At 47.6% G+C, this 60948-nt stretch overlaps 3 protein-coding genes and 1 pseudogene across 14 annotated transcripts in view; 3 read left to right on the plus strand and 1 right to left on the minus strand.

Annotated features, from left to right (window-relative positions):
* The window catches only part of N4BP3 (NEDD4 binding protein 3), a 12162-nt gene extending 513 nt beyond the window's left edge, over positions 1–11649 (plus strand). The window contains exons 2-5 of one of the 2 annotated variants that reach the window (XM_019964742.2): positions 5186–5536; positions 5750–6277; positions 6717–6971; positions 7097–11649. In XM_019964742.2, the coding sequence (XP_019820301.2) occupies positions 5216–5536; positions 5750–6277; positions 6717–6971; positions 7097–7624 (1632 nt within the window). In that variant the 5' untranslated portion in view covers positions 5186–5215 and the 3' untranslated portion in view covers positions 7625–11649. The remainder of the gene's footprint in view (positions 1–5185; positions 5537–5749; positions 6278–6716; positions 6972–7096) is intronic. The other variant, XM_019964743.2, reaches the window with a different exon arrangement.
* Positions 11650–14322: 2673 nt separating this feature from the next.
* RMND5B (required for meiotic nuclear division 5 homolog B) lies at positions 14323–32047 on the plus strand. Of its 11 annotated transcripts, XM_070793348.1 has the most exons (12): positions 14323–14825; positions 14981–15101; positions 19305–19468; positions 24876–24937; positions 26054–26149; positions 26282–26422; positions 28613–28713; positions 28893–29059; positions 29480–29645; positions 31059–31161; positions 31250–31404; positions 31492–32047. In XM_070793348.1, the coding sequence occupies exons 3-12, from the start codon at positions 19330–19332 to the stop codon at positions 31553–31555; spliced, it is 1194 nt and encodes a 397-aa protein (XP_070649449.1). In that variant the 5' UTR covers positions 14323–14825; positions 14981–15101; positions 19305–19329; the 3' UTR covers positions 31556–32047. The 11 variants fall into 11 exon arrangements, with proteins under 11 accessions (XP_070649449.1, XP_019820304.1, XP_070649455.1 ...); XM_019964745.2 differs by lacking the exon at positions 24876–24937 and having other exon boundaries at positions 14331–14825; positions 26004–26149; XM_070793354.1 differs by lacking the exons at positions 14323–14825; positions 14981–15101 and adding an exon at positions 22842–22893 and having other exon boundaries at positions 26004–26149.
* Positions 19475–20785, plus strand: LOC109561921 (nuclear nucleic acid-binding protein C1D pseudogene; annotated as a pseudogene).
* An 868-nt stretch (positions 32048–32915) lies between the features above and the next one.
* On the minus strand, positions 32916–36879 carry NHP2 (NHP2 ribonucleoprotein). Its single transcript, XM_019964753.2, has 4 exons — positions 36652–36879; positions 36505–36574; positions 33913–34018; positions 32916–33289 (listed from the first exon to the last, which is right to left on the minus strand). Exons 1-4 carry the CDS (start codon positions 36809–36811, stop codon positions 33164–33166), a joined length of 462 nt encoding a protein of 153 aa, XP_019820312.1. The 5' UTR covers positions 36812–36879; the 3' UTR covers positions 32916–33163.
* Positions 36880–60948: the final 24069 nt, after the last annotated feature.

Below are 60948 nucleotides of genomic sequence, written 5' to 3' on the forward strand. Positions count from 1 at the left end.
CCCCTGAACCACCACTGGGGTGGGGCAGGTGCCCTTGGCGCGGGAGTCTGACCTCGGCTTCCGTGCCCACAGCCCATCCGTTCGGGGTAAGTCTTAGAAGCCTGGGAGAGACATCCCCTCCCAACCCTCAGGTAGCTTGGGGACCTCCCCCAGTTCTGGGGGAGCCCTCGCCTCTGCCACATCCTTCCGTGGAGATGCCAACCTCCACCTTCCCTAAGAGACGGCTTCCTGCCCTCTCCTGCCCCCTCCGGGATACCACCTTCCTCCACTATATGAGCCCTGTATATAGCTTGCTGTCAGGGGTCCCGTGAAGAGCGGACGCTCCCAGATCCTGAGCACCATCCCAGTCTGGCCACAACCTTCGGCCAAAGTGAGGGCCCGTCTGGAGCCGGGCGGAAATCGGGGCCGTGACTGCGTCCGGAAAAAAGGACCGGGACCTGTCATCTCCGACGCGGCAATCCCTCCCCCCCCCCCCCACCCCGCCCGCCGCCCCGCCTCCCCTCCCGCCTCCACGAGCAGACCGGGTCTCTCCTGGCTTGCACCGGGGGCTCAGCCTGTCCCGCGGCCGTGGTGCTCTGTCCCTGAACGGCCCAGGGAAGGAGAGAGGCAGGAGGCCGTCCTGGAACCGGTGATCTGCTTCCTCCCAGAGCCCTCCTGGGCAGGGCTCCTCTCCTGCCGACTGGCTGTGTGTGGGTGTGTATGTGCCAGACTGAATGAGTGCGGCCAGTCTGCTCAGGCCACCGCCTATGGAACTAGCAGCTTCCAGGGCTCACAGTGCCCATGCAGCGGTGTTTCCACTATTTCTACCTGACCCAGGGGCAGGCAGTGGATATTCCAGGCTGAGGGGACTGGGATCCAAACCAACCTGGTTGCAGGTACCCTTGGGAGAAGCAGGTGTGGGGAGCTGAGCAGACATAATCCACAGCAGTGTGGGAGCCCAGGGAGGGCAGCTGGTAACCCCTGGCTGGGACAGCCTGGGGCAGAAGAGGGGGTCTTGCCTGGGGAGTTGGGATTGCTGGTCATGTGGAATCACAGGCAGCTCACTTCTTTTTGGACTTCAGTTTACCTAGCTGTAGGATGGGGTAAGTGCAACTACTGTTTTACCTGCCTCCACGAAGCTGTCTCGGAGATCAGATGATGAAATGAAAGGGCTGATAAAAACTGTAGAGCGCAAGTGACTTAGTGATACTAAGAATCACTCCAGCAGGACTCTGCCTCTTCATGAGTTGAAATGGGGCTACAGAATGCCAGCCTCTCCCATCTCCTCCCTGGGCCCCTCTTACCCACTGCCCCCTCTTTTGGAGCTGGGACATTCCAGTCTCATTCCTCAGGGGCAGCTGCAGTCACTCCCCTCAGCAAAGCTGATCCTCCAGCAGGTGGTGGGACCCTCCCTGGGGCTAGGACTCACGAGGGGCTAAAGGCAGTCAAGGCCAGACTGGGAGCTTCCTACCCTAGTGCTTTGGGCACACTCCAGAGGAGATGCACAGTGGGGTCAGGGCAGGCTTCTAAATGTAGAGAGCCTATGGACTTTTTCCTGTGCAGCTGAACATGACCTTAGGCACCTTATTTTACCTCCTGGGCCTCAGTTTTCTCCTCGGAAGTAGGGGATGACACTCTTCCTCTCCCATGTGTGTTGTGAGCACGTGCCAGGCCCAGCATCAGGCTGACCCAACGAGGCACCCACTAAAGGACACCAGGATGCCTCCCTGAGTGTCCTGTCTTTTTCTGCTTCATGGCCAGGACCGTATCCCAGCCCCATTCTCCAGTCTCCACCAAGAGTTGGTCTAGAGAGATGCTCCCAGTGTCCAGGCTGTCTGATCTTGGAGTAGATGGAGGGGAAGGTGGAAACAGGAGTAAAGGGACCTTGTTGGGACCAACTAGGCCTGTGCAGAATAGGGCCTACGTGACTAGCTGAAAGCTTGCTGGCAGAGCAGTGGGGTGGTGGCTGTGAGGTTCTGCTCTGTGCAGAGCTCTGGGCCCCAGGCACGTCATGAATTCTGGGTAGAGAAGCCCAGGCACTTGGAGGAGGAGGCCCTGTTTTCCCCAGTGGGGCTGCAAGGCACTTGCTGTCTCTCCCTCCCTCCTCCCCCTCCACATCCTCTCCTGCACAGCTGCCCTGGGCCAGTCCCTGGGCTTCCAAGCAACGGGAAGGAATGTGTGTATTGGGGGATGTGGGGAAGGCAGGGGAGGTGGATGGAGTCTTTTAGGAAAAAGGACCATCCCCAGATTGAGACCTGAGCAGGGTAGAGCCTCCTGAAAGCCAGGGCCCTTGGCCCAAGGAGGAGGAGCTAATAATACAGCCTGAGAAATTATCTAGGAGGGGTGGAGAGAGGAGGGGGGAGAGTGGGGGCCTTAGATAAAGACAAAGGGAAGGGCTGTTGCTGCCCCTCCATGTAGCTCCGGAATTAGTTCAAATTGCTCAACTCAAGTGTGAAGAAAAGCTGATCCCATGCCCTCCTTTGCCACACACACATACACACACACACACACACACACACACACACACACACACTCGCCTCCATCTAGCAGCCTCGGGGCTAGGAAGGACAGCTGGGTATTTGTGTGTGGAAGGTGCTCAGTGCAGTGCGGATGACCTTGAGTGTGTGTGAGCCTCGCTGCGTCCTCTCACAGAGAAGCTTCTGGGCCACTGGTGGCGCCGACTGGACTGCAGTATGTGTGTGGTGTGCGTGTTTTGGCCCATGACTGCTTCTCCCCTGGACCTGGGACCCTTTGTGGAGGGTATGGGGTGTTGATTATTACTCCCTGAGACAGGAAATGAGGCTGTGGCCAGGGGAACGTGAAGCAGTGTGTGTTTGGGATTGAGTGGGCATGTTTAGCTCCCCTTGCCACCATCCCTGCCCCCAGGCTCTCACCAGGCTTGCAGCTCAGGAGCCCTTTCACCTCCCTGTCCCTGTGCTGGCTGTCACCGGCAACCCAATAGGAAAGCAGAAAAAAGTAGAGTCTTTCCCATTTGGGGGAAACTGAGGCATGGTCAAGGGAGGTGTCCCATGGAGAGATAATGTAAGGGTGGGCTGGAGACCAGATTCTCTGCTGTCTACCTCCCCAAGAAGCAGTGACAGGAGTTCGGTGGGCTTGTCTGTTGCTTGGTGGGCTTGTCATGGTGAAGGGGTGTCAGAGTGGGAGGCAGGATGCTTCGATTCCAACTCTTGGGTTGTGGGTGACATTGTTGGTTCCCACTAGACATTTCGAGTCATTGTACTGTAATCACAGGCCAGCATCTCACTCTGACCAGCTCTGTGACCTTGGGCAGGCCACTTCACCTTTTGGAGCCCCATTGCCCTTACCTAAAAAACACAGACAGTTAACCATGTGCCAGGACTCTGTGAGACCCCTACGCAGGGCTGCATCACTGTAGGTGCCCAGCACCTGTCATCCCTTATCTGGATGACTCCCCTAACCTTGTGTGGCTTGTGGCACCCCCAAAGAGGTTGAGCTGTCTGGGGACTGGAAAGGGAAGCTTGGGAAGGTTTCTTTTGCCCAGGGTAAGGTTGAGGACCGCAGGGTGTAGGGGCAGGGTCGTGCCTTCCACCCATCTCCCTCCCTCCTCACAGAGAGCTTTGTCTTCTATAAACACAAAACCTGGAAATGGTTGAGGAAGATGGAACCTCCTAACCATTGTTTGGTGTGGGAGTCTGTGTCCCGGAAGCATATTGGATTGGGGCAGTTGGGGTGGGGCACATTGGACTTGTAGCTGCATTGTGCCTGCTGGGTGTCTGTTCAGGAATGGGAATAGCTGGGTAGGAAGCAGAGAAAGGGGCTTCTCTGGTAGCTCAGCTGGTAAAGAATCCATCTGCAATGCAGGAGACCCTGGTTCGATTCCTGGGTCGGGAAGATCCTCTGGAGAGGATACCCACTCCAGTATTCTTGGGCTTCCCTGGTGGCTCAGATGGTAAAGAATCCGCCTGCAATTCAGGAGACCCCGGTACGATCCCTGGGTTGGGAAGATTCCCTGGAGGAGGGCATGACAACCCACTCCAATAGTCTTGGCTGAAGAATCCTGGGACAAAGGAGCCTGGAGGCTACAGTCCATGGGGTCGCAAAGAGTCGGACATGACTGAGTGACTAAGCATAGCACACAGGCAGAGAAGGTGGCATTCGTTCATTTGCCAACTCCTTTCTGAGCGATTACTGTGTGCCAAGGACTGGGATGGACACAGGGGATCCAGCGGGGCACTGGGGATAGGTCCTGCCTTCCACAGTGTGGTCCCAGCACAGGTGGGAGGCAATCCATAGCCCCGTCACTTGGGCACTCCCCGGTGGTGTTAGTGTGTCTACCAACTAAGCTCAGCTTCAGCTAGCCCGTGTTGACGCTGGCTGTGGGCCAGGCCCTGGACTGGGCATTCTATCCTCTAATCTTAGCCAGTCCTCCCAGCATCCATGAGTGATAAGAGTTGACATAGTCATCATCCAGATGGGGAAGCCAGGATCCACACACTGATTGGTTCCATACATTGGGTCAGGACTGGGGCCCTGATGCCTGGCAGTGGGCTTTGAAGTGGCAGCATATTAGAGGGGCTGGCAGGGGCTCTGGCTGCCCCATCTCCCTGCCTCCTACCACTGCTCCAACATGAACACCTGTTCCGGAAACTGTGGCCATTGTTCCTGCCATCCTTCCGTCCCCTGGCCCCTTCCTGTTTGTATCCGTCCTGCTGGAGCCCCTAGCCCCACCCGTGCCAGGCGCTTCCCTTGGGAAAACTCTGAACCTCTGCAGGAAGAGGGGTTGAATGAAGTTTTTTTCCCCCTCCCAAGGGAAGAAGAAGGATTGGAGCTTCTGAGGCCACTGGTCTTGGTGCCCTGTGCCCTCCGCCCACCCACCACGTTGGGTACCTGGCAGGAGAATGAACAAAGTTAGAGTCAGAGATGGATTCTGCCAGCCCAGTCCTGGGAGGGGCCCCTATCCTGCTGCTTCAGGTCCTGGTCCCCCTGTGACCCCAGTCACACACTGGCCCCTCGTCAGAACTAGGGCACTAGACAGGTAGCCTTGGGACTTCTCCTACTTTCTCTAGGAGTCCTGTTCCGGATTCTCTCTGGAACCCACATCGGCCACTCCTGGGTGGGCTGGGGTGGGGGAGCTGACACAGAGATCAAGCACCTGCTTCTAGGGCATCTGGGGAGTTGGGCAGCAAATGCGTACCTGCCCCTGATGGAGCCTCCCAACCCCCAGAAGCAGCCGCCTGTGCCCTGGTGAAACTTCATGGCCACAGCCCCAGGCCCTGCTGGCATTGCCATGGGCAGCGTGGGCAGCCTGTTGGAACGGCAGGACTTTTCCCCTGAAGAGCTACGGGCGGCACTCGCAGGATCTCGGGGCTCCCGCCAGCCTGATGGGCTCCTCCGGAAAGGCTTGGGCCAGCGCGAGCTCCTCAGCTACCTGCACCTTCCCAAGAAGGATGGCAAGACCACCAAGCGGGGCCCTCGGAATGAGCCTGCCGACTATGCCACCCTCTACTACCAGGAACACCCTCGGGCTGGTGACTTCAGCAAGACCTCGCTGCCTGAACGGGGGCGTTTTGACAAGGTGTGCCTCGGCTCCTCCCCTCCCTACTGTGGCAGGGTGGGGAGGGGGGCTCTCCTTGAAGACCCCGAGGCTGGGATAGGACATGGAAGTCTTGCTGTGGGCTGGCCTGGTGACATGTACCCTTGTTCTCAAAGGGGATTCCCAGGGGTTTCGGGAGGGAGCACCAGAGAGCAGTCAGCCCAGAGCCTCATCCCTGACCTCTCTTTCTGGCAGTGTCGCATTCGCCCATCAGTATTCAAGCCGGCCTCGGGCACCGGGAAAGGCTTCCTGTCCATGCAGAGCCTGGCGGCCCACAAGGGCCAGAAGCTGTGGCGCAGCAATGGCAGCCTGCACACGCTGGCCTGCCACCCGCCCCTGAGCCCCGGGCCCCGGGCCAGCCAGGCCCAGGCCCGTGCCCAGCTGCTGCATGCCCTCAGCCTGGATGAGGGCGGCCCTGAGCCCGAGCCCAGTCTGTCTGATTCCTCCAGCGGGGGCAGCTTTGGTCACAGTCCCAGCACTGGCCCCGGCCCGTTCAGCTCCTCCCTGGGCCACATTAACCATCTTGGGGGCTCCCTGGACCGGGCCTCACGGGGTTCCAAGGAGGTTGGGCCACTGGCTCTGCTGAACTGCCTGCCCGAACCACCGCCCCCCTACGAATTCTCCTGCCCCGCCGCCGAGGACATGGGGACTGTGGTGCCGGACACCTGTGAGGAGCTCAAGAGGAGCCTGGGTGAGGAGGATGGCGCCAATCCCTTCACACAGGTGAGAGCAGCTGTTGCCTGGGCCACCTGTTCTGTCCCCTGGCATTAGCGTACAGGGCAGACAGAGGGTCGCCCGCCAGCTCTCCTGCAAGGCTCCAGGTATACGAGGGTAAGGAAGAGAGAGATGAGTTTGCTTCTTTCCCCAAGCCCCACATGACATGGGGATTGGTGGCCCTTGCAGGAAGTTGTGAGGGAGGGAGACTCCCTGGGAGGGCTGCGTGCTGGGGACACTTCACCACCAGAGGATACATCCTGGGTTGGGGCACATGTGTGCCCAAAGCATTGCACCCTGGACCCTGTGGTGTTGAGACAGAGGATATCAGAAGCAGCTGGAGCGTTGGAGGAGCGGGCCAGCCATACAAGTGCAGGCAGTTGGTATCCAGGGGGGCAGGGCGGTGTGTGGATCTTGGGCCATGGCAAGTACTCTTTCCCCTGGGCAGGTGCTGGAAGAGCGCCAGCGGCTGTGGCTGGCTGAGCTGAAGCGCCTCTACCTGGAGCGACTGCACGAGGTTACCCAGAAGGCCGAGCGTAGTGAGCGCAACCTCCAGCTGCAGCTGTTCATGGCCCAGCAGGATCAGCGGCGCCTGCGCAAGGAGCTGCGAGCACAGCAGGGCCTGGTCCCGGAGCCCCGGCCACCAGGCAGCCTCCCAGAGACCGATCCTAGTGCGCGAGCAGAGGAGGAAGCCCGCTGGGAGGTAAGAGACCAAACATTCAGAGACTCCTGCCCCCACTGCTGTCGTGCCATCCTCTGCCTGCCCTCCGACCGGTCCCCCCCTTACCCTTCTTTCCTTGGCTCTTGCCCGTCCCTGTCCCCCTTCAGGTGTGCCAGAAAACAGCAGAGATCAGCCTCCTGAAGCAGCAGCTGCGGGAAGCCCAGGCGGAACTGGCTCAGAAGCTAGCTGAGATCTTCAGCCTGAAGACACAACTTCGGGGCAGCCGGGCACAAGCCCAGGCCCAGGATGCAGAGCTGGCCCGGCTGCGAGAGGCCGTGCGGAGCCTGCAGGAGCAGGCCCCTCGGGAGGAGGCCCCAGGCAGCTGTGAGACCGATGACTGCAAGAGCAGGGGGCTGCTGGGGGAGGCGGGAGGCGGTGAGGCCAGAGATGGGGCTGAGCAGTTGCGGGCCGAGCTCCTGCAGGAGCGGCTCCGAGGCCAGGAGCAGGCGCTGCGCTTTGAGCAGGAGCGGCGGACGTGGCAGGAGGAAAAGGAGCGGGTGCTGCGCTACCAGCGGGAGATCCAGGGCGGCTACATGGACATGTATCGCCGCAACCAGGTGTTGGAACAGGAGCTGCGGGCGCTGCGGGAGCCCCCCGCGCCCTGGAGCCCTCGGCTTGAGTCCTCCAAGATCTGAGGCCCTTGGAGCAAGCTGACAGCAGAAGCACTGTCAGAAGATGGCTTGGATAAGCCCACCCTGAGATGGCCAGCCCCTTCCGTACATTGGTCTGGGGTGGAAGCTGCTGAGACCAGCCAGGGATGGAGAGGCTGGCCGAGAGGAGGGATCCAGTGGGGTTGTGGGCTGGATGGGGTACCAGTAGCAGGAGGAGCCAGGGCAAGGTCCCCCCTGGCTGAGGAGTCTCCAGGCAAAGCCCAGCCCTGGAGTAGGTGTGACCCAGGAAAGGAGGTTTGGAAGTGAAGAGCCCTGTGAAGCAAAAAGGGCCAGTGTGAGGAGGGGAGGCTGGAATGGGAACTTTGGCCTCCCCAGAATAAAATCACATTTTCTATGAGGAATTACCAGGTGATAACGTCAGGCCTGTCCCTGGCCTGAGTGCAGAGGACTGTGGAGGGTCCGGTTTGGGGGTGTTGGCCTGGACTGTAGCTCCACCATGTCCATGATCGGCAGGCAGGGTGTACCCTGCACCTCTGTGTGCAGCTGCTGGACAGGCACGTTGGGGAGTGGAGGAATCCTTGCTCTGGCACCACAAAGTTTCTTAGCTGCTATGTGAGCTGAAATTCCTTTCTTTAGCATCAGTGAGATTTTAATAGGGAACAATGCCAGGGAACCCAAGAAAACAAAGGGGCAAGACAATCAAGGCATTGCTAGAATATGAAATGTCCTCTTGGTAAAAAGTCTGGGCTCCTGGGTCCCAGGCCAGGCTGGATGTGGGGCCAGCCTAAAACAGCTTCTGCTGGAGAGCCTTAAGCCTCCAGTAGTCTGCCCCTCCCAGAACTTGCCTCCCACCTTTCTCTCTGGCTTGTGTACCCCTATCTCCATTGGGATGAGGGCCTGGAAAGATGCAGGAAATAAGGCAGAGAAAGCTCGATAAAGAGCTGGAACTGCAGCAGAGAATGTGGACATTTCCCCGTAGGCATGGGGGGCCATGGGGTATTGGGCAGGAGTGTGATCTGATTTGTATTCTGGAAAGCTCTGTCCTGGGAGGAAGCACCCCTGTGCCTGGCCCTGCATTGCCTGATCTTTGCTCTTAGCCAAGGCTTGCTGGTCCTTGGCCCCTAAAACCCACTCGCATCCTCTCTGGACCCTTGCTCCCTCCTGGTGGGTTACCTAGAGCACAGAACCAGTTGGGCTGTGCAAGTGGCATCTCCCTAGCCCTTGCTGTGAAGCTGGGAGTCCTTACGGATGCGTTAGTGTATCTGCTGCCACACGTGGAGCACTTCCTCTCTGCCTGGTGCTGCATTAGGCTGTCAGGGTCTGGGGGCTCAGGGTCAGATGAGATGTGCTTCCTGCTGCAGGGGAATCAATACACAGATGTCTCCCTCCCAGGTTGCCTGGTGGGGCAGGGGCCACCTCTGATCTCCGCAGACACTCCCAGTTTGCTCCCTTTGGCTGTGCTCTGCTCCTTCCCTGGCCACACCCGGCAGCCCCCTCAGGTGGGCCCTGATGGTGGAGTGGTGTGCAGGGGATGGACGCAGCTGTGGAGTGTAAGCCAGTGGGCTCCGCCCTTTTAGGGAGGAGAGTGGGGTGTGTATGTTGTCTGCCGTGGGGATAATGTGTTTATGTCTGTGTGAATGGCAGGTGTGAACAGTAGAGATGTGCTGTGGGTGGTGGGTGTGTCTAAGGGGGTGTGTTTGGGCCTTCTGGGTTGGGGCTCCTCCCTCTGTTCCATTCTTTCCCACCCTTCTCAGCCCCTTTTAGTCCTGGCCAGGCTTGACTAGAGCTTGTAGCCAGGTCAGATCCCTGGGCCTTGCTGAGAGCTATCTGGGCTCAGCCCTGAGCCAGGTCCTCTGCCTGGGAAGGGAAAGTAGGGACACCTGGGTTAGGCAGGTCTATTCTTCACAGGCCTTGATACTCATTTTACACACCCCACCCAATCAAGCTTTCTGGGTCAATGGTTCCTCGAAGGGCCCTCCAGAGCTCAGTGCTAGCCTGAAGCCTGGCTCACCCCATGGGCTGGAGCTGGTCAGGCTGGATACCCATGTGGTCCACAGTGGCTGGGGTCTACTTTTTGGTGTCCCAGCTCTGCAGAAGAGCTCCCCACCCAGCAATTAGGGAGCTGGGCCGGCCAGTACAGCCAGCAGGGAGTGGGTGGGCGGTACCAAAACTTGGCAGCTGTGCCAGAAACCAAGGCCAGGCCCAAATGTAGGGGGAGGGCGCAAGAGAGCTGAAGCTGGGGCGTCTCAGAGGGAACCAGATCCTGTTAGCTCATCGCTGCCAGGAAAACCAGTTCCCTGTCCCCAAGCCGGCTGGGCAGCTCTGGGGCCAGCTGATCACAGGTGCCACTGTAGTGGTTACACCTTGGGGCAGCCCCTCCATCCTGCCCCCAGTGGATCTCTCAGCACCCCAGCTGTCCTCCGACCCCCTCCCCCAGCAGACTAGGCCCAAGAGCTGATTCTTTCCAGAACTGAGACTAGCTCCCTGCACTTGTCTCCCTGCCTTTGGTCCCTCTTGTTCTCAACTCGATAGTGTGTGTCCTCCAGTGGCTCCTTGGGTCCCTTAGCCTATCACTTGAGGCTTCTGACAGTCTTGCCTCCAGGGTCACTGATGGTGGTACCCCTCCTAATCCCAACAGCCCTCTGGGCCCTTGTTCTCCAGGCAGACTCCCCCCGACCATGATGCTCAGATTTTCCCTCCTTAGGGAAGCCTTCCCTGAACTCACACCCTGTCCAGGCAATTCCTTGCTCCCTATGCCCGCAGCCCCTGTTTCCCTCCACCAGCTCTGTCTGTTCCTTTGGAATGGTCAGTTTGCCTCTGTTTTCCACTGGGCTGTGGACATGGCTGGAGCAGGGCCACATCTTCTGTTTTCATCCCCAGAGCCTGCTGTGGTTCCAGCCCAGAAAGCAATGCGGGGGGGGGGGGGAGGGGTGGCTTTGGAGTCGAGAGACTAGACCCCTTCCCTGACTGGCATGGGTTCAAGCTAGAGGTGGTAGGGGGAGGTGGCAAAGGCTCAAATGCCAAGCGTTCATTCACCTTTTGTGCCACCTGGTCAAACCAGGTCTGTGCCAAGCACCACCATTCACTGCACAGTGAAGCATTGAGTGCCTCCTTCGGGGAGGAAGCTGAGGTGGTCAAGGCCTTTGCCCCTGTGGTCCTTTCCAGCGGGTGAGGGAAAGAGACAACACATACGGGTCCATAGTAGTGACTGGGCCAGAAGAGTGCCAGCATTTCAGAGGTGGGGACAGCAAAGGCACCTGCACAGTGGTGAGCAAGCCAGCAGAGCACGCAGAAGGCAGAGGGAGTCCATCTGGGGGACTGAGAGTAGATTTCTTTGAAACTGGTTGGCTGTGGGTATTAGGGAAACATTTCCCAAAGAGGGTATAGACCCTACAGTGACTATTCAGATTGCAATAATCCACCATTCTAGTAGGTGGGGGCTTAGCCGTCTATATTGGGTTCAGAAAAAAATAACGTGCTATTTCTTGTAGAAAAAAACAAAAAATATGAAATAATGCAGTAAAAACAAAAAGTGAAATATGTCATGAGAGGTGAAGTTTGAACGACAGGAGTTCAGAGGAGAACTGGCTCACTTATCACTCCAGGTGGTGGGGTGGGGCGAGGGGACAAAGGTTGACCAAATTCTGGGCAGGTACTTCCAAGCTTTCTGACTGCACCTTCTGACTGTGTGCTTCCTTGTGCAGCCAGTTCTAGCAAGAATCCTGCTAAGTTAGGTTAGCCAGAGTCTCCCATCTTCTATGTCTGAACACCCTCCGTATTCTAATCCGGTTCCTCCACCTGCAGCATCTCCCACATTATGTCTGGTCACTCTGGCCTGCCTTCATTGAGAATTCTCTGCAGTCATTTAGCCAGTTCCCCCTGCCCCCTGAGGTTTCCTCTTAGTAATTTTTCATCCACTGACCTCCACCCTGCACCTTGGCCATGAAATATACTTTTCCTTGTATTTGGAATTGAGGCCACTCTCTGACCCTTACATAAAATCCCATTCCAGTAGCCTCCACTGAATAAAGTCTTCCTTACCACTCTAACACACGTCATGGCAATTTTTTTTTCTTTTTTCTTTAACAGAGGCAAGCTTCCCTGAGGAGGAGAAGTTGCTGCGGGTGGGGTAGGATATTTCCTGTGGAGTAGGGTGGGATGAGGGCATTCCAGGGTGGGCCTGGATTTCATCATGGGGAAGTGTGGGGCAGGTCTGCAGAGGGTCTTGTCTGGAAAGGGATGAGAGGAGGCAAGACAGATACTGGGCAGCCCGGCAAGCTGGCACAGAACTTCACGTCCTGTGACTGTGGGTGGATCCCTCAGGCAGCCAAGGGACAGGGCCAGAATTGGGACCAACTTTGTGTGTGTATGACCTGTGCAGTCACCAAGGCCTCACACTCAGAAGGGCCCTAGGCTTGGCGCAGTGCTCTACTGTCACAATCTGGGACTTAATGATGTTTGAACAAGGGGCGTCACATTTTCATTTTGTTCTGGGGCCTGCAAATGACACAGCTGCTTCTGGCCTGAACCAAAGCTTTGCAAGGAAGGGCAGGGACAGGGAGAAACAGGAGACTGGTTGGGAGCCACCTGAAGGGTGGAAGGAAGAACAGGGCCTGAGCAGGCAACTTGAGCTCCATAGGCTGAGCACTGATGCTCCCAGGTTCTGCCGAGAGCAGGCAGTGGCGATCCCACCTGCTGTTGCCCCCTATCCCATCAGCTATCAGGGGATGGTTCATCTTTTTCTAGCCTGGCGTTCCTGGACACACTCTGGGAGGCATGGAAGACTGTGTTTTCAGGACAGAATTCCAAGGCTTGTTCTGCCAAGGACCAACCTTTCTTTCTTCCTAAAGATTTATCTGGTGTGCTTTTTGTGTAGTGGTCTCCCTGCTCCCTGCCATTTTAAAAGTATAATTTATATAGAGAAAAATTCAATGTTTTGACAATACAGAATTGTACAACCAGCCCTAAGCCAAGATACAATATGGTTTCATCATCCTCCCAAATTCCACCGCCCCCCTCCCCGTCCCTCTATCCTTCTGCTCCACCCTCAGGCAACCAGTGATCCGCTTTCTCAATAACATTGTGTTTGTGTGTGTGTGTGTGAGCAGTGTTTAATCCCGATTTCAAAGTAGTGAGTAAAACAATATGCAAGGGTGAGTGCATGCTCAGTCTCTTCAAACTCTTTATGACCCCACCAGGCTCCTCTGTCCATGGGATTCTCCAGGCAAGAATACTGGAGTGGGTTGCCATGTCCTCCTCCAGGGGATCTTCCTGACCAGGGATCAAACCCGCATTTCCTGAGTCTCTTGCATTACAGGTGGATTCTTTACCCACTGAGCCACCTGGGAAGCCCCAAACAATATGACATTGGTGTAAAAATAAAACTATACCTCAGTGGAAAGAATGAAGAACTAGAAATAGACTTCATTTTGAAGAAAAACCTTGGTATTATGGTAATGGGCTTCCAAAATGAGAAGGGAAGGCAGGATTATTTTATAAGCAGTTCTGGGATAACTAGACAGAACTGTGGGGAAAAATAAGTCATACTTTGCACCATCCCCTGCAAAATAAAATAGAATTACATTTTAAAAATAAAATCCTAGGAAACTAGCAAAAGGTGAAGCAGACTGTTAATGAGTTAGTGGAGAACAGCTAAGTTTTTCTGCTTTGAAGCAGCCACACTCCAATAAAACGAAATGAAATAAAATCACACAGTCCCAATGAGGAAAGGCTGACAAAATTAGCTAGGTAAGAAAACATGTTGTGCCCTGAAAAGTGACAAAACCATCTTGACAGGTGAAGGAGCATGACATGGGAGCTGGGCATTTTGAGTTTTGCTCACACCCAAGTGTGGCTGAGAAGCAGGTTCCTCCAAAGTGGGGAAGCCTGGGGCATGTGTTTGCGAAAGCCTGTGAGGTCCTGCTGGAGTGAACTCAGCTTCAGATCAGTGGCCCCAGGCAAGGTTCACTCAACCCTCCGACCCCCACAACTCCCACCTGGGCCAGGACCACCCAGACTCCCGGTGCAGACAAGCTTCTCTGGGATGCTCTGACAACTCTGTAGGTTCCTGGAGGGGCTGTTGACCGCCCTCTTCCCTGCAAGTTTCATCAGGTTTGAAGCCGAGGTTTCCTCATTCATAAACAGAGGATACTGGCTACTTTAGACTATTTCTGAGCACCTCCAGTGTTCCAAGCACAGGATGTTGGGGATACAACAGCGAATGATACCAAGTGCTGGCCCCAATGGAGCTTTTATTCTGAAAGGAAGGGTGGGGAGAGTTAGGGGCAGGAAACCAGAATAAACAAATAAACGCTCAAGACAATTTAAAAGTCAAAGATTATAAAGAAAACAGGACTGGATTGTGCAAGTGCTATACAGAAAACAAACCAAGATTGTGCAAGGTGTTCTGTTGGGATGGGGAAGAGGTACTGGCCCTAAAAGGAAGCAGGAAGTCAGGGAAAAAGAGACCTTTTCGGGATGTTTCTATTCCAAGTCCCCGAAGCCGTTGGAGGGGGTGGGGCGGGAGGGGCTTCTCTACCCCTTCCCTGCAAAGCAAGTGTGCCTGGGAGGGCTGTGAATTCAGTCCTTAGGGTCACCGCCTACTCTCTCCTCCTTCAGCTTACCCTTCCGCCTCAGGGCGGTTGTGCAACCCCTGTCTCTTCTCCGTTCTGCAAAGAGAGCGACCAATGGAGGGCAGCAGAGCAGGGCTGAGTACCTCACAGCCGAATATAATTGCCCAGTGTCAGGCGCCATCGCGGGAAAGCCTAACTGTTGGACGTTACGTGCACTGTATTGTGTGCTATTGTCTTTACTTTGAATGAGAGTGGAGGGCGAGGGGCTGGGGCGGCACAGTCGTTTCTGGTCTAGAAGCTTCTTACTGCTGAGCCGCCCCGCGTACCCTTGCTGGCCAGCGAGTGAGTTGCTCCGACTCCTTCCCGCACACGTGGAAAGTCGGGGCCCAGCCAGCGGCGTTGGCGGCTGGGGCCCCTTCCCCTCGGGCTGCCCAGGGGATCCCCGTCACAGCCGCAGCAAACATCTAAGGTGCAATTTCTAGCCGCCGCCCGGATCCTGTGGCCGACTTCACTCTTAGTGCGCGGAAGGGGGAGGCTCGGCCACCCCTCCGCGAAGCCGTGAGTGGGCGAGTCCGGAGCGGCTGAGCAACTGCCGTGGCTTCCGGTTCCGTTGACAGCTGCACCGAAAACCAGAGACCCGGCTGCAGGACCAGGTGAGAGCCCGCTGGCCTCCCGCCTGGGAGGTGCGGCTCAAGGGCGTGGCGCGGTGGGCAGTTGCTCCGGCAGGCTCCCAGTCCCCGGCTCTCCTTCCAAGCTTTGGGACTAAGCTCCCTTCTCCAGTCCTCCCTCGGGTTTGTTTTCTCCGCAGATCTCGGCCCGGGCAGGGAGTTGGACCCTTGCATTCTCAGAGAAATTTGAGAAGCCGCCCCTACTGGGGAGGTCGCTCGAACCGACACGTCCCATCCAATCGCGACCCGGCCGAGTTGGAGGTAACCTGTCATAGGGAGATGATCTGGGAGAAGTGTTCTAGGCAGTGGGAAAAACCCGGAGGTGGAAATAAGCTGATGTTCGAGAAACAGAAAACTAGTGTGATTGGAATATGGCCATTGAGAGGGACAGTGGTAGGAGATGAGGTTGGAGAGGTGGTTTGGAGTCACAGAGAACCTTGTAGACCATAAAAACAAGGGTGGTTTTTAAGTATGTGTAAATCTTTTTTTTTTTTTTTTTTAAATTCTGTATCTTTTTGTTGTGCTGGGCTTTTGTTGCTGCTCATGGGCTTCCTCTAGTTGGAGCAAGCAGGGGCTACTTTTCATTGTGGTTCACGAGTTTCTCATTGCAAAGGCTTCTGTTGTAGAGCCTGAGCTCTAGGCATGCAGGCTTCATTAGTTGGGGCACAGAGGCTCAGTTGTGGCACATGGGCTTCAGTTGCTCCACAGCATGTGGAATCTTCCCAGACCAGGGAACCCTGCATTGGCAGGCTGATTCTTATCCACTGTACCCCCAGGAAAGCACACTCTATTGGGTTTTAAGCAGAGGAGTGATGTATAAGGTGAAGAATGGATAGAGGTGGGGGGTGTAAAAGGTTAAGTGTTGGGCCAGCAGAGGCTGTTCAGTTCTGTGTCAAGCAAAGGGGACTTTCTGTGATTTGCACAAACTTCTCTCCTTACCTGTTCACCCCAGAAGGTGCCCCTCTTGTGTTAGGATACTGAAGACTGAGGACAAGACCCCTGTGCACACGCCTGGGTGGGGATTTCATTATTTCACTCATGTCTCTTCCTGCCCAACCAGGACAAGTTTGAGTTCCGGTCCCCTGATTAGGAAGTGCATGTACCCACTGTGGGCCAGGCCATAGGCCTGGGGAGAGAAGATGAGATCGGACTCCATCCCTGAGCAGCTCACAGTCTAGTGTGGGGAGACAGACATGTGAATGGGCAGTTACTGTGCTGAAGTGCTGAGAACTCAGATGTCTGTGGTATGGGGCACCCTTGATAGAGGTTTGGTTTGTGAAGCAGGGGAGGAGGCAGGGAGATTTCATTGAGGGCTTCATGGGGGAGCTGATGATTAAATGTCATCTTGTGTTCTTGCAGAGAACACTCTAGACATAGGAAGAGTGGCACTCTAGACGTAGGAACAGCTCATGCAGAGGAAGTGAGTGAATGTACAATTGCAAAGGCCTTCTGTGTCAAACCATGGCAGTGATGAGTAAAGGGTGACAGGATCTGACGTGTTGTTTTGGGGTGATCACCCTGGTAGATAATTTCTGTCCATGTGAGACCTTGGGGAGGAGGGCTTAGGACAATGGAAGTGAAATTCCCTGGATTAATCCTGAAGACAGACTCCCACTCATCCATCCTTGTTCTGGTGAAGATGACCAACTGTGACTAAGACAAAGTGGCTTACCCTGGACACACTGAATTGGCCTCTTGGGCTTTTCAGATGGAATACCTGCAGGCAGTTCTATTTTCCCATCTCGTTCATTAAAAAATTTTTCTTGAGGTAATCACACTTGTCAGTTCATGGTACGTTAACTGGTCCACACAAGCCATTTTTCTCCTTGGCATTTATTTACATATTTCCCTTTTATCCCTATTCCTCCCGCCATTCCCTTCACCTCCGCCCCGACTGCAGAAAGCCACTCTCTTATGTGTTTGGTATATACCCTTTTATTTGCGTGTGTCCTTGGTTGTATACCTATATTTTAAAAGTGCATAAATGGTATTCTGCCTGGACTTAATTTTGTTTCTTTTTTTCCTTCAGTACCATGTTTTGGGATCTTACTGATGTTGCTGTGGTTTCTCAGTGCTACCCCACGTTCCACAGATGCATCTCCCAGATTTTACTTCCTTGACTTACAACTTCCTCTAGGCTCCTGAGTTGTCTCAAGCTCCCTGCCACAACATCCAGCACTGGGATAAAAATTCCATCTCCTTCCTCAGCTTTTTAATTCAGTTTCAAGTTGCTGACTTGGGCTTCCCTTTAATAATCCTGGAGAAGGAAATGGCAACCCACTCCAGTATTCTGGCCTGGAGAATCCCATGGAGGGAGGAGCCTGGTAGGCTACAATCCACGGGTTGCAAAGAGTTGGACACAACTGAGCTACTTAACTAACTTTAATAATCCTGGTATTAGTTGATGTCTGACAGGGTCATGCTCTTTGACATTGGTGAGGTCCTAACCTTTCTTGAGCTGTGTTTATTTTTGGTAAATTGTGATTCTGGTTCCCAGACACTTTTGGCAAATACTCTTTTGTACTGCCATCTTTCCTAGTTGATCATCTCATAGGCTGTGAGGTTACTTTCCTGTTTCTTGTCATCATGAATCGTTGCTGTATACTCATTCCAACCACAAATATTGGCTGTGTTCCTTTCCTGGTGAGATGGTGGCCTGTTAAGCTGGTCCAGAGGACTGTGATGCAGAGTGCTTCAGAGAGGGGCTCTGGAGCCAGACTGCCCAGCTTTAGTTCGAGACCCTCTACTTTGCAGCAATGTGACCTTGAGCAGTTTACTTAATCTGAATTTCATTTTGTGTTCTGTAAAGTGGGTCTCATAATTGTGCCTGCCTCATAGTGCAGTTGTAAGAATTAAGTAAATTAGTTAATTATGCCAAGTCATTAGAGTAGTTCCTATCACATAATAAGCCCCTATGAAATATTAACTATTAATAGTAATAATTATAGTATATTATTTCCAACAGGTATCCCTGTTATATTTCGCTTGTAATGGTTCATATCCAGTTATAGGGTATTTCTTCAGGGAGCATGAAAAGGGGGGCATGTTTTCTAGACACGGTGATGAACAAATTCTAGTGTGATAGTGTCAGCCATATGGAGGGAGGACATGAATACCTCTCAAGGCCCTGCGTACCACTTCTCCATCACTCATCACCCGTTTGATAAGGAAACACTGGCTTCAGGTTCAGCTGAGGTGATGGGGCCAGAACTAACAGTGCTGGTGGGAATGGAAGAGGGTCTGGTAAAACTGGGAGAATCCCAATGGTCACTTTGGACACAGAACTCTCTTTGTGGTGTTACTCCGTACCCTTCTTTGAGAGAGAGAACAACTGGCTAGATCTGATCATTTGAGAGGTGCATTTGATAGAACCCTCTCACTTTTTTGAGGGGAGAGCTTCCCTGGTGGCCCAGACAGTAAAGAATCTGCCTGCAATGTGAGAGACCTGGGTTCAATCCCTGGGTTGGGAAGATCCCCTGGAAAAGGGAACGGCTACCCACTCCAGTATTCTGGCCTGGAGAATTCCGTGGACAGAGGGGCCTGGCAGGCTGCAGTCCATGGGGTTGCAAAGAGTTGAACACAACTGAATGACTTTCACTTTAAATCCTGTAGATGGAGGGATGAGGAGTGAAATCAACTCTGTCACTAACATTTTAAGGATTGTCTGTGTGTTCAGTGTCACAGGCTGCTCTGAAAGGGAAGGGAGCAGTGGCCCAGTGTTGAAGGGATTTAGCAGTGGGACCTCAGTGGGAGGAAAGGTCGAACAAGAAAAGTCAACTCTCTTTCAGTGGTATAATGAGAAGGAAAGTTGTGTTACAATAAGAGATTTTCTAGTCTAGTGGGGGAGGCAGGCCCTCAAACAGATCATTACCCAGTGATCAAAACTGAAATAGAAGGATGCCAAGTGGGAGTGGAGAGAGCCAGGTGGGAGCAGGCTAGGGATAGTTGCAGAAGATGACCTCTGATGGCCCATTTTCTCCAGTAGTTGAGGAGGTGAAGGGTTATAGAGAGCATACCAAGGTGTGGAGCTGTGATGGAGTATAGATAGTATTGCCTACTGAGGGCTCTGCAAGGCCTGCTCTCCATTTTAATTAAAAAAAGAGATGAAGGGAATCCCCTGGTGGTACAGTGGTTAAGACTTCATGATTCCAGTACAGGGGTCATGGGTTTGATCCCTGGTCAGGGAACTAAGATCCCTGCATGCTGGGATCAGCCAAAAAAAAGGAAGAGAGATGGATGAAGATTCTGATGAAGAGTTGAAAACAATGAACACAGGAGTAATTTTCTTAACATGATTCAGAAGACCCCTGTCCTGTCTCCCTTCACCCTCCAGTGGGCACCCTGGCTGGGGGTTATGGAAGCTGTGTACGTGTATGTTAGGCTGGGAATTTCTAAGCATTGAAATATGATACGGAAATGGTAAGGTGGGATCTGGAAGCCCTCTTCACTGCCCCTCTGACCCAGGTGGGGGCCTGACACAGTGGCTGCTATGGAGCAGTGTGCAAGTGTGGAGAGAGAGGTGGACAAGGTCCTGCAGAAGTTCCTGACCTATGGGCAGCACTGTGAACAGAGCCTGGAGGAGCTGCTGCACTATGTGGGCCAGCTGCGGGCTGAGCTGGCCAGCACAGGTGGGTGTTCCCTCATGAGAGTCCCACATCTGCCTCCCTAGGGGCCTAGGAGACCCCAAGGCTGCTTGATGACAGAGTTCTGGAAGGATGGTGGTTAGGGCATTGATAACATGGGTCCTTAGGACTCTTCAACAGGGGACAATGCAAGTCTCTGAACTATTTCAGAAAACTCAACAGAAATTGTTAATTTACCTGAGATCATTTACGTTTTCAATTTACTTTTCTATTTTGAATGTTTAAGACATTTTAAGATGTTTTCACATTTACAGAAAAGTTCTAAGAACAGTGTAAAGAGTTCATATATATCCCTTTACCTAGATTCACCAACTGCTAATATGTTGCCATATTTGTTTTATCAGTTTTCTCACATATTCTTATTACTTTTAAAACCACTACAAAGTAAGCTGCAGATATTATACAGCTAAGTATGACCTAAGGTCAAGGGCATTCTCTTACGTAAGTTCACTGTAATTATTAAAATCAAGAAGTTAAACAAGCCACTGACTAGTTTCTGGGAGGCAGGAGTAGAAGGTCTGCCAGTTGATGGTAATGGCAGGTGAGGAAATTAATGAGGACTATCCAGTAGAAATTCATGAATATTTATCAACCTTTGAGAATTCCATTGGTGGTGTGGATGAGATGCTGAAGAACAAGATGTCTGTTTCTAGAAATGAGATGTTGTAGAAGTTGGACCCACTTGAACAGGTAAAAGTGGATTTAGTTTCTGGCTTACACGTTAAATTCAGTGTTTGGGGTTTATTTGGCAACTCATGGAGTCAGTTGTAAGGAACATCCAGTAAAGCAGGAATTGGAGAGAATCAGAGTGTACATGAACAGAGTCAAAGAAATAACAGGCAAGAAAAAGGCTAGCAAGTTGGACAGCGGTGCAGCTTCAAGATTTGTAAAAAAATACCCTCTGGGATCCAAAACCTAATAATGCATCCAAAGTTCCCAATAGAGGAAAAAGTAAAAATTAACCTTTCGGTTTTGATGTACACATATTAAAAAGTACATAATTTTTATTGTTTTCCACAAAATAGATGATGATTATGTGGTATTGTAAGGTTTAAATGTATCCTTTATTGAATTCATATATAAAACTTTGCATTTTAAATTTGTAATGCTGAATACTTTTTTCCTCAGTAAGATTGTTACCTTTATTGGTTTTCTTATAGAACACTATGAGGTTTTTAACATTGTGGTATATATATATTTTTGAACTTTTATTTTGTATTGGGGTATAGCCGATTAACAGTGCTGCGACAGTTTCCTGTGCGCACTGAAGGGCGCAGCCATTCATGTGCACGTATCCGTTCTCCCCAGGGCTCCCCTCCCGTCCAGGCTGCCACGTGGTACTGAGCAGAGTTCCATGTGCTGTACCGTAGGTCCTTGTTGGTTATGCTTTTTAAATATAGCAATGTATACATGTGTACCCCAAACAACATTGTGGTATATTTTGTATTTATAGTTCACTGTCTCTTGATCAGACTTATTAGGTCACTCTTTCAAGTGTCATTTTATAAGCGATTATGAAATTTAAATTAAATGTTCTTTGTAAACATTTGTCTGTTTTTGATGAATAATGATTTTATGAAGTATGCTTAAGTTATAAATACATCTGTTTTCACTATATAGTTTTCACTATCTAGTATTAAGAAAGAATGAAATGAAATGTCCATTTTTTTCTGTGCAGTGATTTCATTGTGCTTTCATGATTTGCGGAAGTAATGCTTTTTGTGATATTTGAAGTATGAAAAGCAGGCATGGGAGAGAATCAGAGTGTACATGAACTTGAAGGTTATTCTTCAAGTCATGGCAGTTTGCACTTGTTTAGTCACTCAGTCGTGTTCGACTCTTTGCGACAACATGGACTGTGGCGCACCAGCCTCCTCTGTCCATGGAATTTTCCAGGCAAGGTTACTGGAGTGGGTTGCCATTTCCTTCTCCAACTTGGCCGCTGTGTCCCATTTAAAATAAAATATATTCTTATTAAATTTAAATGGGAAATGAGGTTGTACATTGATGGCTGAATTTGACATAATGGCTATACCCTATCAGTAAAGCTGTAAGTGTGTGGGATGTGTTCTTTAGTTTTCTCTTTTGAGTAAATTTTCCCTTGAAATCAGGAAGGTAGGTTTTTTTTTTTTTTTTTTTTTTTTTTAGGAAGGTAGGTTTTAGAAATCCTTAGAAATGGAGGGATTCATGAGTTTTTGGTCCTTATACATAGTGCCCATAATTCTTTTGGCCTCACTTTTTCAGATTTCTTCTTGTTTCTGAGGCTACAGCAAGTATGTACAATTATTTTGGAACAACTTTGTATGTTATATAATGCCACCACTTAAGCAGAGGAAAACTCCAAAGGAGAGTGCCTTGTGTTTATATTCTGATTTATTGTTCTGCAATATTTGTTACAGAGGATTCTAAATATTAAAACTGTTTTAATATCTAACTAAGCCCATGAATTTTAATTATATACCATTAATGCTTTCAGTCTTTTTTTTTTTTAACTTATTTATTTGGCTGCACTGGGTCTTAGTTTCAGCTTGTAGGACCTTTTTAGTTGTGGCATGTGTAATCTGGTTCCCAGACCAGGGATCAAACCCACACCCCCTGCATTAGGAGCTCAGTCTTAGCCACTGGACCACTAGGGAAGTCCCAATGCTTTCAGTCTTTGAGTTCACATCATTATGTATAGGAATGCCAAGTACAGTGAAGTACTTTAATTTTTGAAAAAGAAGTGTTACATTTTCCCATGTGATTAATTCTCCATAAGTAACCTGGAATAAATCGATTTCTTGGTTTATGGTAGCAGATATGGGAAATGGTCTTCAATGTAATGAATTTTGTAAAGTGTATCGAACTCTTTCTGTGGCACATGAAAAGGAAGACACAGAAAGACAGATGCAGATAGATGCATCTGATAGACGCAGAAGTCTTCTGATGCAGATGTCAGACAGTTTTTGAAGTAGAACATTCATAGTTATTGCACTCCTTTTTTCACCTTCATCCCCTCTAAATTGTAGTTTTTAAAAAAGTAACTTCTTTATGAGAGAAGTAAATGTTAAGATAAAAAATTAAGTGAATATAGCTAATGAATATAGCTCATATTTCAATTTGCCATTACCCAGTAATTTTCATAAAGCATTTTATTTCCCGGTCCAGGCTCTGATCTAAGATCAAGCACTACACGTAGTTTCTTGTGTCTAATCTTTAGTTTTTTAGTCTGGGATATTTCTACCACGTGCTTTTGTCTTTCAGGACATTGACATTTTGGGAACATTAAGGTCAGTGATTTTGAAGAATGTCTCTTGATTTGAATTTGTTTGCTCTTTCCTCATCTTTTTTTTTTTTTTTTTTTTTGCATTTTGGGCAGGATTACTTCAGAACTGATGTGTTTCTCAGTGCATCACATCAGGAGGTACAAGGTATCAGCTTGTTCCATTATGGGTGATGTTAACTTTGATCACTTGGTTAAGATGGTGTCTGCCAGGTTCCTACACCCTAATAATGTTAATATTTCTGTCTGTAGAGTTAATAAGTAATTTGTGGGGAGATACTTTGAGACTATATACATTTGCTGTGCTTCTTCAGACTCTGCCTCATTGGTTTTCTCATCCTTTGACAATTCTTGCCTGAACAAATCATTACAGAGTTAGCTTCAACATAAGTGGTTTTTCCTGCTCTATCATTTCCTATACACTTGTTAGTAGGCATTTAATATAAGAAAGAAGCTTGCCCATCTTCCTTAAGTTCATGCTCATAAATTCTTATTTTATTCAATGGGTTACAATCCATTACTGTTACTATCAAGTTGTCTAAGATTTGACAAGAGGTAACCCCTATTTCCTATGTCCTTTTTTTTTGGATTGAGCTATAACTCACATTAAAATTTACCCTTTTAAAGTATACAATCTAGTGGATTTTAGTATATTTCCAGAATCATACATTCATTACCACTAATTAGAGAACATTTTCATCTCTCTCAAAAGAATCCCCCACCCATTAATAATCACTCTGTCAGGTTGGTTTATCTCTCTTCCTCAGTTCTTGTCTGTCACAATAAAAACTTGGAACAATGAACTAAAAGGTTTAAAACAACAAACAAGTTAAGAGCTCAGTTCAGCTCAAGCAGATCTTTTATAAGACACTCACAAGACATGGGAGCAGGCCAACCCCAAAGGAGTTGTCCTCCCCTTGCCTCTTGGCTTCCTGTCGCCTCCTATTGGTTATGCCCTGTGCAGAATAGGGCTTACACCCACCAATAATCAACGAAAGGGAATGCAAATGGGCATATGCTCAAGGCCGATTGACAATTGGAAGTTCTATAACAGCAGGCCCTGGTGTTTATGACTTCCCATAATTCAGTCTGTTATAATCATATATACATATATATATATATACACACACATTATAATATATATATATATATATATACATGTTATAATATATATATATAGGGCTTCCCTGATAGTTCAGTTGGTAAAGAATCCGCCTGTGATGCAGGAGACCCCGGTTCGATTCCTGGGTCAGGAAAATCCACTGGAGAAGGGATAGGCTACCCACTCCAGTATTCTTGGGCTTCCCTTGTGGCTCAGCTGGTAAAGAATCTGCCTGCAATGAGGGAGACCTGGGTTCAATCCCTGGGTTGGGAAGATCCTTCAGCGTACGCTCAAGGCCGGTTGACGATTGCAAGTTATATAAAAGCAGGCTCTGTTGTTTATGTCTTCCCATAACTCACTCTGATAATAATCATATATACATACATACATATATATATATGTTATAATCATATATATGTATATATATATATATATATATAGACAGACTATTTATGAACCCTAAATGGGCTCCTAGCTACCTAAGGTTACTTGGAGAAGCCCCTGTGGTTAGTTTATATCCACTGTGTGCCTGGGATGCATGCGCAGGAGTTGGAAACGTCTCTGTGGTTATTTTTGTGGCACATCTGTGAGCTCTCCTGGGTGTATCTGGGATGGAGTTTAGAGATCAGCTTGCATCCCTTTTAGCCAGGCCTCCCCTGGTTGCCCATGTTTAACTTCCTACCTTATAATTCCATTTCTGCTTCTCCAGCCCCTGGCAACCACTAACCTGCTTTCTGTGGACTGTTCTGGATACTTCATATAAATGGAATCATGTAATATATGACCTTTTATATTCTTTCACTTAGTGTGTTTTCAAGGTTCATCCCTATTGTGCCATGAATCATTGCTTCATTCTTTTTTATGTGCTGGGTCATATGGTAACTCTGTGTTCAACTTTTTGAAGAGCTGGCACACTGTTTGCCAAAGTAACTGCAACTTTTTGTATTCCCACCAACGATGTATGAGAGTTCCAGTTTTCCCACATCCTCACCCACACTTGTTTTTACCTGTTTTGTTTTTGGTTATAGCCATCCTAGTAGGAGTAGGCCCAGCCGCCACCTCCTGTTTGTATTTGTCAGGACTCATTCAGGTAAATGTGACAGAAACCTAGCTCAGACTAGCTTAATTAAACAAACACAAAGTGGGGGGTTGGGCTGCTGGGTTTATAGTCTCAAGTAACTGAAAGGTCCAGCCCAGTTGGATCTGGGTGCTCACATGATGCCTTCAGTCTACACTGACTTCATTTTCAGAGCAGTGCTCTCTGGAGGTGGCCCTGGTGCTCCAGCAGTTGCAGGAGTGCACATTTTGTTTGTTTAGCAAGCTGGCAGAATGCATTTCTCTTCCAGAGCTTCTGGTCTCGGAGCTGAGACACTCCCTGGTCCTCATGGGTCATGTTATCTTCCCTGGGTCATATTTTCCTCCCTGAACCCAGAGGCTACCATCTAAAGAAGGGGCAGAGATGCTGGCTGGAAGAAGGCGCCTGGCTGCTCTTCTCTATTCCAAGCCCCACACGCTTTTGTAGTTCATGTGGTTCACCCCGCCATGGGGGTGGAAAGCACTGTATTGTGAGACAGAAACGTCCTTGTGCTTCCCTGATGGACCCTGCCTGCCTGGTGTCCTCTGGGTTAGAGGCATTAATGTGCGGATAATACTTTATGATTCAAAGCCTTCCCACGCGGTGTCTCCCTTGAGATATTAAGGAACCTTCCGGTGTGGTGGTGAGGAGCCAGGGCTTCAGATCTGTCACTGCTGTGAGCTCTGGCAAGTTACTGCCTCAGCTTCCTCAGCTGGAGTATAGGCTACTAACAGTGCCATTGCACATAATGGTAGTGAGGATTAAATGAGCTAAAACCAAGTACTTACCACAGTAAGTGCCAGAACAGCTTCATTTCACAGCAGCCTCCAAGGCCAGTGCTATCACCTGTTTTATAGATGAGGAAATGAAGACTCCAGGCAATGAACTGGCTTGTTCCACTTGGCTAATTGCAAGTCATACAGTTAAAGAGTGGCGGGACCCAGAATAGGAGCTGAGTCTTTCACTCTGGAGTTTAGGGCTGCTTCCCAGGCCTCCCTGCTGGCATTTAGAATAGGGAGGCCGAGACAAGGTCTGCTCCTCTGTGTCCGAGTCCTGACTCATTACCATTGTTTCTCTGCAGCCGTCCAGGGAACCCCTCTCTCAGCTACCCTCTCCCTGGTTATGTCACAGTGCTGCCGGAAGATAAAAGACACCGTGCAGAAACTGGCTTCGGACCACAAGGACATTCACAGCAGTGTTTCCCGAGTGGGCAAAGCCATTGACAGGGTGAGCGTGTGGGCAGCTCCAGACCGGGGGCGGGAATACCTGTGGCATGTGTGTGTGTAGCAGGGCTCCTTGGGAGGCCAGTGTGAGAAGCGCAGGCCTGAGTCACAGGGCACTGTCTCTCGTCCTCATCAGAACTTTGACTCTGAGATTTGCGGTGTGGTCTCCGACGCGGTGTGGGACTCGCGGGAGAAGCAGCAGCAAACCCTGCAGATGGCCATTTTGGAGCACTTGTATCAGCAGGGCATGCTCAGTGTCGCTGAGGAGCTGTGTCAGGTAACGGGCTCACCGGGGAGGTGCTGGGACCTGCCTGTTCTGCTTTCTGCTTGGTAGCGTTCTTTACATTAGGACCCCATTGTTTTTTTTATATCCAGACAGGTCAGTTTATTTACATGACTCAGACATGTGTGTCAGGGGAACACCTGTTCTCAGAGACCCGTCTCCAGTGGACAGTTGGCCTGGCAGGGCATCCTCGCCTCTGGACTGCACATGGGGAGTCCAAGGTTTCCGTCAAGACTGTGCCTTTACCTTGTTTCCACTGATGCAGTCTTTCCTTAAATGAGTTCATCTCTATTTTGAAAATTGCATTTAGTTTATTAAAACGAAAAACAACAAAAATAGTTCATCCATTGCTCCCACCCCCTACCCTCCTCTTCTTTTAAGCACCAATCTGTTCTTTGTATTTATGAGCTTGGTGTTCTCAAAAACTTTTTAGATTCCACACGTAAGTGAGATTATACAGTAGCTGTCTTTGTCTGGCACATTTCATTTAGCATAATGCTCCCATCCATGTTATCACAAATGACAGGATTTCCCCACTTTTTTTAATGGCTGAATGCGTGCGTGCTCAGTTGCCCAGTCGTGTCTGACTCTTTGCAGCCCCGTGGACTGTAGCCCACCAGGCTTCCCTGTGCGTGGGATTTTCCAGGCAAGAATACTGGAGTGGGTTGCCATTTCTTACTCGAGGGGATTTTCTGACCCAGGGATTGAACCCAAGTGTCTTATGTCTCCTGCATTGGCAGGCGGGTTCTTTACCACCAGTGCCATCTGAGAAGCAATATTTCATTATATATATATACATATATATATTTAGATAGTAAAGAATCTGCCTGCAATGCAAGAGACCTGGGTTTGATGCCTGGGAAGGGAATGGCTACCCACTCCAGTATTCTCTTCTGGAGAATTCCATGGACAGAGGAGCCATGGACACAAGGACAGTGGGATACAGTTGATTGGGTTGCAGAGTCGGACATGACTGACCGACTGTGTGTGTGTATATATATATAATATATATATATACACCCCACATTTTATCTATTCATCCATAAATGGACACTTAGGTTGCTTCCTTATCTTGGCAATATATTTATATATTGTAAATAATGCTGCAGTGAATAAGGGGGGAGCGGTACAGATATCTTTTCAAGTTAGTGCTTTCATTTTCTTTGGGAAAATACCCAGAAGTGGGATTGCCAGATCATATGGTAGCCATATTCTCATTTTCTGAGGAACTTCTGTACTGTTATCTGTAGTGGCTGCACCAGTTTACATGCCCACCAGAGGTGCATGAGGGTCCCCTTTCTCCACACGCTTGCCAGCACTTATTTCTTGTCTTTTCGATAACAACCATTCTGACAGGAGTGAGGTGATGACTCACTGTGGTGTTGATTTGCATTGCCCTGATGATTAATGAGGTAGGGCATCTTTTCATGTGCCTGTTGGCCATTTTGATGTCTTCTTTGAAAAAATGTCTCTTCAGATATTCTCTCCATTTTTTATAAGAATTTTTTTTTTTTTGCTATTGAGTTTTTATATATTTTGGATATTAGTTCCTTAGGTAACACGATCTGCAGATATTTTTTCCTATCCTGTTGCCTTTTCATTTTGTTGATGGTTTCCTCTACTGTTTGATGTAGTCCTGCTTGTTTGTTTTGCTTTTGTTACTCTTAAAATACATTTATTTTAGAAATCAGTGCCCCTGCCATAAATGGAAGGTAGCTACAAAATATATACAATAGAAAGTGAAATTATTAATTTCTAGCTGGATTTGGGTGTCCGCCAGAGTTCTCAGTGCCTGATAATCCTTTTCTTAAAAGGGAAGACTAGTAAAATGACCAAGTTGTACTTGTCAGGTGTTAAACGACACCCTGGCAGTGAACGTAAAGGATGCTTTCCCTTAATGTAATTAGGGGGATTGAAAGAGAGTAATTTTCTCTCCATGCTACTCAGTGTGGGTCTCCAGTACCACAGCAGATGGGGTGGGGTTTGCAGTCTGTCCTCTGGGAGGCCAGCATGTGGCACTCAGCCTCCCAAAACTTGAACTGGGAAAAAGAGGAGTCCAAGGGACTGGCAAGAGACCATGGCCCCTCTCTGGCTTGTCTTTGGTGGATGAGGTTTTACTAGGTGTGGAGCAGAGAAGTTTGGAAACACAGTCCTCCAGTGGTAGATGGCTCTCTCTCCCTCTAGGAATCAACACTGAATGTGGACTTGGATTTCAAGCAGCCTTTCCTGGAGTTGAATCGTATCCTGGAAGCTCTGCATGAACAAGACCTGGGGCCAGCACTGGAGTACGTTGGCCTTTGGGTGGTCCCACAGGGGACAGGGCTTGTCTGCTCTTCACGTCACCCAGCATACTTGACACACCTCCAGCCCTGTCTCACGGGCCTCACATAAAATTTTGGAGGCCCTGCCAAGCGCCCTTCTCTTGCCTTTCTAGCTCCCACTCAGCTGGCCTCTTTCTTCCCAGGTGGGCTGTCTCCCACAGGCAGCGCCTGCTGGAGCTCAATAGCTCCCTGGAGTTCAAGCTGCACCGACTGCAGTTCATCCGTCTCCTGGCAGGTGGCCCTGAGAAGCAGCTGGAGGCCCTCAGCTACGCCCGGCACTTCCAGCCCTTTGCTCACGTGCACCAGCGGGGTACGTGCCTGGGTGCTGGGGTGGCCCCTACAACATGCATTCCCTTATGCTGCACTGCCTCACATGCTATATGGCATGCCCCCTCCCCCCAAAAAAAGATTTGCTAGTACTGGAGCAGAGGGACAAGAGCCTGAGACCCGCTCCTTGACGCGGCTGGAACGATGGGGAAGAAACTGAAACCCCTCCCTACGTCATGCTTACCACAGATGCAGCCCTGAAACCTTACTTCCTCACTGGATTTTAGGGGAAACTGGCTTTGCCAGAGGGCATTTTAATCCTCGATTGGCCAGGTCATGGGCCTGGGAGCCATGGGGCACAGCCTGCTCCCCATACTGCCTCTCAGCCCTGCCATCCGAGGGCTGGAGGCAGAGCCTGGAGAAAGGCTGCCTCCTTGCACCCTGATTCCCCTTTGCCTTGTAGAGATCCAGGTGATGATGGGCAGTCTGGTGTACCTGCAGCTGGGTTTGGAGAAGTCACCCTACTGCCATCTCCTGGACAACAGCCATTGGGCCGAGATCTGTGAGACCTTTACCCGTGACGCTTGTTCCCTGTTGGGCCTTTCTGTGGAGTCACCCCTCAGTGTCAGGTATCGTCAGCCTTGTGGGCAGTACAAGGGGGCGGGCTGAGGGAAACCCAACTTGTCAAGGCCCTGCCCTGTCCAGAGATGGTGTTCAGTGCCTTCACAGACCTAAACTGGCTGCTCAGTCACCCTTCTAGGTAGGAATTACCTTTCATTCTAGTACCCCTCCCAGGTGGCGCTCGTGGTAAAAACCTGCCTGCTATGCAGGAAACATAAGGGTAGGCAGTCCCCGGGTAGGCAAGATCCCTTGGAGGAGGAAATGGTAACCTGCTCCAGTATTCTTGCCTGGAGATTCTCATGGACAAAGGAGCCTGGTGGGCTACAGTCCATGGGGTCACAAAGAGTCGGACGTGGCTGAAGTGACTCAACACACACTACAGTTGGAGAACAGATTTAGAGTTGTGGCCTGGGGTCACCACAAGGTCAGTGGCAGAGTCAGGGTTCCCATTTTGTAAGGTCTCTTGAATGAAGTCCATGCCTCCTGCACCTCACCTCTGGGTAATCACAGGACCCTCTGACAGCCTGGCCTTCTGGCCACCTCATGTCTTAAACACCACCTCCCTCAGGGAGACTGAGCAGCTGAGTCACAGGTGCTGAGAGCTTTCACTTGGAAGGCTCCTTTACAGTCATATTCTCCTCATGGCTTCAAACCAACTGAAGAGTTACAGGTACTGCTACCCTCATTTTACAGGAAGAAACAGAGGCTCCTAAGGCCTCATAGGGAATGAAGGTCACCTGGACCTGACCCCACATGTACACGTGTGGTGTATGTACATACAGTGATGTACTTTATTTAGGCTGGCTGTGGAACCAGGCATGGGGCGCATTTGCCTGCCTGGTCGCGATAGGCTCCATCCTCGTTTCTTCCCATGGACTCTGGTTGCAGAACAGTCTTCCCCAGCACGAACACAGGCACCTTAGGATGGTTCTGTTTGCACACCTGCTCTGTGTATTGCAGGGGTTTGGCACCCCAGGCTCCAGTCAGTTGGTTCACCATCCCCACCCCAATCCTAGTGAAAACCGAATCTACTTTTTCCCATTTCTAAGTGCCCTGGTTGATGACCAGCTATAGAGGTGCACTGTGATGACAGAATGGGGTACACAGGCAGGATGAGGCCCTTCCAAACATTAGTGTCCCTGTCACACCAAGGACGTATCAGTGGATAAACAGGTATCTGTCCCCTGGATGTTCCTTTTGTCCAAATTTTGGGGTGCACTAGAATGACTTTCTAGAGTTAAGACATAGACCCACATATGTGGCTTTACGCGTAACCTGAGAGATTTTTAAGGACTGGTTTGATCAAGTGCCACTTTGAAACCCTGTGCTGAGTCATGTACTGACAGTGTGCTGGGCCTTTTGTCTGTCTGCTGGGCTCTTGGTCAGGCTGGTCTCTCCAGCCCCTGCTCTCTGTTCTGCAGCTTCGCCTCTGGCTGTGTGGCGCTGCCTGTGCTGATGAATATCAAAGCTGTGATGGAGCAGAGGCAGTGCTCTGGGGTCTGGAGTCACAAGGACGAGCTGCCGGTGAGGCCCAGCAGGGGGAGGTATGGGGGAGCACTGGGGAGGACAGCGCCACAGGAAAGGGGGCTCACCCCACTGTTGGCCTCCCCAGATTGAGATTGAACTCGGCATGAAGTGCTGGTACCACTCAGTGTTCGCGTGCCCCATCCTCCGCCAGCAGACGTCGGATTCCAACCCTCCCATCAAGCTCATCTGTGGCCATGTCATCTCCCGAGATGCACTCAACAAGCTCATTAATGGAGGAAAGTAAGTTCCTGGGGTTCTGTTCCACCTTAGGTTGATTCTTCTGCTGGCTGGCCACCTGAGACATTCTTGGTTCTTCTCCCTTTATAGGCTGAAGTGTCCCTACTGTCCCATGGAGCAGAACCCAGCAGATGGGAAACGCATCATATTCTGATTCCTGCTGGGGAGGAACTATGTTGCAAGAGGTCTTTCACCCACAAGCCTTGGTCTGTCTTGGTGGGGGTGGTTGGCTTCCGTGAACTGTGGTTCATTTCAGAGCACCTGGCTGAGAAGTGCCACCACCAGCAGGGCCGGCCCTCTGGCAGAGGCCAAGGAGGGAGATGAGACATCCTACAGCAGGCAGCTGGCTTCCTGACGAACGGCAGGGAAACTCTGGCGTCTTGTACTCCTGCTCTGCCTCCTGCTCTTTATATCTGCTGTTGACTGGTGGCAACTGACAGAATAGCAAAGGACTTGGTGGGCACAGCAGATGTCTTCCATCCCTGCCCTCAGCCAGATCTCTTCCTGCTACACCAAGGCTTGTGTCCCCTCCTCCCACTGTACAGCCTCACAGCTCTATGTGTCAGTTCCCCACTGTAGTCCGGGATAGAACTGAATGCCATTGTTTTATAACTTTGAGCAAATATATTCACAGGCCTTCTCCTTACTTTGCCTGCCTTTAGCTTCACTGGCAAAGAATTACCGAGATGTAATTACCTGTGCCCACCGTGCACAGGTGCTGGGCCTGCCGGTTGGGAGCATGGCAGCCACAGAGTGTAGTTGGAAAGAACCCAACCTGCATGTGATTGGGAGAAAACGCTAGGAGATGGCAAACCCTGGGCAAGACGCTTTTACATATACATAATTGTATTACCTCCTCGTTAGAAACGGGTGTGAAGGGATATAGAAAGATGAAATGACTTGCCCAGAAGGGCTCACAGCTTATCAAGAAGAGAGCCTGGAGTTTAAACCAGTTCCAACCCTCAAGCTCAAGGTCCTTCCAGTTTATTGCAGGGTGCCTGAAGCTTGGCTGCTGTGTGTACTGAGTCTGCGCTGGGCCTCTGAGAGCAGGAAGGCACTGTAAGTCTAAAATGTTTGAAGAGATGAGGTTACTGGGGCCATAATGGCAAAGTAGGAGAGATGGCCTGGGATTCTGCATTAGCTTCAAATACCTACTTAAAATTTACTGTGTGGGCAGGTAAATTGTGTCCATCAGCTTCCCAGTGGCATTTAAGGCTCTTGGGGGAAAAAGCAAAGAGGAATGGGGGTGTCCCCAACATAGGAACTACAGGCTCTATGAAGTGGGTTCTGGGCTCAGCTGGCTTGCCCTGCAGCTCCCAGCTGCTCTAGAAGTAGAGTGGAAAGCTTAGGGTGGGAGCAGGGTCCGTTCTCAGCTTGAGTCCAGCACTGACCCTGGTGGGCAAGCATTCACACCAAGCATTATACGGAGGTTACTTCTGCTCTTTCCTCCCCACCAACAACTTGGCCCCACCAGTAGTTGCTGCTTAAAAAAACACACCCGCAGACTCACCACATTTTAGTTTTAGGATTTACTTCCCCCACATCACATTCTTGGAACTGTCTTCACTGAAGCTCAACAGGAAACAAGCTCTGTCAGAGAAGATGCTGGCTCTGCCGTTGTGAAGTAGCTGTTGGAGCTGCTTGGGAAGAATACTGCCTCGGGACCACAGAGATGTCTGAACGTGGGGAGCAGGAGGGCAGCCAACTGGCCTGCCACCAAGCCACTGTTTTTAGAGCAGGTGCCCAGTTGTGCCTAAGTCCTTCACATGGGCGGGGGCAGGGCTTGCACCTCCTCCAGGCACTCGTCATAGGCCTCCTGGTATTCCTCATGGGGCTTGACCATTATCACGCAGGTGGGGCGCTTAGAGCCAGCGGCTGCACCCAGGTCCTGCAGAGAAGGAAAAAAGCTGTTTGGAACAAAGGCCACACAACCTGTGCACCAAGGAGTCACAAACTGATGATCCACCAGCCTAATCCAGCCCACAGACATGTGCTAGTCAGTCAGTGTTAACATTTTGAATTGGTTGCCACCATCTAAACTCAGCAGACTTTCAAGCTGTGGTCCAGCAACACTGGGCCTACAGTTCCATATGGCAGTTGTGAAAGGGCTCCAGCTCAGTAGGGGCTGTCCCCTTAAGCAGGGCCTATGCTTTCCAGGGCCCTGCTATTCTCCACCCCTTGGAGCCCAGACCTGGCCTCTGTTATATAAGGGTAAGGACAGCTGCAGGTCCCTAGAACATCCCTTCTGAACACTGCACCCACCTAACAGGACTGACACATTCAAGTTCACCTTCTGTTTCATTCCCATAGTCCCATTTTACAAGGAAGTAGAAGTACAGAGAGATGACTTATAGGCATTCCCTCATCTGGGAAGCAGCAGAGCCAAGAATCCATCCAGGCCTGTCTTTAGCTCCAAAGCTCATGCTGTTTGCCACTATGGCCTGCTGCCACCAACCTGATCCCAGACCCTCTTCTGTGCTGACCAAGATCAGGGGCTCAGGGGCTCCTTACCGTCTTAGAGGGGATATAGACATATGGCAAATTCCGGTCTTCACACATAACTGGGAGATGGCAGTATACCTCAATGGGTAACGTGTCTCCTGCCAAAACCATAATCCTGAAATAAGAGAAACCACTGTCATTCCCAGCTTGCTGGTTCCCTTTTCATCCATAAGGGAGGCCTCTGAGCTGGGCCTTGGGGGCTACAGAGATGGGTAAACTGGCCCCTGCCCTCAAGGAGCCCCATCATGTATGTCTCCCAAACTTAAGAAATGCATTCAGATTTGTTTGGTGAGTGCATTCCTCTGGGGAGGTGATCTCTGTTGCCTGGCAACAAGTAAATGCCACCAAGTGTGACAAAAGGTACTGTACCAGGACAGATGAAGTATGAGAGATGCCAAGGAGTAACCGCTCAGCTCTCCTTGGACAATCAAGAAAGGAATCAGGAAGCAGCATTTGAGAGGAAAGCTGAATGATGAACATCTGTCAGGCAGCCCACGGAGGGGCTTTGTTGCTGCCAGTCACTTAAGTCATGTCCTACTCTTTGTGACCCCATGGACTGTAGCCTGCCGGGCTCCTCTGTCCATGGCATTTTTCCAGGCAAGAATACTGGAGTGGGTTGCCATATCCTTCTCCAGGGGAATCTTCCCAGATCAAGGATCGAACCTGCATCTCCTGCCTTGGCAGGCAGATTCTTTACCACTGAACTACGAGGGAAGCCCATAGAGGGGCGGGGGGCAGGGAAAGCATTTAAGGTTGAGAGAATCAGAAAGATACCAGATACACAGGGGATGGGTGTTGTCGGGAGCCAGGGATGGCTTTGGAATTCAGAATGGGGAGATGAGGCTGACAAGGCTAGAAAAACTAGTCACATATAAGGGTCTTGAGTGTTTCAAGGCTCATTCCTAAGAGTGATAGGGAACCAAGAAAAGCTTGCCAGAGAATCTATAGCTGTTCTAGCTGGCAAGGTGATGGGGTTCTGCGACAAGGGCCTCAGGAGCCCTGATGACAGAAGGAAGAGTCTGTTCTAGGGGAGCAGAAAACACAAGGAAAACTCCTGGGTTCAAAGCATTACTTTGAACTAACTAGCAGGCTCCTAGTTTTCCTTTGGCTCATAGACTGTCCTCCTATATAGGCTCCGCTTCCTTTGAGTAGCCTTTATTGTTTTGGGCCGTGCTGTGCAGCTTGTGGGATGTTAGTTCCCCAACCAAGGGTGGAACCCTGGCCCGCTTGCAGTGGAAGCATGGAGTCCTAACTGCTGGACTGCCAAGAAATTCCTGAGAAGCCTTTCAATGCTGGTATTCCTACAGCCTGGTCTTTCTGCTCTGTCAGTACGTTCTCTCAGCTGACCCCATCTGTAACCAAGGCTTCAAGTGCCAACTCTATATTGACAACTCCCAAATCTGTTCTCTCCAACCCAAACCTCTCCCAAACTGAACACCCATATAGCCACCTGCCTATCTGACAGTTCTGCTAGGGAGAGGGTTTCCATATTTAAAAGGCACCTTGAAAACTTGTCTAAAACCAGACTCGTGATCTTATACAAATCTGGCTCCCTCACTGTTCACTGTCTTAGTGAACGGGCCCTCTGTCCATCTGCCTGGAGCCCACACCTCCTCACTCTGTATGCAAAAGTCCTCTCATCCATCCACTTTAATTCTCTCCATCTCTGTCATCAATAACCCAATCAAAATTGCTCTCATCTCTTCTGCACCAGAGTAGCCACCTATCTCAATTTCTCCATCTATTCTTCCACCTCTCATCTTTTCCAAAGTTGCCAGAAAAACCTTCTAAAGGTGTAAACATAATTATGTCACCCCTCACTTTAACACTCATTGGCTTCCAAAACTCCTGAGTACAAAAACTAAACTTACAATGGCTTATAGAGTCCCATGAGAAAGTAGCACTTCTATCCACTACTACCCTCTCCTGCCCTGGAATCTACTTTCTTCTGGCAGAATGCCCCCCAAACCCGGAAGCCACAAACTAATCCTATATCTTCAGACCTCAGCTACCCACCTAGGTCAGACTCCATAGAGCACCAAATCCTCCCAGCATTATTTAGCTCTTGAGCACCTACAATGTACCAGGCACTTCTGAAAATAAAGCAGTGAGAGGCTTTATTCTGTTCTCAAAGAGCTTGCTTTCTGGCCTGAGTGAGAGGGACAAGGAATAAAAATGCAAATAATTTTCAGATCCTGAAAAATGCCAAAAAAGAAAGCTGTAGGATAATGAAGTCATTCTCACTGCAACCTGTACTTTTCCTTCATGCTTACCCATGACAACTTGTAATTTTGTGTGTATTTGATTACTGCCATTGTCTCCCCATAGCACAGTGCCTGAAAAACAGTAGACACTTGGTAAATAGTCGCTAAGTGAATGAAGCTGGGATCAATCCTAAGTAAGTTGGCTTATACAATTTGGTTCCCCTGGAATTCACCTTCCCCAAGATGTCCCTTTGAGCTCTTGTAAGTGGTATCGACATCTGTACGGAAGGGAATGTATCTTCTGCATACGACCCAAGTCAGAGCACTTTTACCAACTACCTGTTAAGTAGCAGGACACCATCCCCGAAATCCGGCGGAGGGTAGGGGGGATTCTTACCCTTTCTCGCCTTTGTTGATAAATTTCTGAACCTCCTTCACCCCGCGCCGAATCTGCTTCTGCTTCACGGCTGCAACGACAGAACAATCAGTCGGGGGGGCCTCGGCCTGCCACCCGCGTCCCGCCCCGGCTCGGCGTGCACCGCACCTTTCTTGATGCATTTGTAGAGCTTCCGCGTGAGACGGCGAGAAGCCAGAGGCTGCGCGATGGGGTTCAGATTCACCAGCAGTTCATGGTAAGTGCGCTCTCCGCAGCACGCGTCCGCCTGAGCCTCCGGCCCGTCCGGATCTGCCTTTATTTTGGTCATGGCAGCGACTGTGGCAACCTACCACTCAAGGAACAAGTCCACGCGGCCGGCACTTCAGAAATCACTTCCGGGTCGTGCTACTCTGCGGGAAGAGGCAGTAAGACATAGCCAATTAGGAAACAGGGAGCTCCGAGGGGTGGAGTCTTGGCAGTAGGGGCGGGGCCACCCCCTCAATGCAGGCGGGGCGGAAGCGGTTTAGGACACGAGTTGGCATGCAATCTGTGAATTTGGGCAAACTCCGGGAGATAGTGAAAGGCAGAGGAGCCTAGCGTGCTACAGTCCATTGAGTCGCAAAGAATAGCACACAACTTCGCGACTAAACAACGGAGGGCCTATGAGGCGAGGGGCGAAGGCCGGAGGGAGGCGGGCCCTGGAGGAGGCGAAGAGGGACTAGGATCCGGGCTTGGGTTTGTGTGAGAGTTCAGCGTCACAGGTGTTGGCGGTGCGAGGAGGAAGCTACCGGTATGGGCGTGACCGCATCTAAGTGGACGGGAGCCTTGCTCAAAGGGCGGGGTCTGCGACCAGGGTTGTGGAATGGGAAGTCTTAGGTGTGATTCCAAACCTCCTTAGAATCTGATCCCTCACTTGGGCAGTTCCGATCCCCATCTGGTGCCAGGTCCTGAGTTGGTCCTGGGTGCTGTACCCTAGGTGCCAAGGTTAAGGTAAAGCCTGGCACTGCTTGCGATTTCTTCGTTCTAGCATGGTTCTCACACACTGCTTTCTCTCTACTGGCGAGGGATGGAGCCATTCACTCACTAAGCGCCTCGGTCTAGACCGCTTTTCTTCGGAGAACTCGGTACCACCCTTTCCGCAGGTATCTGCTCAGCTAGCTGTTAATCACGGGAGAGATTCTCCTGACCAACGTACCTAAAATTAAAGTTCTCTGCCTACCTCCCGCCGGCATCCTCTAACCCTCTTGTTTTCTTCGTACTTCCCGCCGCCGCCTGGCGTCACACCCACAAAGGGCATGACGGAGACCGCTGGTGGGAGCTGAGAGGGAAGACAATGTGAACACGGGCTGAGACTTGAGGGTGGGGAAGTGCGCTGAGTAGGCGGCGCGTTTGCAGTTAACGCTAGAGGATTAATTGGGCTACCCTGGTGGCTCAGATGGTAAAGAATCTGCAGGCAATGAGAGAGACCCGGGTTAGATCCCTGGGTTGGGAAGATCCCGTGAAGGAAATAGCGACCCACTCCACTCCAATATTCTTGCCTGGAGAATCCCATGGACAAAGGAGCCTGGAGGGCTATAGTCCATGGAGATCGCAAAGAGGGACACGACTGAGCGACTAACACACACATACAGTGCTGGGGAGGTGAGCAGGCCTAGACTGGGGTGGATCTCGTACCTCTGACATTTCTTGTACTCTGTCTTGGAACGTTGGATGAATATTTGTTGTTATTTAGTCGCTTAGTCGTGTCTGACTCTTTTGTGACCCCATGGATGTAGCCCACCAGGCTTCTCTGTCCATGGGATTTCCCAGGCAAGAATACTGGAGTGAATTGCCATTTCCTTCTCTAGGGAAATCTTCCCAACCCAGAGATCAAACAGGCGTCTCCTGTATTGGCAGGCAGATTCTTTACCACTGAGCCACCAGGGAAGCGAATCATTGCTATACATCAGTTGCCTTTGATTATGTGGTGGTAGGCGGGCCATTTTTGTAGTGGAACAGGCCAAAAAGTGGAACTTTAAAAGTCTGCAGGTGGCCTTGACAGCAGGGGACAGTTACGCCAACTGAAAACCTGAACTTTTAACCCTGAAACCAAGTGCAGCCATTACATAAATATACAAGTACTCTTGTTTTCAGACTTTAAACTTTTTATTTTGTATTGGGATACAGCTGGTTAAAAATGTTGTGGTAGTTTCAGGTGAACAGGGAAGGAACCCAGCCATACATATACATGAATACATTCTCCCCTAAACACCCGCTCCCATACAGGCTGGCACATAACATTGAACAGAGTTCCTTGTGCTATACAATAGGTCCTTGTTGGTTATCCATTTTATTTTATTTTTTTAATTTAAAAAATTTTTTAAAATTTTATTTTATTTTTAAACTTTACATAATTGTATTAGTTTTGCCAAATATCAAAATGAATCCATCACAGGTATACATGTGCTCCCCATCCTGAACCCTCCTCCCTCCTCCCTCCCCATACCATTCCTCTGGGTCGTCCCAGTGCACTAGCCCCAAGCATCCAGTATCGTGCATTGAACCTGGACAGTAGTGTGTACCTGACCTTCCCCAAATCCCTAACTATCCCTTCCCTCTGGCAACAATAAGTCATGTTCTGAGTTTGTGACTGTCTTTCTGTTTTGTAAGTTCATTTGTATAATTTCTTTTTTGAATCCACATATAAGGGATGTCATGTGATATTCCTCCTTTTCTGTCTGACTTATTTCACTCGGTATTACACTCTTTTGGTCCATCCATGTTGCTACAAATGGCATTGTCATTCTTTTTAATGGCTGAGTAATATTCCATCATATATATTATCATACCTTCTTTATCCATTCCTCTGTTGATGGACATTTAGGTTGCTTCCATGTCTTGGCTATTGTAAACAGTGCTGTAATGAACACTGGAGTGCTGGGAGCCGGTGAAACATTCCACTCGTGACAAAGGTCATGAGGAAGGAGGCTCGGCATACGCAAAGGCGGGATCGAGCCTCGGGAGTCTCCCCGGATATTCTCGAGCATCTTCCCCCCAAAAACCAGAGTCTGCCTACTTTATTGCTTTGTGCTCTCACCTCTGACTTTACTGGGGGCTGTCCCCCACCACCATCTTGCTCTGTCTGTCAAAGAGTTAACTTACAGCTCCAATTAATAAAGTTCCTGGGCAATTAGGAGTGTTTAAATCCATACCCCTCAGATGGCTCTCTAACTCGCCTGACAAGTTTACCCGGACTCCTACAGCTATGCATACGATTGTTTACAGTCTCCCAGCCTCGAGAGGCGCAGGAAGCTTAAGATACTCAAATAGCTTAGAGCCTCTCAGAGAATTAGAAACTGTCAGAATAAACTAGTAAAAGATTTCATTGATGAGCCAATGCTTGTTGCCAAGTTTTCACATCCCCTGAATTGTATCCTTGAATATGTATTCATTAATATAGTTGGTATGTAGAAAAAATAAGTAGTGGCCTTGGTGTTAGTAACTTTAGACCCTTAAGGTAATAAATTCTTTCCTTTGTTGTAAACCCATTACACATCCGCCCTATAGGAATGCAATTTTATCTTCGGAAGATGGCGCCAAACCTTAAAATAATTACTCTTAGAGAAAATAAGTCTTTGTTGATAAGTCCTTGTCAAGAGTCATAAAATGTTAGTAGGCCTTCTGGCCAGAAGATGATGTAAATCACCTAAACCATTTGTATACGATAAATTTGCAGGAAAGAAACCCTGGTTTTTGATAAGGATCTAAAACTGCTGACTTTGCATCCCCTATTATCCTCTATGTGTAACTTAGGGTATATAAGCCCCTGTTGAAAATAAAGCTACGGGCCTTGCTCACCAACGCTTGGTCTCCCCATGTCATTCTTCCCTTTAACTTCCAGCTGAGTCTCCATCTGGAGCGCGGAACCCACCGTGCTTACTAATTATGCCTGGGCTTCTCAGACCCACTTGAGAAGGTGTCCAGGGGCACCTTCCGCTATTCGAGAGGGCGCCTGCGGCCTACGTAAGTGGTGCAAACTTCTTGTCTTGAAGTTTTATTGGTCTCCCACGTAAACCAAGCTACTCAGCCTCTTTTCTTCACTGAATTTTCCTACTGAGCTATCCTCATTCTATTACTCTTTATATCTCTGATAAATAAATAAATAGTCGCCGACGCCATCTCCCCTTCGAACACCCTGGATCAGCCGGGGCTGGACCTCGGCACTGGAGTGCATGTATCCTTCCAAATCGTGTTTTGTTTTCCAGATATATGCCCACGAGTGGGATTGCAGAGTCATAGGATAACTCTGTTTTTAGTTTTTTAAGGAACCTCCATTCTGTTCTCCATAGTGGCTGTACCAATTTACATTCCCACCAACAGTGTAGGAGGGTTCCCTTCTTGCCACACCCTTTCCAGCATTTGTTGTTTGTGGATTTTTTGATGATAGCCATTCTGACCAGTATGAGGTGATGTCTCTTTGTAGTTTTGATTTGCATTTCTCTAATAACTAGCAATGCTGAACATCTTTTCATGTGCCTATTGGCCATCTGTATATCCTCTTTGGAGAAATGTCTATTCAGGTCTTCTGCCCATTTTTTGAATAGGTTGTTTGTTTATGCTGTTAAGTGTCATAAGCTATTTGTAAATTTTGGAGACTAATCCCTTATCAGTCACATCATTTGCAAATATTTTTCTCCCAGTCTTTGAATTGTCTTTTCATTTTGTTTATTGTTTCCTTTACTGTGCAAAAGCTTTTAAGTTTAAGTAGGTTCCATTTGTTTATTTTTGTTTTTATTTCCATTATTCAGAGAGATGAATCAAAAAAGATGTTGCTGTGATTTTTATGAGAAAGTGTTCTGCCTATGTTTTCCTCTAGAAGTTTTATAGTGTCTGGTCTCACATTTAGGTCTTTAATCCATTTTGAGTTTATTTTTGTGAGTAGAGTTAAAGAATGATCTAATTTCATTTTTTTTTTTTTTTTTTTACAGGTGGCTGTCCAGTTTTCCCAGCACAATTTGTTGAAGAGACTGTCTTTCCAACATTGTGTAGTCTTACCTCATTTGTCATAGATTAATTGACCATAGGTGCTTGGGCTTATTTCTGGGTTTTCTATACTGTTCCATTGATGTATGTTTCTATTTTTGTGCCAGTACGTACTGTTTTGATGACTGTAGCTTTGTAATATAGTCTGAAGTCACAGAGCCTGATTCCTCCAGCTCTGTTTTTCTTTTTAAAGATTGCTTTGGCTATTTGAAATCTTGAGTCTCCATACATTTTAAATATTGAAATTTTTAATTCTAGTTCTGCAAAAAAAAATGCCATTGGTAATTTGATAGGTGTTACATTGAATCTGTAGATTGCCTATCTTTCTGAAACTATTCCAAAAAGTTACAGAGGAAGGAAGCTTCAAAACTCATTTTGTGAGGCCACCATCACTCTAATACCAAAACCAGACAAAGATATCACACACACAAAAAGAAAATTACAGGCTAATATCACTGATGAATATAGATGCAAATAGTCCTCAGCAAAATATTAGCAATCTGTATCCAACAATACATTAAAAAAATCATACAAAGTGTCAGCTTTTTGAGTCATAAGACAATGAAATGCCAAGAATAAATCTGTCATTAGTAAACCTCTCTGATGATCAATAGGGATTCATCCCAGGGATGCAAGGACTTTTCAACATCCGCAAATCAATGTGATACACCACATCAACATATTGAAGAATAAAAACCATATGATCATCTCAATAGATGCAGAAAAACCTTTTGACAAAATTCAAAATTCAGCATCTATTTATGATTAAAAAAAAAAAAAAAACTCTCCAGAAAGTGGGCATAGATGGTACACATCTCAGCATAATAAAGGCCATATATGACAAACCTACAGCTAGCATCATACTCAGTGGTAAAAAGCTGAAAGCATTCCCTCTAAGATCAGGGATAAGACAAGGATGTCCATTCTCACCACTTTATTCAACATAGTTTTGAAAGTCCTAGCTACAGCAATCAGAGAAAAAGAAGAAAGGGAACCCAAATTGGAAAAGAAGAAATTAAACTGTCAATGTTTGCGGATGACACGATACTATACATAGAAGATCCTAAAGATACTACCAGAAAAATACTAGGACTCGGCAATGAATTTGGCAAAGTCACAGGTTACAAAATTAACACATGGAAATCTGTTGCATTTCTATACACTTAACAACAAAAGATCAGAAAGAGAAATTCAAGAAGCAACTCCATTTACCATCACATAAAAAAAGAATCTAGGAATGAACCTACCTAAGGAGACAAAAGACCTGTACTCTGAACACTACAAGCTGCTGAAGAAAGAAATCAAGACATAAACAGATGGAAAGGTGTACCATGTTTGTGGATTGAAAGAATCAATATTAAAAAAATGACTACACTATCTAGTGTTCTTGCCTGGAGAATCCCAGGTACGGGGGAGCCTGGTGGGCTTCCGTCTATGGGGTCGCACAGAGTCGGACATGACTGAAGCGACTTAGCAGCAGCAGCAGCAGCATCCCAAAACAAGTAGCTTTTTGAAACAGTATTTTAATAGGAAAAGTAGGATGTAATCCATTCTAACCTTAGACCCCCCAAAATTTCACAAATAGAAAAATATATCAATTGAGCAATGAAAATGGTTATATAAGCAACAAAATATAATTAGAAAATAAAGTTTGTATGCACAATGTAACCAAAAATTGATCTTTCAAATGTTTTTACTGTGTAATTTCTTGAGTAAAGATAACCTGTCCTGAGCTTTAGGACTGGTGGCTACTGTCAGATTTGCCTTTATGTCTACCACTTTGCTACAGCATTTCTCACCCCAAACCCTCCCCTGCCTTCCTCCCCCTAGGTCTTGCAGTAGAAGTTCTGGCCCTTCTTGGGGAGCCCTCCCCAAATGGCACATGAGACCATGAGAGCAGCGCTCCTCTGAGCACACAGCTGGCTGGGCTTCCCAGGTGGTTTTCTATTCCTCTTTCAAGCTTGTTGGTTGGGTGACAATATATCAGGGTTGCAAAGGGGAAAGGTGTTCCCAGATGTGTGCACTGGGCATGATTAACTCTACAGAGAATTTCATCCCCACGAAACCCAATTCAAGCAATTGTGCTTGACTCACCTCACCAAGGTCTCAGGGATGAAGACCTCTCAGTTTTTATGTGGAAAGAGGAAGGAATTAAAAATGCATGTGCCAAGCACATTACATGCAATAGCTCACAAAGAATACTTTTATTATTCACAATTTCCTTAGGTTCATAACGGTAATAACTTCATGCAGCTCACACAAAGCTGAGTTTGAATCCTGTCCACTAGTGTCCAAACTCATGCTTTGCTCATCTCCATGTTAGTGATGAAACATGGCTGGATAATGAAAGTGTGGGCATCTTGGCTTGACTAGGTCACAAGTGTCAGCTTTTTGAGCTCTAAGACAATAAAATGCCAAGAACAAATCTGTCCTCAGTAAACAACTCTGTATATTTCTAACAGCAGTCTGGAGCTCTGTGCTAGAATTAAGGTGGTTTGTGTGACTTCACTGATTTTTTGTGAATGGCCACTCATGTGCACTTGAAGTAGGGTAAAATGGGTGAGGACATAACTGCTAATGGGTAGTCAGGCCATCAGGATTCTAATGGCAAAAGACTTTGGGCAAGTCATTTTAACCTCTCTGGGCTTCAGTGCCTCATCCAGAAAATGAGAAAGTTAGACCTTGATGGACTAAAGGTCCGTTCTTTTAAAAAACTTGGGAGGATGATTTTTTTCAGCTGGAGACGTGGGACTTCCCTGGTGGTCCAGTGGCTAAAATGCTGTGTTCCCAATGCAGAGGGCCTGCATTTGGGGCTCTGGGTTCGATTTCTGGTTGGGGAAGTAAGATCCCACATGCTGCAGCTAGAACAAACGAAAAAAGATCCTGCATGCTGCAACTACAACCTGGTGCAGCCAGATAAATAAATATTTTTTTAATAAATTGAGACATAATTCCCGTATCATACAATTTACCCATCTACAGTGTACGATTCAGTGGCTTTCAAAAGCAGAGACATTACTTTGCCAACAAAGGTCCATCTAGTCAAGGCTATGGTTTTTCCAGTGGTCATGTATGGATGTGAGAGTTGGACTGTGAAGAAAGCTGAGCGCCGAAGAATTGATGCTTTTGAACTGTGGTGTTGGAGAAGACTCTTGAGAGTCCCTTGGACTGCAGGAGATCCAACCAGTCCATTCTGAAGGAGATCAGCCCTGGGATTTCTTTGGAAGGACTGATGCTGAAGCTGAAACTCCAATACTTTGGCCACCTCATGCGAAGAGTTGACTTATTGGAAAAGACTCTGATGCCGGGAGGGACTGGGGGCAGGAGGAGAAGGGGACGACAGAGGATGAGATAGCTGGATGGCATCACTGACTCGATGGACGTGAGTCTGAGTGAACTCCAGGAGTTGGTGATGGACAGGGAGGCCTGGCGTGCTGCGATTCATGGGGTCGCATAGAGTCAGACACGACTGAGAGACTGAACTGAACTGAACTGAGTGTATTCACTGAGTTATGCAGCTATCATCAAAATTAGTTAGAACATTTTCATTAACTTCAAAGAGAGCCCCTGCACACTTTAGCTATCACATCTCACCCCCTTATCCTCCCTGGACCTAAGTAACCACTAATCTATGCTTTGTCTCTATACATGTCCCTGTTCTAGACATTACACAGACATGGAATCATAAAATATGTGGCCTCTTGTGTCTGGCTCCTTTCACTTAGCATGTTTTCAAGGTTTGTCTATGTTGTAGCATGTGTCAGTGTCCTGTTATTAAATATTAAATACAACATTCCATTGGATGGATAGACTACATTTTATCCATTTATACGTTGATGGACAGGGTTGTTACCACCTTTTGGCTGTTGTGCTACTGTGGACATATATGTACAAGTTTTCATGTGGGCATATGTTTTTGATTCTTCTCTTGGGTATGCACCTAGAAATAGAATTGCCGTGTCAGTGATAACTCTAACTTTTGGGGGAACTGCCTGGCTGTTTTCCAAAGTAGCTATACCATTTCACATTTCTATCAGCAGTGTGTAAGAGTTCCAGTTTCTCCTCATTCTCCTCAATACTTGCTGTTATCTGACTTTTTCATTATAGTGATCCAAGTGTGTATGAAGCAATATCTCATTGTGGTTTTTCATTTGTGTTTTCCTGATGACTAATGATGCTGAACAATTTTTCATGTGCTTAATGGTTGTTTGCATACCTTTGGGAAAATGTTGACTCTTTTCCATATTTCAGCCTGGAAATTTGGGGCGCACAGCTTCTGGCCTAAAATCTGAACTTCATATTTCAGCACAGAAACTTGGGGCACAGATAAAAATACGGGAAACACATCTTCAGAGTTCACACCTTTTGAATAGTTTTTGAAAAAAAAATCATCAGAACTTTTATGTATCAGTTGATGGTACATATTATAAATGGCAACCCACTCCAGTGTTCTTGCCTGGAGAATCCCAGGGACGGGGGAGCCTGGTGGGCTGCCGTCTATGGGGTCGCACAGAGTTGGACACGACTAAAGCAACTTAGCAGCAGCAGCAGCATTATCAGAACATGGGCCTGGTAAAATGTGACTTTTGCATGGCTTTCTTGTCTGTATTTATCTTGCTCGTAGGTTCATTGGCCTCCTTTGACTAATCAGTTGTTTTTGAAGCAAAGATTGAAATGGTAAATCTAGTTTGTGTGATTTTTAATAATCTCATCCAAAGTAATTTATCAATTGGTTTTTCTATTGTATAAAATTTCCCATTTTCATTTTCTTCCTTTTTTCTTGTTTTCTTTTGTGTTTGTAGCTATATATCCCATTTTTTTGTAATTGAAGTACATTTGATTAACATATTTGTGTTGCGATACAACATAGTAATGCAATATTTTTATGGAATCAACTTTATTTAAATATTACCAAACTGTGAGCTGTTTGTTAGTTTTGGAGATGAATGGCTTGTGGGTATCTTGGTTTGCAAATATTTCTTTGCATTCTGGGTTGCCTTCTTCATTCGTTAAGATTTCCTTTTTTGGGCACCTGCTTTGAAATTGAAGTAGATCACATTTTCCTGGTTTTGGTTTATTTCTCATTGCTCTAGGAGATGGATTCCAAAAGACCTTGCAATGATGTCATCCAAATCCAAAAAGATGTAGTTTATATCATCATGTCTCCTTCCTATGTTTTCCTTAAGACTTTCATAGAATCCCTCCTGACCTTTAGATATTAATGACTTGGAGTTAATTTCATGTATGGGGTTAGAGAGTGTTTTAACCTCATTCTCATTTTCTTTATTTTAATAAGCCTCGCATGATGCGTCATAGTGTCTCTTACCAGTGTGTATTCCCAGCATCAGGGGAGGATTATTCCCTTTTCTCCATGTCTCCATCAGTTAGTGTTTGTCAAGTTTCTGACAATGGCCGTTCTGAATACTGAGGTGATTCCTTCCTGTGGTTTTGATTTGCATTTCTAACATTTAGTGAAATTGACCTCTTTTCATGTGATTTCTTTTCAAAGATGAGTTCATGTTACCTCTCGATTCAGCTTCCTATAACTCGGCCCTGTTTTAAATTCTTTTCTGACAACCACCTCTAGGACGTTTGTTGAGATCAGCTGTTTTTGACTTAGAGACCCTTTGGCCTTGAGAATGCTCAATGCCCATCAACACAGATTTTCAAGCTGTTGTTACCGAAAATGGCCATGAGACAGCAGCATTATTCAGCCCCACACATTCCCTACCCCCACCGCCTCCATCGTTTCTGTGTGATTTTATATGGGAATAGAGGTGATTTCTGATTTTATGTGTGTTTCAGGTGTACAGGAGCTTGATTCATTAATGTATGACCATTTATCTATTTCCTTTCAGGTTCTTGTTCTCATCTAGGTGATTACGGTGTGATCAGTAAACTTCCACCTGCTATTCAGTAGGTCGTTTTAGATCATCTATTGGATATATATGTGTGTGTCTACATTAATTCAAATCTCTTAACTTACTTCACCTGTACCTAGAGCTTGAGGGCTCCTGCAGAGGGCAAGAGGCATTCCAGGAACATCGTGGGGTCACACTGCCTGTCACATCCTCCCAGGACCCTGAGCCCCAAAAACAACCCAGCCTTGGGACCCTAGCCTGCCCAGTCTCCAGAGATGTGATACCAGCCAAGGTAACCATGGGATGAAGGGAATAGAGTTAGGATATGTTTCTATATTTATTGTGTTTATTCACTTGTTTGAACTTTGAATTACAAGGCAGTGGTTTTTTTTTTTTTTTATTCAGTCACTTACTTTAGTCACACATAGATGTGTATATGTTATATTTCAGGGACTGTCCCTGTATAGATTATTACAGAAAGTGGAGTATCACTCCTAGTGTTACTCAGGAGGTCCTTGTGGCTTATTTTCTAAATAGCGTGTGCACACGTTAGTCAAGTAGCTCATTTCTATGTGTGCAACACCTTTCTTCTCTGCTAATAGTGAGTGAGAAGAGTTTCTTCTAAGTCTGTGAACTGTTTATCTTGGCTCAAAGAGCTCTTACGTATCTATTTTTAGATTCCACCTAGAAGTGACATCATATTCTATCACTTGCTACGATCATCTCTACCTTCTTGCCTGTACCTGAACATGGCATTTTTCACTCTTCCTTACGGCTGATTCATATACCGTTGTGTATATAGAATCCATTTCCTTTATTCATTTCTGTGTCCTTGTACACTTAGGTTGCAGCAGTGTTTTTCCTTTGGAGACTAGTCCCACAGGGATGGCATGGGTACCCTTGTCCTCGAAAATGTTTCTTTTCCCTGACTATGTGCCCAGGCACGTGATTGCTGTTTCTTCAGGCACCTCCATGTTTCGTTTTCTAAAGATCCTCCATACTCTTCTCTCTAGTGGATGAACCAATGGAGATTTTTAGTAATCCCATCCAAATTAATTTCTTGATGGGAGTTTCTATTCCTACTAAACTTTTCCCACTTTTATTTTGCTAACCTTCATTATTGATTATTTCTTGTGTTTGTAGCTATCTATCCACTCTTTCTTTTTCAATTGAGGTACGGTTGATTCACATTACTCTGTTTGCTTTGGGATACAACATAGTGATTCAATATTTTAATGGAATATATACCATTTAAAGATATTTCAAAATCATGGTTATATTTCTCTCTGTGGCATACTAATCATATTATTTTTCTTACATTATACATAGTGATTTTTATTTCTTAATTTCTACTTCAATCTGGCAACACCCACAACAGAATCCCCACAGGCATCCATTAGTTTCTGGATTTGTGAGTCTTTCTGCTTCATAGGTAGGTGCATTTGAGTCTTATTTTAGATGGAAATTAAATGTGATTTCCTATGGCAGTTTTCTCTGTGTTTCTGACAACCTTGCCTTATGAGAATATGTAAATACATTTTCCTGAAAAGAGTATGACTTTTAGGAATAGTATAATGTCAAATGGATTTTTTCCCAGCTTTCAGCCCACAGAGTTTCTGGCCCAAAATATGAACTTGTCCATATAGCAGCCTGTAAACGTGGGGCACAGAGCTTCCCAAGGAGCACATCTTGTCCTCCATCTTTCAGCCCTGAAACTTGGGGTGCACAGCTTCTGGCCTGAAATATGAACTCTTTTCTGTGTAATATGAAATATGAACTCTTTTTCCATTTAAAATTAAGGATGAGTTTTTAATTGACTTTTTATTTGTCAAGCTAGATGCTTACTCTAGGAGCTGAAGTTCAATTAGAAGTTCAGTTGCCTTAATGGCAATTAGTGTCTCCCCAGAAGTGAAGCCTGAGATTTTGGAACAGAGACTAAGGAGAGAGGGACTATCAAGCGGGATTCCAGAGGATGGAGGCTTCCTCATACACGACTGCTTAGGACACACCTGACTCAGTGTAAAGCTGAGAGCTTAGAAAAATCAGGTTGACACTTCAGAATGCTACGTTTCTTTAAGGTCAGGATTTTGGCTTTGGAATTTAAAATGTAGCATTGTGATGATATTTATGTTAAAAACATTTTCAGATAGTACAGAAGAGTATAAAGCAAAAGTTAAACATCCTTCTCCCCTAACACCTATCCCCTTATTTAAATGTTCTCCAGAGATATTCACTATTAAATTTGTGTATGTATATATGCAAATATATACCATGTATTTGTTTACATACATTAAATTATATAATACATTGTTCTGACAATTTGTTTCCACTTCTCAATATATCTTGGGAAATTTTTCTATTTTCATCATAGATAAAGATATGTCATTCTTTTAATACATTGCCATATCATGTTGTGTATTTAACCAACCATTACTGAAAGACTTTAGCTTGTTGTTAGTGTTTTTACAATTTTGAATAAGTTTGTAATGGATCTTGCGCTCTATCTTTGGAACTTTTTTAAGCCTCTTCGAGGATAAATCCATAACTTTTATGTTTTGATGGATGCAGTGTGGTTCAACTGTCTTCTAAAGAGGTGTGGTTTAAAGTTGTCCTAATAGTGTCTCTTTTGGAAGACTGGGTGTTTGCAAACATTTTTTTTTTTCCAGAGGGATGAGCACTGGTGATGATTTAATAGGGAGAAATAGTGTCTATTTTCATTTACATTTCTTTAGTTCAGAAAGAGACTGATATCTTATATTTTTATAGGTCATTTATGTTTCTTTTCTGTGAACTTTCTGTTCTTTTCTGGTCCAGTTTTTCTATAGAATTGTCTCTTAGTGCTTTAGAAAAGCTTTTTGTATTTTAAGGAAATTTTCTAGTGCTTTTGTGGTTTTACTGTTTACAGGAAAATTTTTGATCATCGGTTTTACTGTGTGAGGAACAAGGCAGGACTCCAGCTTTGCTTTCTTCCAGATGGCTTGCCATTGTCCTGATGCCATTTATTGAATTCTTTCTCTTTCTATCCATTCATTTAAAATGCCTTTGTGATATACCAGATTCTAATATGTGTTCGGGTCTATTTCCAGCCTCTCTATTCTTCTCTAGTATTAAGTTACTTTGATGGCTATACTGCTTGTTTTTTAGAAATCTGTTTGTTATTACGAAGAAGGCGATGGCACCCAACTCCAGTACTCTTGCCTGGAAAATCCCATGGACGGAGGAGCCTGGTGGGCTGCAGTCCATGGGGTCGCTAGAGTCGGACACGACTGAGCGACTTCACTTTCACTTTTCACTTTCATGCATTGGAGAAGGAAATGGCAACCCACTCCAGTGTTCTTGCCTATTAATCTATTTTAAACAGTTTTGGCAGTTTACCAATTAAGTCAGGTCTAGGGCAGGGAAAAGCAGGTTATATGAAGAAAAATAAGTGGGAGTCAAACAGATCATGATTTGATCCCAGAAATGTACTTTGTCAGCTGTTTAGCCATGAACAAATTCTTCAACTTTACTATGCTTCAGTTATGTTCACCTTTAAAATAGAATGAGGGTTGAGATGAGATGCTGCCAGGAAAGTACCTCCTGGTGCTCTTTGGCACGTGCTGGATATCAGGCTGTTGCCTTCTGGGCCACCAGGCACTGCCAGGGCCTGAGCAGGGGTGAGACATGTGCAAGATCAAGGGGATGTGTGCCCCCTACCCCTAGTCCTCTGAGTGCGGTTATTCCCTACCCAGTTGGCCCTGAGTCCGTTACTACAGACTGCCCAGCCCTCTCCCTTGATCTGTTCTTCAGAGAGATAACTGTCCCTGAAGGGTGGCCAAGATGTGTGTGGGTGGCGTGTGGATAGAGCATGAGCGTTTGCCTTGGGGTGTCTTCATATGTGCATGTGGGTCCCTCACTATACAGAACAGAGTGGGACGGGTGGAAATAGCAAAGGAGGGACTGGAACTCCATCTATACTCTTGCCCTGAATCCTTCCCATATGAAGGTTGGGCCTGCTTCCTCTCCTTTTCCTCATGATGATAGACTGGGGTGGGGTGGGGAGGAGATGTAGTCACATGTTCAGTAAGCAGATCCTGGGGACTGGCTGGGTGTATTAGTTTCCAAGGGGTGCACTAATAAAGTACTGCAAACTGGGAGGGCTTAAAACAACACAAATTTATTGTCTTACAATCCTGGAGGCTGGAAGTCCAAAATCAAGACATCCACAGGGCTGTGCTTTTTCTACAGGTTCTGGGGAGAATCTCTTCTCTGCCTTTCTCTAAGCTTTTGGTGTCGCTGCCTTCCCTGGTGTTCCTCGGCTTGGAGACACAGCGTTCTAATCTCTGCCTCTGTCGTCACAGGCATTTTCCTCTTTTATAATAACACCAGCCCTATTGTATTAGGGCCCACCCTAAAGAGCTCATCTTTACTTGATTACCTCTGTAAAACCCTCTTTCCAAATAAGGTTATGTACATAGGTACCAGGGCTAGCAGTTGAATAGATCATTTGGGGGACACAGTTTAACCTGTAGCACTGGTAACACTGCCTCTTAGTGGGGTTAGGGTTAGGGCTAATGGAAGGCATCAGCACTTCTCTCCCTCTCCTCTTGCTTTTCCAGCCAGTGACCTGGGGTGGGCAGTAGCATGTGGCTTTGATTTCTGACAGAGATAAAAGTAGTGGGGAGGATGATATTTTTAGAAATCCAAGGGGCCCTAGGGACCACCTCATCTGGACATTCAACAGATGGGAGCTGAAGCAGTCCAGCAAGATGCTTGGTGTTCTGGTCGGGCTCTTTGTGCCGATGCAGCTGCCATGGGCCATGGACTGCGACTCCAGCTGGTGGTGGAGAGAGGAAGAGCGTGGCTGCTGAGTCCATTGTCAGCCCTGGATCCCCAGTTGCAGCCTGAGCCAAATGCTACTAAGGACCACTAACACCTGCTGAAAGCCCATGCTTTTCCCAGATGAAATTTCTTCTGGGGCTGCCGGGAAGGAGGAGGAGGCGGTGGGTGCCAAGGCTACCACTGTTGATGTCTGACTTCCATTCACACCATCCTGAAGCCTGTGGGTGCCACTTGAGGCAAGTTTCCTCTGCAGTGTCCCTGCCACACCCCCCAACCCCCGAAGACTCCCCTAGGCTGCAGCTCTCACCACCTGCTTCATCTGTGATCCTGTTCCACTGGCTTTGCATGTTTTCAAAAATCAGAGAAATTTCTCCTCTGTTGGAGACTCTGCTGTTTTCTTTGCTATTTTGATAGAAGCTGGTGGTGTGTTGATGTGTGTGTGTGTGTTTCTGTGTACAAGTCCGTGCATGTAAAACCTGCCCTGTCTTCACAGTGCCATCCTGCCTCCCACTGCTTAACAAGATCCTTGAGCTAGATGGGCCCAGAAAATCTCATCCACTCCCCTTGGCTTCTTTGGAATCAACACTGGCATGCCTGCCAGACTTCATGCCATGGAATGAGCTCTGGTCCTTAAATAGCTGATCCCAACTGAGATTCCAGCTGCAATTTACAGGTAGGACTCAGGATGCCAGCATAGGCACCCATGGGCTAGAGCTGAGTGGCTGGAGTTTTTGCTGCCAGCACTTTCTGCAGAGTTAACAAACCATCAGGAGTAGAGGATGCTGAGGAGGTTTGCATGTCCACCATTTGCCTATCAGACTCTCCATTCATTCCAAAAAATGTACTGAGCATTTGGTAAGTACCAGGCATTGGAGGAAGTACTAGTGAGCTGGAGAAAGTCCTTGCCTTCCCAGAGGCTCCATATGAACTCCACTACTGTGTTCCATGATGTGGAGCATCAGGAACTCTAAGAGTGTTGAACTGGAACCTAGAAAGGGATCTGGGAAAAAGCCCCTTCTTACTGAGATTTATGGAATGGGTGGGGGTGGTGCTGGCAAAGCCTGGAGGTATGGAAAGGGGAGGGCAGGGATGAAGACAGGCTGGTGGGCCCACTAACTCTTAACACAGCCATATTCACTGTTGGGGTCCCTCTGTCTCACAGCACTTAAAGCTCCAGGAGGGCAGAGACTGTCTGTGGATCTGGCATGTGGCAGGGAGTCAGTGCTTAGAAAACATTTGAATGAATGAACTTTACAGAGTTTTCTTTAGATCTTGATGCTACTGGGGACTAGAGTTTGAGTGGAGGCTAACCTGGTTAGTTTTATGCTTTTTGGAAGATCGTTTAGGCAACTGTGGGAAAACAGGAGAATGGACAGTATGTCTGAGGAGCTTCCTCTGCTCGTGACTGAAGGGGAATCAGATTTGAACCTGGTACCTGAAGATGGAGGAGGCCACCTGGAAGGAACAAAGAGCAGCCGCAAAGGGCTGAGAAGGATCCCTGGCCAACAGGAAATGAGGATCCCAGTCCTGCAACCACAAGGAACTGAAATCTGCCAACAGCAGTAACGAACTAGGAAGAGGATCCCAAATGCCAGATCACAGCAGTTGGAAACTTTGATTTCACCCTTGTAAGCACTGCTCAAAGAACCCAATCATGCCATCCTGGACTTCTAACCTGCAGACCTGGGAGAGAATGAAAGGATAAGGCACTAAGTGGTCATGAAGTGAAAGTCGCTCAGTCATGTCTGACTCTTTGTGGCCACGTGGACGATACAGTCCATGGAATTCTGCAGGCCAGAATACTGAAGTGGGTAGCCTTTCCCTTCTCCAGAGTATCTTCTCAAACCAGGGATCAAACCCAGGTCTCCTGCATTGTAGGTGGATTCTTTACCAGGTGAGCCACAAGGGAAACCCAAGTGGTCATATGTTACAACAACAATAGGAAATGAATACACCAACTGCTGGTTACATTCACACATGTGAAGGGGCAGGTCAGGACAAGCCAGCAGAGAAAAGAGGCCCAGGAGGACTTGGAGTTGATGATAATCACCCCTACCTCATCAGGTTGTGGAAAGGATCAAATGCACAGAAAGTAAGTGGATAAACGTTGGCCACTGGAGGTGTGGCTGGGACTGGACCTGGGTCCTAGATATAGGTGGAGATCTGGGAGTTGCAGGAGAAGGGCTGCTGCTTCCAGACACCAAGCCTATCTCAGTCGTTGATTCCATGAGATAGGATGGAGAGAGCAGGTGACATTGTCACTGCCCAAGCTCTGCTGCATCCCCTGTGCTTGGGGTCTGTCAAATGGGCTGGTCCCAGTCCTCTCTGCCCGGGCTCACACCTCCTCTCCTTTGAGTTTACACCCACCCTCTAGAGCAGTGAGGAATTACCGAGATTGGTTGTGGCTGTCTCTGGTTTATGAGCTTTTTATTGCTGTGCTCTGCTGACAGCTGGTTTCTTACTTTGCCTTTGGAGGGGGGCATGGAGGTCATGGTCTTATTACTAGAATGTGAAAACTGGAAGCATCTTTGGGACTTATCTATTCCCTCTCCTTCAGTAACAGAGGCTTGATGAGGCTTGAGGAGGAAGGGACTTTCCCCAGACCACAGCGCAAACCAGGGGCCAGGCTTCCCTTCCTCCCTCGGTCAGTCTTTAGCTGGGCTTGGAGAGAGGTGGGATTCAGGGAGCAGCAGGTGGTCCCCTTCCTAGCCCCGTGCTTCTTTTCCTCAGCCCCCAGTGTCACTGAGGAGGAACAGAAACCCGACCATACTCAGTTTCTGTCCAGGCTTTCCTTTTCTATGTGTGGATGGAGAAATCTATTTTTTTCTTTCTTCACGAGAGGAGAGAAGACAGGCTGAAGTGGAGCAGACTGGGGAAGAAACTGGGTTAAGAGTGTTTGGGGCTTGATAGGGAGACCTTTGGAGAAGGAAATGGCAACCCACTCCAGTGTTCTTGCCTGGAGAATCCCAGGGACGGGGGAGCCTCGTGGGCTGACGTCTATGGGGTCACACAGAGTCGGACACGACTGAAGCGACTTAGCAGCAGGGAGACCTTGGGTGTCAGAGTCCTTTTGATTTAGATGAGGAGTCAGCAAATGTTTCTGTTAAAGCTCTGCAGGCTACACAATCTCTGTTGCAAGTGTTCAACTCTGCTGTCAGAGGATGAAAGCAGCATGGACAGTATGTAAACAAATGGATGTAGAGTTTAGAATAAAACTTTATTTATGAAAAAAAAGACAGTGGGCTACATTTGGTTTATGGGCTGTAGCCACTGTAGTTCCTTGATTTGGATGATGATGGTGGTGGCGGCTTCTCCCATCCTCACCTCCTCATTACCATCTATAACTCCATGACTTGGAGCCCAATATTGGAAGGTTTTAGATGCCTAAATCACTTGCTGGCGACACAAAGCCATTAAAATATTTTTTTTTTAAATAGAAATATTATTGTTTTCAGTTTTTAAAAAATTTGAATAAGTAATGTATTCACATGGTTCAAAATTTTACCCAAAAGGTATATAGTGAAAAGTGTCCCTCCCAGCCCTATTTCAGTTACCCATTTCACTAACCAAAAGCAACCAATGAGACCCATTTCCTACTTCAGCTTCTACAGATAGTCCATACCTTATCTATATACAAGTGCTTGTCCCCTTTTTATAGAAATGATAGCATGCTATGCATAGCATTTTGCTTCTTGCTTTTTTCAGTAGGAGATTGTTCCTATTACATTTTGGTATTTTTTTCAGGATAGCATTAGCAGATTATTTCATCAAATGTTTACAAGAGGTTGACATCTTCCTAATGTTGAATCTTCCTATTTGCTCAGATCTTTTGAGTGCTCAGTATTTCAAATTTTCTTCATCTTTATCTTGTTAAGTGTATTCCTAGGTGTTTTAGATCCTTCTTTTATATCTTTGAGTGTTGTTGGCATATACAAAAGCCACCATATTGACTTCTTTTGTAGTTTGGAATAGTGTCCTGGGTTTTGGGTTTTCTATGTTTTCATATTATCTGCAGATGAGGATGGTTTTATCTACTCTTTTCCTGTTTTTATACCTCTAGTTTTTTACTCTTGTCCAACTGCTTTTGTTGTACCTCCCAAAAAGGTTAAATAATGAACAGAAGAAGACAACTTGTGTTTCTTTTCACTTTAATGAAAGTGTTTCTGGAAGATGATTGTTTGGGGTGTTTTTTTTTTTTAATAAATATTTACCTTATTCTATCAATATTTTTATCAAGAATGTTTACTAAAAATATGTTGAATTTTATCAATTGCCTTGTTAACAGGTATTGATAAGACTTCTTTCTTATTTTGTCTATTAACATGGTACTGTATATTAACAGAGTTCCTAATATTAAATCATCCTTGTCTTTTTGGAGTAAACCTTCCTTGTATATTGTTAATGTGCTGTCAGAGCGTGTTTGCTTATGAAGTGAAATGTGGAAATGAAAGTGTTAGTTGTTCAGTCATGTCTGACTCTTTGCGAGCCCTGGAGGGACTGTAGCCCTCCAGCCTCCCCTGTCCATGGAACTCTCCTGGCAAGAATACTGGAGTGGGTAGACATTCCCTTCTTCAGGGGATCTTCTCGACCCAGGGATCAAACCCAAGTCTCCTGTGTTGCAGGCGAATTCTTTATCGTCTAAGCCTTACTAGCATTCTTCCATCACTACTCATAACTGATCTCAGACTGTGGTTCTCTTGAATTGATTGTGTCAAACCTGATGCTTGAGATGACCAAGCAGAGATATGGAAGAGGCTGTGGGACCTGTGTGTCTGGAACTCATGGAAAAGGGCTGGATAGAGAGATTTGTCGGAGAAGGCAATGGCACCCCACTCCAGTACTCTTGCCTGGAAAATCCCATGGACAGAGGAGCCTGGTAGGCTGCAGTCCATGGGGTCGAGAAGAGTCAGACATAACTGAGCGACTTCACTTTCACGTTTCACTTTCACGCATTGGAGAAGGAAATGGCAACCCACTCCAGTGTTCTTGCCTGGAGAATCCCAGGGACGGCAGAGCCTGGTGGGCTGCCATCTATGGGGTCGCACAGAGTCAGACACAACTGACGCGACTTAGCAGCAGCAACAGCAGCAGAGAGATTTGTGAGTCATTTGCATATAGGTGTTATTTTGTGTCAAGAGATTGAACGAATCTCTGAGATCCAGGAACTGAGTAGAGAGGGACAAAGAGGGGAAGAGGATTGAGCCTTGGGGTGCTTCAGCAGTTTGAGATTCAGCCTCTGCCAGGGAACCAGCAAAAGAAGTGGAAAATTATTTGGCAATAAAGAGGAATGAGGTACTGACACACAGTATCATATGGATGAACATTGAAAAGATTATGCTAAATGAAAGAGGCCGGATGCAAAAAGCCACATATTATATGATTCCATTTATAGAAAATGTCCAGAATATGTAAGTCGATAGAGACAGAAAGTAGATTAGTGGTTGTGGGGGCCAGGGGAGAGTGAGGATGGTAAGGGTAAAGGGTTAAAGGGTAAGGGTAAGGGTAAAGGGTGAAGACCAGTAAAGCGTTTCTTTTCTAGGTGATGAAAGCGTGGTAACCTGAGAATATAGTGACCATTGCCCCACTCTGTGAATATGTTAAAACCACTGAATTGTATACCGTAAGTGGATGGACTTTATGATATGTAATTATATCTCAATAAAAAATGTAGGGAAAAAATGAAACTGAGAGGTGGCTAGCAGGAAGGAAAATCTGGTGATTGGCATGAGGAAGCTGATTCCATCGTGGGTCAAGGCCCAAAGCTCCACCAGTGGGAGGCTAGTTCTCACCTTTTTGGCCAAATGGAGCAACATTAATTGGGGCCAAGAGTACTTGTTGGCAATAAGTTCAATTCTAGGCCATCGTTCTGCATTGCTGGAAGGAGTTCTGACCTACCAATTAAAGGGAAGGTCAATTTTAGAAGAAGCACTTCCCTAGCAGGAAATGATTTATTGGCAGGATGTGACAAAGGAAGACTGGTGGGCCCTGAGCTAGAGCCTAGACTAGCCTAACATAAGCTGGTGACCAGACTGACATTGGCTGGGGAGAGAGCGTGACTGGAGCTGGTTCTAGAAAAGCAGAAGCCGTTAAGACTGGGCAAGATTGGTAAGGGTGTCCCTGGGAGGAGGAGGCTCTGTTGAAAAAGGGAGCAGCCAGGATTATTTTTGATGAGATTTTTGTCATGGAGCTAGAGGGGAAAGGAAGGACATGGCCCTGGAAATCCGGTCCCATGTCTCACTAGGCCAGTCTAAAGTATTTGTTGAGACCCTTGTGTGTGCCAAGGGCTGGCTTGGACTGGGCCCGGAATTGGTCCTCACCTGGAAGAACCACAGCTGTGTGCAAGCCAGATCACCTCTCAGGCATGGCGGAAGTCAAGTCCGCAGAGGGGCAGAGCTGTGAGCCAAAGGGCACTGCTGGGGCTTCAGGGGTGTTATCTTGGAGGAAACAGAATTTGGTGAGAGAGAAGGAAGCTCTTCTAGGTAGACAGAAGTTTGTGCCACCAGAATGATTCAAAAGCCAGCAAAACGGGGCTTTTGCCAGTGGAGGTAGAGACTGCTGAGGATGCTGGGAGAAGGGGACGGGTACAGTTGTCACCTGGTTGAGGTACTGAGTGAGGTGGGGGGGGGGGTGGGGCTTGATAGACAGGTGTTGTGCCTGGAGATGTGAAGACTGGAAACTGGAAGAGACTGGAGGACCGGGAACAAGTGAATGAGCAACCTGCTCTGTGGCTGGCGATGGGTTTGTTTCCACCCTCTTTACACCCACTTGAGTGCTGACTTGATTTTCAAATGAAGAAAATGGAGGCCCCCAAAGGGGAAATGACTTGTTCTAAATCCCAGAGTTGGGATGCAGGGGAGCTGGGATTTGAGCTGGGCCTTTTGATTTCAAAGCCAGATCTGTAGCTCCTGTATTGGAGTCTAGGGAGTAGGAGAATGGCCTAGGATAGAACTGGGCAAGCATTTCCCTGTACAGGATCAGATAGTAAATATTTTCTGCTGTGTGGGCCAAGAGGAAAATTGAGAGGGTATTATGTAGGTAAGTAAAAATGTAAGAAGAGATGAAGCATATTTCCATACATTTTTATTGACAGAATTTAAAACATTACTTATAAATACTAACTTTGGGTTTCATAGAATTTGTGTCATGAAGTATTATTCTTTTGATTTTTTTCATTCATTTAAAAATATTAAAAAATCACTCTGAGAATTCTCTGGTGGTCCAGTGCTTAGAACTCTGTAATTCCATTGCAGGGGACCTAGGTTCTATCCCTGGTCAGGGAACTAAGACTCCACAAGATTCGAGATGTGCCTCCCACCCACCAAAAACCACTTTTTGTTCAAGAGTCATACAAAATCAGACAGTAAGCCAGCCGGATCTAGGCTGTGGGCCTTGGTTTGCCAACCCCTGGGCTAGATCTGTGCTGTCTAGCACAGTGGCCCCTGGCCCCGTGTGGCTACTGAACACCTGAAAAGCTTGTAGTCTGGACTAAGATGCACTGTGAGTATAAATACACACTGGATTTCAGGCAATCTAAAAAACAAGCAAAATATCTCAATGCTTTTCTATGTTGATTACATACTGAAATTATAATATTTTGTGTAGATTAGTCTACATTAAATCTATTATTAAAAATTAGTTTCACTTCTTTCTTTTCTTACTATTTTACTAATTTGGTAATAGTCTTTTAATGTGGCTAGTAGAAAATGTTAAATGGTCCATGCTTGTGCATTTGTGGTGTGCATCATACTTCTGTAGTGTAGTGCTGCTCAAGGAATGAGACTGGGGAGTGGAGGGTGAGATGGCCCCTCCGTCCACTTGTGTTGAGGGGAGTGAGAGGAGGCATTCAGGAGTGGTGTGTGGGGCCGCGTGGGCACGTGGTTTTCATTAAGGAGAGGTGGAAGGCCAGGGTGAAATGGATATGCAAACCAAGGAGGCTTCTGCGGGCCTAGGTTGGCAGTGGTCAGGGGACTGCAGTGGGATTGGGCAGTGGGATTGAGTTGTTCAGGGGGCAGCCATGAGAAGTTGGAGGGCAAGACAGCTTCTGAGATGCAAGAGTTTCCTGAGCAGTCAGCCAGGTGAGGGAGTGTGGAATGAGGACCGTGCCTTGAGAAGCTTCCATCCCTCAGATCCCCTGGATCAGGAGACAGTATGCACTTATCTTCTGTTCTGAGCCTAGATGGTGCCCCCTGCTTGGAGAAATGCTTTGGCCAGTTCACTGGCAGAATGTGGAAACAGAATGTTAAGTGTCAGCATCAACCCCCCCAAATCCTTGCTTTTCACATCAGGAGAGTCTCATGGCTAGAGATCATTCCTCTTTCCTCAGCACCCTCTGCCCAGCATTGGCAGTCCTGCCTGTGCTGGCCTTGTGCTGGGAGCAGGCATGACTGTCAGAGCCATGGCTCCATGCACTCGGTGGTCGCACCCAGGAGCTAGCTTTGCCATGACCTCTGGGAGGAGAAGAGGGTGGGAGGTGCCAAGGAGATGGTACCCGTGTATGCATTCCTGTTTCTTAGCTTGTAGGAGACAGGTGGGGTTTCTCTTTTCATAGCTGTGGTCTCTTACACTCAGCACTTGAAGTGACAGGATGAAATCCTCAGCACGCCTCTGGTCTCTTGTTTCCCAAGCGCTCAGAGCTCGGGAGGGTGCTAGAGGAGCTGAGAGAACACGGCACACGGAGGCCTGGCTTCTAGGCCTGATGTCACTGGACACACTACTCCCTGCTATAGACTGAATGTTTGTGCTCCCCACCAAATTCATATCT

The sequence above is a fragment of the Bos indicus genome, chromosome 7 (genome assembly GCF_029378745.1).
Source record: "Bos indicus isolate NIAB-ARS_2022 breed Sahiwal x Tharparkar chromosome 7, NIAB-ARS_B.indTharparkar_mat_pri_1.0, whole genome shotgun sequence".
Lineage (NCBI taxonomy): Eukaryota > Metazoa > Chordata > Mammalia > Artiodactyla > Bovidae > Bos > Bos indicus.

Coding starts and splice junctions, on each gene's coding strand:
- NHP2 (XM_019964753.2), bottom strand. CDS start 36,811: ATGACCAAAATAAAGGCAGATCCGGACGGGCCGGAGGCTCAGGCGGAC. Junction 34,019..36,504: donor ATCAACAAAGGCGAGAAAGG/GTAAGAATCCCC, acceptor CTCTTATTTCAG/GATTATGGTTTTGGCAGGAG. Junction 33,290..33,912: donor TCTATATCCCCTCTAAGACG/GTAAGGAGCCCC, acceptor CCTTCTCTGCAG/GACCTGGGTGCAGCCGCTGG.
- RMND5B (XM_070793347.1), top strand. CDS start 19,391: ATGGGCAGCACTGTGAACAGAGCCTGGAGGAGCTGCTGCACTATGTGG. Junction 29,060..29,479: donor TGCTCACGTGCACCAGCGGG/GTACGTGCCTGG, acceptor TTTGCCTTGTAG/AGATCCAGGTGATGATGGGC. Junction 29,646..31,058: donor GAGTCACCCCTCAGTGTCAG/GTATCGTCAGCC, acceptor TCTGTTCTGCAG/CTTCGCCTCTGGCTGTGTGG.